Here is a 55,331-nt window from a genome sequence, read left to right as displayed (position 1 = left end):
CTTGTTACAGGGAGGGGTTCGTCGAAACTGCGCCCAAAAGTCTTATGGGGTCCGTACTGCCAATTTAAACAATGTATCCCAGTTATGTTGGCGACTGATAACAGTTAGAAGTTTTTCGTCATGCTGTACACGGTAAAATTTAAAAATTTAAATGTTGCAGCTATGTTGACGTGATGCATCTAGATATCGTGCATGAAATACATTGTGTGTAAATAAGAAAGTTGCGCAGGCGCAGGTCCTACGACCCTTCCCTCTTAAGAGGCTTTTATCGCAGCCAATTGCAGGAGAACATTAGATCTCGAATACTTTGACTCTGCCATTTGGAGCAAAATTTGTCAGTAAACTCTACCGTTTGGCGTAATTACACGCGTGTAAATGAAACATATGGCCAGCCAGCCAGACACAAAGAAATCAAAATTTATAAACCAGATGACTGGACTCGTGTTGTACAGGGGCCGTAGATATGAAATATTTAGATGAGGAAGACAATAGACTACGGTTTTAAGTTGAGACATGTGATTGTGGATGGTATATACGACGGATAGATTATGACAATCCATTATATCGCCACACTCATGACATAAACACATCCTTAGTTCATACACGACGCGTAACATGGAAAAAAAAACTTGTTTCCAGTAAAAGACTGCAATGTGTGAAAAAGATGTTCGCAAGAAGATGATAATCAATGAACAAACATTATCTTGTCCTCCAATAAACCTTTCACTTCTACCGTGATATCAACACTTTATTGTGGCAAGTTTTTTCATGACAAAGGTGACATTACGAAGTCTGATTAGTCTTTTCGTTTTCTGCTGTATGTTATTATGTCATGCCTGTCGGGTACAAGGGCAATGCATTACACAGTCACAGTGTTCATTTCACGATGAAATAGTGCTTATATTTTTCGCACGCTTCTATTTGTTACACGTCAATGCCTGTTCATATGATAGCTCCATTGTGTACACTTGTTCAACGTGTGACAGCGTATATGTGTAAATATAGTTTATGGAAGACATGCACCATTAGTAACGATAAGCTGCATGTACTTGAGAGAGAGAGAGAGAGAGAGAGAGAGCGAGAGAGAGAGCCAGCAGACAGACAGAGACAGAGACTGGCAGACAGACAGTCAGACAGAGAGGAGAGAGCCAGAGAGAGACACACAGAGAGCCAGAGAGAGCGAGAGACAGACAGACAGACAGACAGACAGACAGACAGAGAGGAAAGAGAGAGCCAGAGAGAGACACATACAGATCCAGAGAGAGAGAGAGAGAGAGAGAGAGAGAGAGAGAGAGAGAGAGAGAGACTCAGCAACCGCTCAGCCTGGATAGTGGTTGACTGGTGTTTGCCTGGTTTGGCGTGAGTCAAGTGCATAATCTAACGCCCTGCCTGTTTTCCCACCATACGAACACACAGTAATTAAGATGATAAGAGCTGGCGGTTTTTTTAGACAAGTATGTTTAATTCCGCACGTAAATCCATCTAGCTATCGCATCGACAGGTCGTAAATACTAACGAGGTATATGCAGCCTCGGCTATATTGTAAATTAATCCCACGGCAACCAGTAAAGCCTTGATACGGCTTTCTTGTATTTATCGCCTAAAAATTTTATGGTGATAAATATTGACAGTTTTATACCAGTTACCACGTAAGATGGTGCTGTTTTCATTGTTTATACAGAATAACAAAACATTGAATGATATACGACTGTTGGAATGGACTGGAGTCTGTTGACGTACAGAAAATTGAATAAATTGGGCGACTAGATTTCTACAATCTCTATGTCGAGTTTTGATGTCATTTGTAGATTGATCAATAAGAAAACCTTGGCGAGCGCGTTGACTTTTGTTTGATCATGCCAATGTGAACAGTAAATGTTTGCACATGTACTGGCAAAACTGAAATAAAGGAAAACTTAACAGTAGAAAGAAAGCGGTTTATCCACAAAAATATAACTTGATTCATAATCTCCTTTGAGACAAAAGCAAGCTGGGTAAAGAATTGACTTGTTTTGGGCTACAAAGAGGTCAGAAGCCAGAGGTCAGAGGTCATAAATTCTTCTTTCATGTTGATTTGCTACATTTATATTCTAAATTTAGTGCGGTGTACGGCATCAAAGTTTGATGCCTTCAGCAGTTTCGCATCGAGCTACACTACAATAATGTCATTATTTTGTCAGAATGTCAGAATGAACGAATGTTTTAATTGAAAGTTACTAGCTATTTTTTCAACAGCATCAAATGTTAGTCATGTTGATTAGCAGCCATGCTGACCACAAGTTTATACTCAACTTTTTTCCAATGGCTTCACGCTACAGACTCGGATACTAATTGAAGATCGTCTAAGGAATGTGAATCCGAAAATAACTATAATCATTAGCTACGGCGAACATACTTTTGGTTATTTAGAGGAATTTAGTGTTTTGATGAATAGACTACACTATTGCAAGGACAGCTGTATGACTATCAGTTTTGGCGCCAATTTTCTAATTTTTGAGAGAGCACGATTTCAACATGATATGATTTTACAGTGAGTGTTGCGATATTTCATTTACCGCGTCCCGCGTCCTAAACTGTCGAAACTACAATTCTTCAAGGCAATGAATCAAAATCTGTGACAATCGTCGATAGTTTAGCTTTTGCTTCGGAAAAGATTGATGACTCCACACTGACAGGAGAACCGTCGGGGCGACTTACATAGACGCAGAAATATAGTCAAAGGTAGTACGCCTCTCGAAATGAAAGACTTAAATTTTATCTCGCACTTGCCGTAAAAAAAATATTAAAACATTAGCTACCGAAATCGAATATAAAATTTCATACTAGAGAAACAAATTATCGAATAGTTACCAACACTTGAAATTCAAAATGGCCGCCAACAATGTGCTAACTCCACGGGGAAATATCAAATCTTTGATTTTCACAAAAATAGCCTTTGGAAACTTTACTTGCCTTTTGAACTTAAAATGAGCTACCATAAGTTGTAAAGGGAGAGGGTCTGGTGAAGGTTTGAGAGTTCGAATAGTCGTCCCCGAGGCACATCCTACCTTAAACAAATAAAAAGCAACCTTATTATTGGAACTAATCACTAAATAACACTGGGCTTCCCTTCTTTCCTAACTTGCAAACGACATTATCTCCGCTCCGGATATCGGTTTCCCCCGTCGTTTATAATGAATGTACTCCCAATAGAATAGAACGGATAGGCCATATCACGTGACAACGTTAGATAATTGAATATTGCCGCGTTTTGTTCCGAAAAAAACATGTTGGGAGCTCGGAACTATAATTCATGCGGCCCGCAACAGTGTGTTTCAAAATGAATTCTGTATTAGAACATACAGATGATGAATGTACTCAATTACACTTCCTTTGAAACGGATCCCCTCACAGTATTACAACTTTCTAAATGTAACAGGTAATTTATGTGTGTACTGTTAGGGGGTCCTCAGAATAACTGCTGTGACGATGATTTGTTTATATAATTTCATTAGAGGATGGACTGAAAAAACATAGCAACATGTAGAGTAAGAAAGTAGAGCATCCAGAATGTAACATATCTGAAAACAGCATTTCTGCATCTGATTCGCTTTATATTCATCTCCCTTTGTTTGCGTCAAAGCGAAGTAGAGTGAATCAATCTTGCCTAGTAGGTTATCTTGGAAATATGATTGGCCTAAGGGGTCGGATGTCTTCCGTAATAAATGAAGAGAAACGCGCCCCTGGCGATAGGATAATGATGTATTGTGTATTGCTTTTTAATATGGCCAAGCATGCTCAAGTCTTGTCTTCGTTTTTGATATGATGTTAATCCTGTGGGCCAACAGTGAGTATTAGAGGATAAACAGACAACGATATTCGGCGTTTTCTGCATCATTTTCTCCGAGATCTGTGATTCTTTTAGGTAACTGTACTGAACTGGTTTGGTACGGGAGAAGGGGGCTATCACAAACGAGATAGACAAAACAGACAAAAGAGAGCCGTGGATTGTGAAAGAAAAACTGGTTGCTGCTTTGAAAGCAGAGACGTCGACATGCAAGTTGGAAATCTTTTCATGTACTGAGAAAAGTGCGATTGTATGTAGCAAGATCACGCGTGATGTTGCATTTTCCCAGTCTCGCGAGATTTGATCAAAGGTTCAAGGGGAAAAAGTTTGGGGTCTGGACATTTGAACTTAGCTAATTCAGGTTACCAGCAACAACGATTGTTTTCATCGGTCTCGAGTAGTTTATGAAAGTTAGGAGCCCCGGTTATCAAGAAGTCGTTGCCATTGATACGTACACCTTGAGAATGCCAAAAGTGGACAAATAGAGAGAAAACACTCGTCTGGTGGATCGGAAACAACAAATATTTCGTGTATGCGGACGGACGGACGCGCGGAAAGTAACGCAGAGAGAGAGAGAGAGAGAGAGAGAGAGAGAGAGAGAGAGAGAGAGAGAGAGAGAGAGAGAGAGAGAGAGAATAGCCATTTACACAGAAAGCGAGGCAGAGAGACAGACGGACAAACAGGTTGGCTGGCTCAATTCTTGTCCGTCTGGCGCCCGCCTTACGACCCTGTCAAATTCCATCTGATGTGAAGTCAAAACCCTTGATGGAAATTAAAATTCGTTATTTTACCACTCTCATTTATCTCTATTATTCCGCCGACAATTTTCGAATCAATGTTAAATATCAACATGACGCCATTCTCAGCCTTTGATAAATCAATGCGCGGCGCGATAGCAAGTTCATTTCCACTTTTATTTGAAATTCGATGTCTGCGCGTCAGAATTGCCAGGCCTCATTTGCATATGAGAAGTGATAAGTCGGCCGATATGTGCTATGTCGTCAACCCTAATTTTGTTTATTTTTCTGAATCGTAGTCGTCGTTTTAATGTACAAACCTCTGATGACGCACTACCGTTAAAAATCCGAGTGGTTTCCGGAATATACCGGACATTATCCAATGTTCGAGTGTTTTGCGTTTGAGCAAGGCTCGAGTGTTTATTCAACAAACAATCACTTGTCACAGGTTGAATGAAATACGATTACATCATTGACACCCCGAGGGGAAACTACACTGAATAACCAAAATAAACTATAGAATTTAGACATTGTGGCTTAACGCCTCTCACATCCTTTCATAAACGGTATATTTAAAGCCGAAAATATGCGTCAACACGGGTAACGTTTCAAATTATACGTCTTCACCAATATTGCGAAATAAAAATTGTTCTGATTGAAAAGAGATTTTTCGGCGGACGAAAACACACTAATTATTTATAGACGATGCTGTCTTAGCTATATCCGAGATGATTGTTGTCTCATTGAAGACATTTACTTGCCGGAATCCAGTCATTTAGTCGGTATGAAAGCCTACGGGCTTCCTCCGAGCTCCCCGTGGACGAGTTCATAACTCAGCATTTGATTCACGTTGAAGTACATTCAATCATAATTAAGGCAAAGAACACCGATTTTTCCATCTCAATAGCTTTTCAAACGATCGTCGTGGGAGACACATTTTCCAACTTTTCATTCGAGCACTCTCTCGTGTGTTACTAATAGTGTTTTTATTCTCCAAGTTATTTCGAATTCCAAGAACCTGGTTGTTATTTCAGAATCGAGTCATAGTACGTCAATATTTGTGCAATACGTTTCTCGCCACGTTTTCGCTATCTATGGAAAATGGAAGTGTTAAATGATTGAAAGTCACACACTACGCCAACATGTTACACTTTACCATCATGTTACTACTCTTGAAAAAATTATTCTACGAAGGGTGTATATATATATATATATATATATATATATATATATATATATATATATAATGTAAATGAGCTAATTAACTTGACACACCAAATGCTTCTCAGGACAATAAAATATTTATCAGATCAATACCTGTATCAAGTTTCATCAAATGTAATACTGTAATTTTGGAGTAATATCACTAATTACAAAGTTAATTAAATATGCAAATGAACCCTTAACTCCACATAAAAATGCTTTAAACCACAATTAGATATCTGTCGGATCAGTATCTGCAGCAGATTTCATCACATTTGGTGCAGTTATTTCGGAGTTATATGACTAATTACAAAACTTCATAAAATATGCAAATGAGCTACTTGCTAACTTGACACTGCCAAATGCTTGTCAGTACAATTAGATATTTAATAGATCAATATCTGTACCAGATTTCACTGACTTGGGTGCCGTAATTTCAGAGTTATGTACCGAATTACAAAGTTCATTGAATATGCAAATGAACCCTTAATTAACTTGACACTACTAAGTGCTTTACACCACTGTTAGATATCAGTCAGATCAGTATCTGCAGCAGAATTCATCAAATTTGGTGCAGTTATATCGGAGGTATATGACTAATTATAAAACTTCATAAAATATGCAAATGAGCTATTTATTAACTTGACACTGCCCAATGCTTCTGAGTATAATTAGATATATATCAGATCAATATTTGTTGCACGTATCATCAAGTTTGGTGCAGGAATTTCAGAGTTATGTCACTAATAACAAAAGTTCATTAAATATGCAAATGAGCAGATAATTGACATGACACTCACAGTATCATCATAATGTTCTGAGATTGTCATCTGTTAAACGTTTCATGAAATTTTGTGCAGTATTTCTTGATATATGTCTACACTGTCATTACCGTCTCCATAGGGAAACCATTGTACGGAAAAAATGATATTGCATAACTTCATTAATATGCAAGCCACACTAACTAAAATCTAATCAGTTCTTGCAAGTAGCATATGGTACCTGTGTACCAAATTTGACTTGAGTCTGTTCAGACATTTTTGAGTTATCGTGTAAACAGACAGACAGACACACACACACAAAACTCACACACACACACACGGACAGACACACGGAGAGACACACAGACATCGCTATGACATTAGCTCACGTGTGAACACGTGAGCTATATACCCAAAGGAAAAGAACAATGTTGCAGCTTTACCAGCGTTATGTCTATAAACCGAGCAGGGTTTAGTTCATACATCACATCATGCTACAAAATATCAAACTACATATATGCAGGGAAATAGCATTTACCTCGGGAAACCATCTATCGCCATTACATTGACGGATATCAAATGGGCGACAAAAATAATATTCCAAGTTTGACGCTGAAAATTGATGAAAGGGGAAACAATTTTACAGATTGACGATTCCAAGGTCACTGACAAGCGAAACAAACAGCAGTGATGGATTTCAACTATGCTCTCTCTGTTAATCCGTCTTTGATAATTAATTATTCCTAGTACCTAACGAGAGAACAGTTTCAATTGATATTTCTCGGTAAGAATTCGAAGAACAGAGATGGGACGCGGAATCAAAGACGCGTGCACAGGCACCATTGTTTAAATATACAAACTTGAAATCATTTGACTTTTAGCAGGGGTGGGGATGGGGGGATTAGGGGCGTGAGTACTAGAACATCTTCGACATATTTTAAACTATTTCAAGGCAATTCAATCAAGTTGCGTTGGAAACAGTCCTCTAATAAACAACATTGAGTCTCCAACACAACGGTATGTTTTCAAACTTTCAGTCGTTTCTAAGGAAAGAGCGCTTCATACCTTGAAACCATACTGTATGAGGTGCAAACCTTTCAGGATATCCGAGACACAACGTAAAACGACCTAACATTTTAGGAAATACCCCTGCCTGTCTTAGGCTTTGTCTCAATGTTTGTCTCTCAATCAAGTTTGTGGGTCTGTCTGTCTGTCTGTCTGTCTGTCTGTCTGTTTCTATGCAGATGTTTTCTTTCCTTATCCTTAAAAATTCTGACACCATATCATCTAGTATCTGTGACCAGAGAAGCTGACGTATACATGTTTGAAAGTATACTGCGGAAAATACTGTGAAACGGGGAACAGCGCAATCAGGGTCGAACTATTTCCTCACCGCTCGCTGCCTTTGGCATTCATCCGACGCCTGCTCTAAATGGAAGTGTTAACGGAGGCATTGATGTAAATGAACGAGATTTCCATTGGAAACATACGAACACGCACACAAATCAAGATACATGTTCACTCGTTTTGCAGATTAAGTGAGGTCACTGCTTTGGCACTGCGCAATGGGCGTGCCATTAATCTGAAGCCATGAAAACGTGCGGGGATAAATTGCTATTAGCGCTGATATAATGATTGTAAAGATAAAATAAATCATTCTATTTTATGATCGTCAACAATAAGAAAGATAGCTGGATGTATGTACTGCTAGATAAGAAATATCGGAGAATTTCTGATAGTACTCATATTGTACTCAAGCGTTTATATATCACCGAACATGCAATAAAGAATTTACCGTTGATCTTTTTTTTTCGCCTGGAAGATAAGAATGGAATTGCAAAACAACCAATTTTACGTTGCCCTATTTTCAAAGTAGTTATACACAACAATGCAGTTTAGCAAAATATACGTGTTTCTGTGACATTCAATCGTCAGAAAAAGGAGCGTGCCGAACGTGGCCGGTAGCTTTTGACTGGCGTGACACACTGAAGTTTTGCAGAGAAGTTTCAATAGCGTGTCATTTGCAGACGTATTACCACTTTGATTGTGATATCTCTGGCCAGCCGTCTCGCCTCCTGAAATAACCCCTACACAAAAATACCCAGCATTATTATGTTAACGCGTAACCTCCAGTGTAGACGAGACAGAATGTACAGCAAGTGTTTCTCATGCATCGGGAGAGTTTAGTCCGGCCCCAGAGACAACACTGAGCGATATTTCAGCCTCTAGCGGGTCACGCCAAGATAACTTTCCCGTGGCAAGTTGATATATTGCACAAAATTCAATCAAACAAAACATGTACTTACACGTTATCATAAATCTCCGTGATTTTCTAAGAGGAATAGTCACTCATCGCATGCAGTTATTGCTTTCCATCCATCGATCTACTTTAAGACTTATGATAAATTTAACTGATTATGCTCTCCTTAAGAACGCCCGAAGCTCTAATCTTTGTATAACTTATCATAACAATCATAATATCAATATGATATTTTTAGGCTTCGAGTTTCGGAAAGGTTTTGGCGAAAGCTTGACGGATGAACGAGGGCTATAATTCCGCGGTCTACGTCTTTCTTTGTGCTCCCTAAGAAACAAAATATTGAGGACTCTCTGTCTGTCTGTCTGTCTGTCTGTCTGCCTGTCTCTCTCGATCTGTCTGTCTGTCTGTCTGTCTGTCTGTCTGTCTCTCTCTCTCTCTCTCTCTCTCTCTCTCAATCAACGCACGCCCTCTTCAATCTATCAATCCATCCATCCGTTCAACAATTCATCCATCCAACCACCCGTTTCTCTCTCCATACGTCTGTCTGTCTGTCTGTCTGTCTGTGTGTCTGTCTGTCTGTCTGTCTGTCTGTCTGTCTGTCTGTCTGTCTGTCTGTCTGTCTGTGACTGCGTGTCGGCCAGTCCATGTTGAAAGCTCTGTTCCAACAGAGTTGTATGTTGAAAGACTATACAGCGAGATTTTGAACATGCAAGGAACATTCTAACCCTACCATCCCTTATGAATATTGGTATATTCCATGGTGTGTTTTCATTTGAAATATCCAAAATGGAATCGCCCATGTCATTAAAAGAACTTGGTGAAAGTGTTCCAAACATAAAACTCACAGCCTCTGAACCATTTCAGTTGAGAATTTTATTGCCGACTGACTTTGGTCAACGTCTGTGAGGTAGCGTTTTCCTGGTGATCAATCAGTTACATTTATCACCTTCGATATATTGCATCAAGTAAATTCCGCTAAAGCAACGCTCTTTATGCAACTCTTGGGTCAAGAGTACTCGAACATAGCATCAATTAGAGTGTCACAGGTGAACACTGCAGGGTTTTAGTCGTACTTTATTCGTGTTGGTGAAGAATCCGGGCGGACCGACCCCGCAGGCAAACGCTTCACTTCCTTACTTAAACAGCCTATTACGGGTAGTTTAGTGAGAGTTCACCTGGAGGTTTGCCCTACCACTGATACTATGCGATGTTAATAGGCGCACTGGTTTCATATTCGAATGCGCAAGCCAAGTTACTGTTGGAGCCCGGAGAGAACACCGAGTGGCGTGCTGAAACTAAGAAAGTAAGAAAACACGCGCAAGCTGTGGCACCTGGTGACTGTTCCTGACAAGAGATGGGTCTGCTGGGTCTCAAAGAACGGCCGAGGTCGAGTGTGCTGACATGCCACAACATGACAACCGTACTGTGGAACATTGAACACATAGAAATCGAAACGAAACCAGTCCTTTGGCACGGAAGCATCCTTCTATAGCGCCGATAAATGCACCAAGAACATTGGCTGTGTAGTTAATACTCATCCTATTCCGGCGAAACCTGAACACGTATGAACAATCAACGGGTGGCCAAACCTATTAAGCTCATCAACCATCAGAAAAAATACTATGCCAACATATGTAAAGGCTGTCGTGAAAATATACGGCGGTGAACAGACCTAGCTGCAGACGCCATTCGCACAGATCCAGGCCACACATTTTGTGCTATTTGATTCTTCACAGCAAAATTGGCGTTGTCAAGTCGACGAACTTCAATATAGACAGGCTGAAATATTCACTTGAAACATGACGGGAACTGTGTATATATTGTCCCTCATAGTGATTATACTGCTAAATTCAAAGGTAGGTAAAAAAGTATAATGGTTTTTCTTTTTTTTATCTAATTATCGAATGAATTTGCTATTAGTTCACTGTTTTCACAACAGATAACTATTAATCATACACTCATCAAGATCACATGATTAGTTTTGAGTTAATCACAACAATAAGCGATTTTGATCAATGTTATATTCTTCAAACCCGAAGTGACACCGACAGTTTCTCGCAATCTAGCCGACAAGCCATTCGTTTGAGACCAAGTACATTCATAAGCCGTTCGAATCCTCCCCCGAACCACATACACTACACCTTCAAAGACAGACATCCTTTCAATACCCAAGTGAAATCAATGACAAGGAATTAATTGTACAGAGAAACATCTATTGTCTTCTTGACTCTCTCGTACTCTTATTCTTGCCGAGTGTGTCCCTGCCAATTCTTCTGGCTTTCGTCCTCCCAATTCGATGTAGTTGTTGTGCTACCTCATACGTGAGCACATAACCTAGACTAAGTAATAGAACCAACGAGGACTAATGTTCTTCCGCGTAACTACCTTTAGCATAACCTGCTCCTAAGATTTTCGAAGCGAACTATCCATGTTTCATACTGATATTTGTATCCGTATGGAGTTGCCTACTCAAAATTTATCAGTGATACCCCTTATATGACGTATCTATGTCAATGCAATCAATTGAACGCTATCTTGCCTTTCAATATTTGTCTCCAACCGCCGGGGAAATCACTTAATGTATTTGGGGAACTAATACAAGTCGCAAAACTGTTTATCTCGCATCTCTATACTGCACTGTAGAAAAAGCACATGTACCATGTTTTAATGCCATCGTAAGGTCCAACACAGAATCGTGAAAACTGGAGTATCTTTTAAAGGGACAGTTGCTTTAACTTTGTTCACTGATTTTGTTTTCAAAATCAAGTATAATTTCTTGTTCTACCCCCTACAGAATCGTGCGAAACTGAAGGATCGTTTAACCCTTTGAGTGCTGTAATTTTTCCCATCAAAATTTTAGTGCAACATTTTACCAATATTTTTGAATTTTTCTGCAATTTTTTTTTATTATTTTAGACCAAACAGACATCACATATCATTGGCTACAGATTTTTATCACAATTATGGCAAAAATCTGAAAAAAATTTGACTTGGGTACATTAAGGCGACAAAAGTTGACTTTGGCGCTCCAAGGGTTAAAGGTTCAGTGGCTCTAACTTTTTTCACAGTTTTTTTTAAATCAAGTCTAATTTCTTGTTCCTCTCCCTACAGATTCGTGAAAACTGGAGTATCGTTTAAAAGGGACAGTGGCTCTAATTTTTTCACAGATTTTGTTTTCAAAATTAAACTACAATTTCTTGTTCTACCCCCTAAGCATCTTGAGATACTCAGTAACCAACTGAGCAACTCAGCGTGTGTAAATGTCATTGTTGTCATTGTTGACGAGTGAATTTTGGTCCGGACTGAAATTCAAATGCAAAGTTACAGTGCATTTTACAGGTATAGATGTTGTGTTGACAAACTAAATAGTAGGTGGTTTAAATATCCCTTGAGGAGTAAAACAAGGACGTGCAATTGACAAGATAAAATACAGGTAGTGACAAAATCATCAAATGTTACAGATACTGGCCATTTAATACACATGGGACGTCTGACTGTCATCTCAGTGAAAGGCCGCCCACACACGTGCGACAGATTAATCAGAATTTAGGATACGAAGACCTTGGTTGTTCACAATACCACATTGGAATTATTGTTTGTTAAACGAGCGAATTTTTGACTTAAGCAGTCAGTCAATATGTCACGCTCTGAATGACGGAGGTCACTTTTGTATCTGCTACAAAGTCCCTTTGCTCGCGGCATTGTGCATTAACAACCTCGTCGGCACACGTTTAATGTACGCCTCGAAAACATTTGTCTGATTAATAATAAAGGCGGTAAGCAACACACTGAAAGCAATAAAACTGACTATGTGTTTGCGGCAATGATAACCTAGAATGTGCCAATGATCGAAAAGCTAGGTGTCTGTTAATATAACCCGTTTACCAACATGTCTGAGCAATTAAAGGCGTGCTATAAATTTAGCTTTGTGCCGTATAGAGCATTCAACAGTTAACCTACAATGAAAGTATCGTCTCTTGGTGTCCGTGTATGTGAGTATATTCGTGAAATTTCGTCTGTGTGAATTTGTAAACAATACAAAATAAAAAAGTCTCTTTTTGAGTTGATATTTTGATGTGATGATGTTTTTTCCATACGGACATTTTACATTTAATAAAAATTCAACTTTAATAACACTGCAAACTCAAAGTTGTTTCAGAGTGTATTCCTAGATACCATGAAAGTTTGTCAAGTACATGTTTCACTGTTCCAGTTCTTATACAAATTCTCTGCAAAATGTGCTCAGAAGAAAAACCTTCCATCAAACACTTTTTGGTTATCCCATCCATCTTATGAAAAATTACATAAATACAATAGATTTGCTTTATGCACGTGGGTCTCAACCTGACGCCAGACTTGTCAATATGATAGAGCATCAATGGGATAATAGTCGTTTGGTGTTGGTAATATCCTTCTGTAATATTTCACACATTGCTTTACATGTGTACGAAAATAGATATCTGCCACATTAACCTAAGGTAGAAACATGTGATGCGTTATGTGACACTCCCAAAATTGTTTACAAGGTAGATATTGGATTCTTTCCAAGTATTTAATTTCGCATTTTCCGTATCCCCAGACTTCTGAGCCATATGTAATACTTGGTAGAAACACAGTACCAAAAATCATCTTGAAATATGTACCGGATGTGAAAGAACTTATCTTTTCGCTCGCTCTACATATGCTCATAAGTTCTTTTCTAGCTTGATGTTCTAGGTTTTCGTAGCTATCAACCGATAGAGTCTAGAAGAAAACTGCAGCGTTTGTACATTGGAATGAAACATCGATTTTGAGAGATTATTATTCAAATTGATTGTCACATGATTCTTATGTTAACAATGATTAAAACAAAAATCACGACATTTGCTTTCAGTAAATATATACTTTCGTGTGTTACAAGGTCAGTTTTTTTGCAGATAATTCTAATCAATATTTGGAAGGACCCAATACTTGTCCCGCAGTCTTAGGTGTATTTGATACTGTCAGACATTCTGCTTGTAGAAAGGTAAAACTGTTCTTGGCAAGTATGTTACATATATTTTTTTACTGATTTGACTTTGTTGTGTGTACTGCTTCTACTTTATTGTGTAATTGTGCAGTGCTATTTGTGTTCGTCACATCGAGTTTGTCACCACGGAGCTTATGACTATGATGTAGATAATGGATCAGTACTATTATCCTGGTTAACTTACAGTTTACGATTGACACTCTGTGTTTAAGATCGATATAATTATACCATACCATCAGATCTTACTTGGTTCCACGAACAACTGTCGTATCCACACAGCTTATGTGCCATATATACTACCACTTATGTGCATTGAAACCCTCCAAAAACAAAGTAGAACAGAACAACACAAACAGAAACTTCAAAACTATTATCTGCCAAAAGTCTTTTCTTCTTATGTTTATTTCTCCTTATCTCCTTCTTTGTGGGTTATTACAGTCTGCAAGTGATTCTGGTGCCTGAAACATAACATCTGCATGAATTGCAAACGAGTTCGTATGTCACAAGCAGCAATGGTTCCACAAAACATACCGCTTCAATCAACTAATTGTATAGGGTGAAGTTGATATAAACTCGTTCCCAGCAAAAGCATGGACTTGTGTAAGAGCAATTATAATGGATATTTTTACATACTGAGATCATGTACCCCAAACTGCAATACAGGATGTCAATTTAAATTGTCCTTTAAATACCCTGGCATGGTTGACTTTGTGTTTGTGTTTGTACGAGCAGAATTTATGACTGCATTAATCGGGCCTTGTAAACATTTAGATTACCAGAGATGTATTTGAACTGTACAGACTTGATCAGTCGATACACTTTTTGTCTTGGCCTGCCAAGTCAAACGAAATGATTTTAGAACGTAAATATATGCTAGCCTAATTCACTTAACAGCGACAGACTGATGGATATCAGAGGCTGGGGGAGCGTTGACGCAAAGACGCGCTGACTACCGAAATAAAGGCATTGTGATAACATACGAACGAGTATTACATTAAAAATCAGAAAAACATAGTTAGTTGTAGAAAAAATAGATAAAAAACATAATTCATGAAAAATATTTTAACCTCATCAATTAAATACTTCCGTTTTATATAACGACAAGGGAATTCAAGTTGTTCTGTATAAAACATTTACAAGTACTGGTAAAAGCATCAGCACTTAAAGTACAAGAAATATACAATAACATGCTTTTTAAAATGGATCCAATCATTAATCGAAGTGCAAATCTGTCCAAATCTTACAGCAATAGTATTATCCTACATCGCAAATGAGTATGGTAAAAAGGTTACCATTCAGACGTAAATTTAAATGCTTGCGCACATAAGTGTGCTAGAACGACTGAAACTTGAATGTGTGAGATATTCAACTTGTAGGCTGCAACAGACAGTAAACGATAACTCAAGTTTTGAGCAAACGTTTCCCATTACGCCTGTCATAGGCACATAAATATTGACAATTGGTTTCGGTAGGAACTCTTAGAGCATTTTCATATCCTCAAGTGCTGAAAACGGACGGAACTCATCGAGACGTTACTGAACTTGTTCAGATGACCATAGAACGTGGATTGAAAATGGAAGTTTTGAATTTGTCGTCTCCAGGTTTCGCACACTCTCGTGAAAATTAATCATAAATTTACTTCGAACAAACTCAAGCAGGGTTAGCCTGCAACAGTGACCATGAAAACATCAAAGTTTAGGACGTAGGTGTTAGTTCTGGATGAACAGACGTGATATAATTGTTTTCGGTTGTTCAAAAAAATAAGACGGTCAAACTAAAACAACACATAAGTTCGAGAAAATGAGAAGAGTTACTAAAGGGAAAATATGACGTTTCATGGAACACATACAAAATTGTTTCGCGCGCTCTTGCAGTATCTTCATGCAGGCAGCCTTGTCCTCGATAGTTTGAAAGATTGCTGTATGATGAGCAGATCAAGGCCATTGATAAGCAATGGTATTCAAGATATTGATTTCCAAATGAAAATAGTTTATACTTCCTTTCCTATGAACAGCCACCTATTAAATATTATTTTGGTAGTTATACAGATGTTGTTACCAAGTTGTGACATCGAATCCCGCCGAGGGAGTTAAATCTTATGAATTCTTTAATATCTGAAAATACCGTTTTTTTCACAAGTACAAGGGCAATGTATGTCAGCATATTAAGCGTATCTTCATTTCGTGTTCATGTAAGATTACTTTGATTTGTCTACTTAAACAGCCAATGCGTCGCAGTTTTATCATATTTCGTTGTGTGCAGTCAAAAGGGACACGATCGTGATTCGTCGTTATGGGACAAAATCTTTTTTAAAGAATGGCTCAAAAAAATTAAAAATGGCCCTGATTACGAGAGCCATTTTACGATGTATATCATTGCGTATAGCTTTAAAGTATAGCTGGGTATTTAAAACCTACCGTAGGGACTACATACGACAAGTGATCAATGATTAATACCTTGAACACAACCCTGCGGACCAGTTCATTTAGTCTCCTGGCTATTGTAATTCCTGACGAAATGCCGTATCGCCTTCTGTATCGGAAGATATAATACACAGCCCCGAAGGCACATATCTTCGCATTTACAGTATACTTTGCGCTACATTCCTGAAGGGACATACGCAGCCTATATTTTCTGTAGGAGATATTAGCATGTTACGTGATGTTGTATTCAAATCAAGTACTTTAGAAATAGATCTACCGTGAACTCTATCCATCTTGTAAGCCACTCCATCCTACAAGAGCGAGTGAAGTTAGTGGCTTTCATAGTGAACCTGCATTATTATCAACATATTTATTGTCCATATCTTTACCTGAGCCAGATAAGCTGTACACTTTAGTGTTTATTTACATGTTCAGTCAGAACTACGCTCTCGTAACCATGGCCACTGAAATTGAAATACTTTAAATACTTGATGTTACTTTCCCCGTGTTTCCTGTACGCCATATCCAATCTGAGCTTTTATTCTTATAATATACAATGATGCTGACAAATTTCAGGAAATATTATGATTTAATTATCACCTGCACTGAGAGAGAGAGAGAGAGAGAGAGAGAGAGAGAGAGAGAGAGAGAGAGAGAGAGAGAGAGAGAGAGACAGACAGACAGACAGAGAGAGAGAGAGAGGAGACGGAGAGGGAGAGACAGACAGTCAGAGGGGAATGGAGAGGGGACGTAGGGAGGGAGAGAGAGGTAAAGGGATTGACAAAGAGACAGGCAGTCAGATACAAACAGAAAAGAGAATTACACAGATACAGAATGTATAAAACATAGAAAGAAAGTGTAAGAGGCAGGTAGACAGAAGCATACAGAAAAAAGACAGAGAGACGACATTGCAACAAGTATATCCACTTTAAGGTTGGAAGAGACGGCATTACAGAGTATAAAATAGCGCGAAAGACTGTAAGATAGATAGGCAGACAGGCAGGGCAAAATAATAAAAAATTCTAGGCAGACTTTCTTTGAGACGCCTGAAACAGCTACTCATCCTCTTGCAGACCTCTAAAGGAAGATTAACGCTACTCTAAATTCTGAACCACTCAGCCCATGGAAAAAACGCAGCCATTTTGATCGATGTTGTCTCTCAACGGCTGAGACTAATCACTTTCAGGCACTTACACGTGTCGTTCTTTATTTAAGCTTGTACGCACACTCCTTGATTTCATTAAATGTAAGCACCTACATGAGTGGCAGTGTCTTGCAAAGAAACCCGGATCGATGAAAGCCCTGACGACGTTCCGGTTTCAAGTGGATTAAGCTAATCGTTTGATGTGCAAATGTAGCTAAAACTCAATGCTTAGTGTCCGTTTTGATTCCACTCACTAGAAAACTACTCAAGATTTTAGAACCTATAATGTAGCATTTTAAAGGTGGTCTTCACAAAAACAGGTTGATCATTTCGGGAACAATATTCCTTAGTCTGCGAATGTTTTTGTCATGCTACATCATCGCTTGAAAATTATTTAAAAATAGACTTAAAATTGTTGGATGCGTAAATAATTATTCTGTTGTAGCTCTCTATGACCACTTACTTTTCAGAGAGTGGTGGAGAATCCAGTACAATCAACTCAAGACGTTGATGAGCATTCACAGTAATAAAGATGAGAGAGAGAGAGAGAGAGAGAGAGAGAGAGAGAGAGAGAGAGAGAGAGAGAGAGAGAGAGAGAGAGAGAGAGAGAGAGAGAGACAGAGAGACAGAGAGAACAGAGAGAGAGACAGAGAGAGAGAGAGAGAGAGAGAGAGAGAGAGAGAGAGAGGGGAGAGAGAGAGAGAGAGAGAGAGAGAGAGAGAGAGAGAGAGAGATTGATTTAACAACGAATTTACAGCAAAGGGTGATATCAACGTATTCCACTACGTCTTTCCTGGGGTCCCACGTAATTTGAAAATTGATCATTTAGCAAGATGCGCATGCAATGTTGACGTAAGGTACTGCTTTTACGCCTAAGCACTATTGTAATTCAAAACATTTTGCGTCTTTGTCATGATATTCATGTGACACTATTCACTGTCCAACATTTTCAAAAGTTGCGAATTCAATTCCATAAAATCAGCTGAAGCTAGACGCTGGGAATCCTTTCCTGTCATGCACTTTGACGGTAAAATAATTCTCAGTTCTAATAGCAATCAGACTTAGTAAAGAGAAAACACAGCATGAGAGGGAATCATTGCCTTCGTGTTCTTTTTTATGAGGATGTTTAATAATTCATTCCAGCTCGAAAGGTAGGGGGAATTGGTAATAGTCTTCAAATAGAAGACAAATAAGAAATCAAGCCTTGATATTTCGGTTTATAAATGATTTAAAGCATACAGAACACATTCACATCCCCACTCATCAATTTCTGAACTTTATCTGCTTCTAACACAGTATTTTTATATTGGTAATTGCCCTTTAAGGTTACTCAAGTCTTACCGATCTTCATACCAGTAACTGTCGTCTTTTAAATGTTCGCCTTTTATGGACTCTTACACATTTTCATGGGTTGATGAACTCTGATGTCCTTTGCGAAAAGCAATTGTAGAGTATTAACTAGTTTTGCACAAAAATAAGGTTAATCTGTGAACTCTTTTCTTATGCGTGAATGAGACCAAGCAATTGTTAAAATTACTGACAATATAAATCTTTTTATTATTTTAAAGGCAAAAATCTCTACTAGCAATCAGGTTACTAATGCCTTTTACCTTCTTTTAAAGAGAGTGTCGTGGAAATACAAAAAGGGCACGCCGCACAAAAGGTTAAACTAAATAGGAGGAAAGTGTAGCCTTTTAGAGTGACTTTGATGTAGAATAAAAACCAATTGTCGTGCATATGTTCCCTCCAATTCAAAAACTAGTAGAGATTAAATGCTGTGAAGTGTCATTGTTTTTCAGTGTTTCAGTACAGAAGCCAAAACATTTAATATTCACCTCAATGCCATCAAAGTTAACATCGTATGTCGCAAGCCCTCCGAAAGCGAACATGGTTTAACGTAACGTAGACATTTTCCCTCGGTACAAAATGTCTTTGTAATCAAACTGACAAAGTGTATAAGTACAACTAACGACAGCCCCCTTGTCACAGTGCGTTCTTGGCATTGTTGCAAGTCATCACCCATCAAAAAGTTGAACACTTGACGCCAACACCGATCAAACTGTCAATAATATCTTTGGCATCGAAAAAAAGGACCGGTTACCCAGAAACACCACCGAGGCTTATTCATCACTTTTCAGAAACAAATAGAGCTTAAATCTTTAAGCCGCGTTAAAAGACTTAGACTGAATTCGCAGTTTGCTTTCCATGGAAATCCTTTGATCAGTTCTTTTCCGATTTAATGTTACATTTCTTAACTTTGAAATTTATCATCGTTATGATTAATCAAAACGATCTCCTTCTCTTTCACAATCCACTCCCCTTTGACGCATATAAATAGTATTTCTTGCATTTAATGCGCTTCAGGTCCCTTTGACATTGCAGACGTCAACTAATTCCCTCTGGCGGATCGCTTACGGGGAAACAGCCACACCGATCGATTCTAATGTACGACGTTTGGATCTACCTAGCAAGGTTCACGATCCATGCAATTTAAATTGGTCAACGGTCAAATACGAACTGCATCTCATCCCCAAAATCCGTGTTTTACGGGTCGTTAATCCCCTTTTCTCAAGAGCAAAACAGAAACGCTTTAGGGCGTCGATTGTATCATTAAACAAAAATACACTATACCACTAAATCTTGATCTTGTTAAGTGATAGTTTTAGAAATGACGTAAATCATACTTTAAATGGCCTGATATAATATACTGGTCGATCTGCAGATAAAATACTCTCAACTCTAAAGTGTCTCGTTATTTTTCCGCTTGTTCTGTTCTATGTCGCTAGAGGTTAGTACACGCGAAACTTTTGCAGAACCAGAGTGCGAACACACGTGCGTATATCAGTGTGTATGCACTTACGAATGTATTGCGTACGTATATATGTAGGTAGGTAGGTAGGCTAGGTATGTATGTATGTATGTATGTATGTATGTATGTATGTATGTATGTATGTATGTATGTATGTATGTATGTATGTATGTATCTATCTATCTATCTATCTATCTATCTATCTATCTATCTATCTCTCTCTCTCTCTCTCTCTCTATCTCTCTCTCTCTATCTATCTATCTATCTATCTATCTATCTATCTATCTATCTATCTATCTATCTATCTATCTATGCCCTTTATTCTAAGACATATATGCATACTGTGTACCCTAAGTACCCCGTGAACGAGAAAACCAATCTTATACATTCTATAAGCGTTAAAACCGCTCCTGAATTCTTATACCTTCCTGTCTAATCTCCAGTGAAGTAACTAACGAAGTCATTATTTCTTAAAAAAGGCTTTTGAGCATGTAACATCTTAAGTGGACACTTAACGTGACGGCGCCAATTTGATTGAAAAAGCTATAAGTGGATATTTGTATGTGAAATGTTTGAGTGTGTGTTTACTTTCAAGAACTGCGACTTAAATCTGACGCTTTGGAAAGATCCCAAAAGGGCACTTAACTGCAAAATAAAAAGTCAGTTTTATTCAACGTACTATTTTTGAACACTTTGGATAATATTCCTGATCGGGGATAAAAACTACTACACTCATTCTATAGTGCTTTGTTATTTTAGTAATGTCTCGTTACTGTAAGAAGGAGAGATACATAATGTATGTATGTATGTATGTATGTATGTATGTATGTATGTATGTATGTATGTATGTATGTATGTATGTATGTATGTATGTATGTATGCATGCATGCATGCATGCATGCATGCAGGCATGCATGCATGCATGCATGCATGCATGCATGCATGCATGCATGCATGCATGTATGTATGTATGTATGTATGTATGTATGTATGTATGTATGTATGTATGTATGTATGTATGTATGTATGTATGTATGTATGTATGTATGTATGTATGTATGTATGTATGTATGTATTCGTGTACAGTATCCTGAGATATATGAGAATGTGTTGGCAAACTAAATATGTATGTAGTGTGTATGTATGTATGTATGTATGTATGTATGTATGTATGTATGTATGTATGCATGCATGCATGCATGCATGCATGCATGCATGCATGATGTATGTATGTATGTATGTATGTATGTATGTATGTATGTATGTATGTATGTATGTATGTATGTACGTATGCATGCATGCATGCATGCATGCATGCATGCATGCATGTATGTATGTATGTATGTATGTATGTATGTATGTATGTATGTATGTATGTATGTATGTATGTATGTACGTACGTCACCCTATCAAAGTTGAAATGTATTCTCATCCTAATATCGTTCAGAAATCATTCTATCATCACATTTGAAATTCCTTTCCTCAACAACTACGGAGATTGAGATGAAACGTAGCTTGAATGATTGTTCATGCGAGGAATTTGAAGGAAAACGCTTTACGAAACGAAGAGACTTAGTTCTTCAGAATAAACACATCACACAGCTTGCAATGCTACGCACATGACATTCATGACTTTATGGAGTGCAATAATAGACGCGTGGTCTAATGAATCTAATCTATTATTGTGGCATTTTGTTTATAAATACCAGCTACCTAAGCAAAAGACACGGTGTCTACAACTACGTCCAATTTTCATCGGCTCTGTCGAGGTGATTAAAGGATGCTATAGGTTTAATCTGTCAAAGTATTGAAGAAACAATAATGTCGTGTACGACATAAAGTCCCCATCGTACTTATCACGGTGTCGATGATCTTATTTTCTTCCTCGGAAGAACTTCCTCGCAAGACATGATATTATCAGGAGAGCTACATCCATCGTCATATATTATTTTTACAGCACTAAGTTGTCTTCTATTGGCCTTAAAACACGAACTCCGTGTACTCTTCTAATCTAATCTAAACCATTATAAAATACCCTGGAGATAATTCTTCAAACCCTAAGACAATTCTATTCCAATCTTGTCATGTTGAAAGAATATCTTTCTTTGTAATTCTCTTTTTTTGTTAAATTGTTTTTGTAAAAATCGAAATTGAAAATAACCCGATTGTGTTAACACGGAAAAGAAGCTTTCTTTAGTCTTACATGGTACAAAATTTCGGGTGATTTTCTTCTCTGGGTCTAAACCAAGATGTGCGCAGTTGTCTCACTTTTTTAAAGAAAGTAGTTGAAATCTTCTGTATACTACGCAAAGTATAAACTTTTCTGTTTTAAATCGAGCGTTGAGCAAACACACACAGTCTTCTCAAAAGCTGTGGTATTTGTTGCTGATAGAATCAGAATTAAGAAAAACATTGCTTATCCATTTTACTGTGTCAACTTATTGGACAAAAGTTGTAATGGAGATCCTGGTAATTCATCAACAATAAGAAAAGTTCTTACAAATTTCTGGTTCTCAAGTAAAGTTGGACAAGACGAATGTGCATTATTTAGGAATACATTCATGTTTGCAAAAAATATGATACTTAAGAACACATACACGTCCATCACAGCTAAAACAGAGTTTTATAATAGTTTATTGTATGACTTCTTTCAATGCAAGGATATTATAATCGCAGGTTTTGTGGGCCATACCCGTGACCATAAATACTGTTTTTTCACCTCCCTGGTCGGCGAAGATCAGTAGATGTAATAAACGGCACCGTTGTATTACGTGTTACTAATCTGTCCCTTTCTTTATGTCAGAAATGCCAGCCCTGATATGCTTATGCTGTACAGAAATTATGACAATTCAATGCCTGACAATAAATTTGCGGTATGACGTCATTATTTATCATATTTTTCTATCGTAAAATGCGATTCAATTTTTCGTGCTTTTTGAAGTTTCATAATATGATGATTGAGTGCGACAGCGAAAAGTGTGATTTATGACTTTGCGATGAATTCGAACCGTAAAAATAGCCTTTCCTGTTTTTTTAATGTTTGAGACCGACCCTGAAAAAATCTGAGTGTCGGTGTGTGGGAGTGTCTATACGCGAGAGGGTGAATGACTCTTTCGATCTGAGTAGATGCTTCGTCAGTCATTTATTTGGTGAAGAACCCGTTCAGTCTCCAGCCATTTCGTAAATAGGATTGCAACTCAAATACTATGTTATCAAGCTCAATGTGGTAGGCCATACAACTAGAACAGTAAAGCGCTTAAGGTTGCTCACATGAATTAAAAGTAACCCAAATAAGTTGCTTAGCTAGCGACTTTGACCCTTTAAACTAGAGGCTGGCTTTTTTTAACAAACAGAGAGGCAATTATGCCGCTTCAAGGGGTGGACAGGACCAACTGAGAGATACAAATGCAATTACAGGATAAAGAAATTTTAGCTCTTCAGCTAGAGTTGTGCTTCTAGTTTATTCAAGGGCATTAGAGAGGAATAACTGATCTATTTGGCGACTTACATTTCGACAGATTTTATACGCTACAAAGTTGAGCGAATTATAGAGAAATAATCGGCATAGGTTATGGATATTTCGCTATGTCGGTAATTAAAAAGTTGTGTGACTAGCGCGGTAATAGGTCAGTAGATCGAAACAGGTATAAAATCGCGAAATTTTAAATAAATGTGGCCCATTAATGCATCGTGTCCATAGAAACGTAACCTCAAAAGAACATATGTGATTAGCAAAAAGAGCGCGCGAGCAAAAGTTCACTTTAATTTCATTTTTCAATTCAGTCCTGATGTATCAGTGACGAAAGTCAGTCTCCAAGACAACGATGAATCCGCCAGATTTGAGTGAGCGCAGTCGTGCAAAGCGAACGGAAACGCGAAAAAGACTGTTTGAAGGATGTTATTTATTTTAATTTTGAAATTTAATATGGTAGGATATCTTGTGATTTATTACTAACAACGATTATGACTTGAGACACACCTATTCGTCTTCTTAGTAACACTAATGATGGTTTGAAATATTGATAGCGTGACGGAAACTAAGTGTGATAATGACAGTGAACTAAAGTTAGATACGCTTAATTTGCATTTTCATAAAGGGGTCGTGACGTCACGCATGTATTGATATCACCAAAAAAAATCCAGCTGCTATTTTATGGCACTGAAGAAAGCTGTTATAAACAGAAATGCCAAAATCAGCTTGTCGAACGATTAACAATAAAGCTTGATAGTTCAATGAAACTCGTCTGGTCATATCTCGTTAATTTTTACTGACAATATCCGATATTTCAAAACAAAGTCTGTGCCATATCTAACAAGCAAGCACTGCGGAAGAGGGAGTTTTAGACTTTTAATCTTACTTCACTAAGGGAAAGTTGGAATCACCTTGTTTCAAACTCTAAAACGTGCAACAGGAGTGTCTGTGTAAATGCATTGTGTTGAGAAGCAAACTGCTTCAAATTCACCATTATTTGAGAATTCCAAATGGCCGAAATGCTCTGTATTGACGGTATTTGAAAATAAAATTCACGCTGTCTCCTCAAGTTACAATACAAACTCTCTAACCGCTATACAGGCACAATATATTCAACGCTTTTTGTTTTTTTTCCGAATGATGGCGCTACTTAGGCTAAATCAATGGTGAGGTGCGACATTTTGCCTCATTACATTATAAGAAACAGGAACAGCTGGCATTCAGTGATGTAAGCTCTTTCAGGGGCATGTATTTTTAAATATTCGAAAGGTGTAATACACAAATGAGTTAATAGTTGGCGGCAAACAATTCACGGACCTTTCTTTAGTGTAAATAGTTCTTTTGTTCCTTGTCAGAGACGACAACATTGGTTCAGGAAAACCCAAAAAAGAAAAGATTAGATGAACAAATTTGGCGAAAAGATCTGGCTGAAATTATAGCACAGTTTCTATTTGCTATTCCCACATTGTTCTAAATCTTTACATGTCTACGTAGGTCAAAATAACGATGAAGTCTAAATTCAGATCAGAAATACTGTAAAATTTAGTAGACAAAGAAACAAACTGTTATAGGTCCATACTTGAGTCTATTGTTTGGCAAAGAAAGCATTCTTCCCATATTCCCATAGTTATCTTTCAATTAAAATAACATTTTCAGGATAATGACTCCACAAATTTCAGAATGTAGCTATCTCTACCCTGCAAGCGAATACCGTTAGCCACTTGGGAGATTATTCTAAATAAATCTGAGTGTTTATAAACATTAATGCCAAACCTTTGTGTTATGTCATGTTTTCAAGTGAAATATGCTCATATTGTGTTAACGCGTGTGCAGTTTTTACCAAGTCACGTCGCCAACTCCATCTGTTTCAGACAAACTAAGGCTTAATACGATCGTGTTGGTTAACATTTCGCGAGAGTATATGTCGAAGGCAGCTTTTCAAAATTGTTGTCGCCACGGTGGAGAGTAAATTTAGAGAGTTGATTGTATTTGTGCAAGAGAGAATTCTATGCTAGAACAGTCGGGGTGTAGGTGCCTCCTGTCTTTCAAAACGTCAACCCGGTCATTCAGTATTAGTCTTTGGAAATTACAGGATGCGTAGAACGGTACCGACGGAAGAGGGACGGAGTACACGGCGTGAATGCAGCTTAAATAGACAAGCGTCAAACATTAATATGTCACCATGGTGACGACGACAAACATTCTTTGACTACATTTATTTATCGTTGGAAGTGGAACTACGTTGCGTAAAAAATTAATCACATAGTGACAGGCGGTCCAAGAAGCTGCAAAGACATCATGAACGTCTTAAAGGAGACTGACTGAGTGTAGCTTCGCGTGTCTGTAACAGATGACGGGAAGTTAATAGAAGCAATAACGCTTATTGCAAAAGGAAAAGTACAGATTAAACTTTTTACTAGTGAACCTCAAGGAGCAAGGCGTATCTATCTTGAGGACCACAAGCGAGCATAATACAAAGATATCTGGTGAACCGAGACACCTCATATGTGGGAGACGTGATAAAAATGTGTTCAAAGTCGCAGGTTTCATCACTCTTAGTCACTCGTTTCTCTCTCGAGTTTCATATTCGAGTAATAAGAACCATGGGACCCCCTGTTGTTTGTTCACGGGTTCTTTCAACTGCTTTGATGATACGAGCTTTGATATGCAAAAGGTATGATGCACCACGGAGATAGACTTACAGAAATTCCTCTAAAGGTCTGTGGTTGTGCAAGATTTGACAGGATTCATTTTGCAATTTAAACGCAATGTATATCCACCATTCTGTTACCAAGGAAATCAAGAAAGAATTCGTTTCACAAGTTAATTTATGCCTTATACGGGGGGGATTTGTTGCCATATACAATTATTTTTACACATACGTTGACTTCCTCACATAATTTACATTTTAAATTTGTGAACATTCCGTATGATTTATTTTTTATTGTAGAACCAAAATATTCAAGATCAATCTTTCAATGAGCAAAGACAAGGAAAAGTTGAAATTTTCTGAAAAGTTGCAGCCCTGCAACTTACTTTAAATTTCTAATATGCAGATTTGATCAAAGTTAACGCCCGACATTAGAAAGTTACCCATCGAATCTCTGTGTCTGTGTAGTATGAAACCAACTTTTGCGTAGAATAAGAAGGGGTCAAACGACGTCCCCAAAACGGTTACAAGTGAAGTATAATCCCTGTCAGTATCTGCGTGGATACCTTGCCAGTTTTCAACGTGTTTCTGACCACAGGCAATTCTTCGTTAACGAATGATCCATAGTGACCCGGTTTACAGTCTAAGCATTCTTCTGCAAAATCTTAGCAACACTCTTTGTGTATCTTTTGCGTCTACCAGACTCCGCGTTCAGCAAAACCGAAAAATCCAATTTCTCTTTTCTATGTGAGACGTTACCATAGTTACTGATTTAAGCAGAAGGACATGAAAACTCGAAAATATAGCATTACGTGACTATTTTAATGGAGAAGAAACTGTTTCCGTCTCTTCTTTTATTATTTTCTGTCTTGTGGATGATAAAATAGGGAAAAAAAAAATCATAAAATAAAGGAAATTGCAAGGAGACCGCCAGGGGCAACAAAGCTAATATTGAGCAACTTGATGGTTCTCATGAATTATTCATTGAGACGGGGATCCGTCATATGACGTTTTTCGACTCATGCTAAAGAATACGTAAGACTAATTAACGAACAATGCTTAATCATCTCACTGGGTACAACAGTGTCTAAAGAGACTGTTACACTCGATGAAAGAGGAAACCTAATGCATGTACACAGATATATTATCGCAACCTCTGGCAAAAAAGCGTTTTCCTGCTTTTTGATTATAGATTACAAAATTGAAATTTCGCTCCCAGGCTTCTGCCTTATTAGAATGACCAAGCACGATACAGTGATTCCTTATGGAGAGTACAGATAATGAAACATCTCTGGCTTGCTGTTATGTCACCTCAGATTGATCATAATTTCTAACCTCTCGGTATTTTACGCGAATTAATCACTCAAGAAGAGCACATACTATGAGTCCGTTCTCTTCAAACAAAATTATGCCTCTCTGAGAGAGTTCTGGTAATAGGAGATACCTGATGCGTAAAGTGATGTGTTGTCGGATAACTGCCAAAAACACGAATGCACGAATATTGCAGCGATGACTGCACTCGGTGAAGTGGATGAACAGAATTGGATCTAAACCTCATGTATACTATTCTATTGCATCAGCGTGTCGTTAAGATGTGCTTCCGTACTCGATGTTCGTGAAAAAGAACGGAGAGCACCAGAAAGTACAGTAACTTGAGTGCATACGACACACGCTGACTTTACTGCGGTACGGTTCAACCTAGATACGTAAGTTGCAATATCTTTTGGTCAATGAAGTGGCTAGGTTATTAAAGACATCTTAGACGTCAGATATATTGATCACATCATTAAATCTGGCTGAAGGAGAGACTAAGAAACAAAACACTCAAGCCTAATAAAATAGATAGAATAACATATTTTGCCGAATAATAGAGGGAAATTATATATATATCAATATATATATATAGCCGAATAATAGAGGAAAATTATATATATCAATATATATATATATATATATATATATATATATATATATATATATATATATATATATATATATATAAATCTGTAGGTCAGAATAGGAAGTGTACTCAGTCTACAGAAAAGTGTCGCCGATGCCTTCAGTAATCGTTTTAATAAGTGACATATCATTTATTAATTAGTTAATTAGCCCTATTTTAAGTGTAATTACATTAATTATATGTTAATATTGATTCATTAAAGCTTACATTTTATGTTTATTTTTTATTGTTCCACCAGAATTACATTTTTATGTTGAGATATTTTCACTTTACCACATTGATTTTATTAAATAACTGACTCCTGGGACAATTAGCGAAATCCCTGTTCAGAAATTGAACTGAATAAATATGCAACACTGAGTTCACTGATGTAAAGAATGAAACAAAGACACGACACGTGAGTTCTGAATAAATTCGAAGTCAATTTGTTTTCATCTGAGTACAATGCTTTCGGTAAGGCAAATATCGGAAAGAAGGCGATGATTGAACTCAATTCGAGGCACGCTTCGTTACACAACAACGCTCCCCATCCTAATTGCTAAAAACATTCCCTCGAGAAAAATCGTCCACGTTCCATGCAAGCCTAATTTGCTTTCAACCTCGTATTAGTGATTTGAAGACTTGTGAACAATCACTTTCAAACCCCAACCATCAATTACAAATAGACTCGATATAGCTCGTGCAGCGGGCCCCCGAGGTCGGCCGCAAGCGGCTCACTGATACGCATGCGTCACTGCATTACGATAAGAATAAAATTTTGACGATGTGGTCGCCGCCACCGCAATCCCATGATTCTTTAGATTGCGTCAACCTATGTCATGGCCCAGCTTCAATAGTTTTAGTTTGTGTAAAATTTGCAATTCACGCCATTAGGTAATAAAACTACGTAGATTTGCTGAAAAGAAATGAAAATGAATAAGGAAACATTTATCTATTTTCGTTTGGGATAAAACCTCACACTGTTCGATACCGTCATCTGTGCGAGCGCTGCACGCTGGCAGACGTCCTTTGTGAAGGGTCACCGCTGTGGTACAATGTACGCTGCAGGGCACTGCGTAGTCGGTCTCAGCGAGCTTTCACACGCGTTGTCAGCGAGATTTTGACGCTGTCATTCAACAACTGTGACGAAGAGTATCTTGAAAAAATATCTTTATCCTGAACTCATCTACTACCAATACAATATGCCCCAGTGTGATATGCCAAATTCGCAAAGTACACAACATATCGTTCAGAACGATGTCGGGTTTCGCTTTCGCGCCAAGTTCCCGAACTCTCAATAATGACCGGCAATTATGTCCGTAGTTTGATGTATAATTTGTGATATTTAGAACGCTCCCCGTATTAATTTGTTTGCTCGTACTTACGATTGATTATCAGATATTTCAAATTTGTGCTGCTTCACTAAACAGCTACTAATAACGTGCCGTTCTTTGAGTTTGGCTCCAATCGTAAAAAAAGTATTTTTTTGATTCGCGCCACAAAGCTTTTCATGTGAAAATGTCAGGCGCGAGCAAGGCGATACAACCTTTCCCGATAACAGGTTAAAAGCACGCGAAGTCTGCCGACTGAAATTGGAAGAAACTTGGAAACAGTACATGATGTTTGTATAAACTTGTTTAAAATCTAAAAAATCACCCCCTCTCGAATATCACATTTCTAATGCGAGGTGAGAATATTAGTTGAATGGCTACTAGTCAATATTTCCAGTCATACTGGGAAATTTATCCCCACTGGGAATTATCCCAACTAGACACAACCCTATACCTATCCCTATCCCTAGCCAAAGAGGGTCAGTGGCAAATACCTTCGACTTGGGTTTAAGTAAAGGGATACAGTCGTCGGAACTGCGCTCAAAGGTCCCATGGCACGCATACGACCAATGTAAACACTGTATCCAAGGTACGATGGTGATTGATGAAAGTTAAAACATGTCTGTCATAATCTACATTGTATAATTTAAATGTTGCAGCTATGATGATGAGGTGCATTTAGATATCTGCACGAAATACATTGTTTGTAAACAGGAAACTCGCACAGGCGCAGTTCCGACGACCTTTTCCCTTTGATCAACCGTTCCGATACCAGGCGACGGTCTGGAATAATTCCATACTTTACGACCGCAACATCTTGAAAGCGGCTAAGTTAACTTTTTTCAAACACGTTGTCCGTATAGAGAAACTTCTCACGTCACGTGATAAACATTTTCCACGCGACATTGTAGTTTAAAGAAATGTTGGGAGCATGTCAATAGGGTTGGTGCGGTCTTTCACATTTTCAGTAGTACTTCTTGTTCGCCGACTTTTTCTGAATAGCCGTGGAATTTGCAAAATATAGTCATGGGAGCACAGAGCAAGCTCCATTACTTTTATCCATATGCCTTTGATTTCGGCATAAGAGGCTGGCCCTTAAATAATACATGTTTTTAATTTTTCTAACATTTTCACATTTATGGCGCCATCTTGTCTCGGTGGAAGGGCTTTATCAGACCCGGGGGACTCATTATACACGCTGCTAATCTCCTTTATTTGAGGAGGTAAGGTCACATGAGTGACAGATGTCATTTAAATGTTTTTATTGAGGAAATCTCAGCCATTCACGTCGACTGAAATAATGCATATTTAATAACCACGCATCAATTTGTGCTGATAAGGTAAATTGATAGAACGCGCGCTTACAATGAGTGAATGATTGAAAAGTGGCGGGAGATGTTATTGCCTTTCTTGTGACTGGCAAATATGTTAGCGCTATAAACATGGTCACGAGTCAATGTTACAAAACTTTCTGACCTACTCGAATATTCTAAGAGGATGTAATGATGTTTTGAGTTCGTCAGGAAGAGCGTTGTACCGCAAAATGTGTCTATTTATCCGTCGTAATTTCCTGCCTGCGTCGTTGTGTCAGACTGAGCGTCGAAGTGTTCGAGTCTGGCTGTCTGTCGGCGATTTCATTCTGAATGCATATCTTTGTATGCCTGTCTGTCAGGTCCCAAAGACTAGTGTTGTGAATGTTATTGACACTTTCCCTCAGTGCTTTCCCGCCTGTAGAATATCAAACATATAGTACAATAACTGCTACTTTCGACAGAATGTTAGTCTAAGTTTTTGCTCGTGAAAACTACATTTCCTCCGTATCTCTCAGCTGTCTTGAGACACCAAGTATATTAGCCTTGCAAACATACAGCATCGTGTGCAATGTTTAATCCAGATTTTTATTCTTGAAATCGAAAGAGAATGCTTTGAAATTTGCTCGAGGAGCGTTTTGGCAAAAGATTAAGCCTATCAAGTTCGAGGCGCAAACTGACTTAACCTTGAAGTCGTGCGTTACTTGAATCCCTAGTGGAATCAAAAATTAACATCTTCAGTAGAGCCAGTAGTCACTACATGGTCTTATAAGGGGCCGTGGATAATTATAACACGCGCACGGTAAACGCAACTAACTTTGTTTGGCCTCAACCCCTCACCCCTCCCCTAAACGAAAGTTTGGAAGTGCGAAAATCCAACAAAGCCTCATTCTGTATCAGCATACCAACAATCGGTAATTACGTCGCTATGAAAGACATACGCTACCACCCCTCCCCCTCCCGAATACTCCCCTAAAATCAACATTTGTTCAGCACCAACTCAACGATGACGCAACAATTGGAATAAAATGAAACATATCCAAAATGATTGTTGCTTTATTTCACTCGTGCACTGAACCCCCTGGGACTGAACCACATGTATATGTCAAAAGAATTCTGGTGTAGCGCCAGTGCCGCACTGTCAAACAAATTGCGCGTTATTTTGCGAGACATAAAAAAACGTGTAGCGAGATGTTGCGACATGAAACCATGTAGTGCGATTTTTAGGCACGGTAATCGAAATACAGCGACCTTCACTGCCCCTAAGGTAGAACGAGCCTCGGGGACAGGTATTTGGACTCTGAAACTTCTCCGATTCTTTACTGATCTACCACTTGTAGGGGCTCAATTTAAAGCTCTTGGTGTAAGAAAACTTTTCACCTACTTAGTTTTTCCGAAAATCGAAATTTTTATTTTTCTCCATAGAGTTAACACAGGGATGGCGGCCATTTTGAATTTCAAATATCGGGAAATCTCAGGTAATTTGTCTCTCTGGTAACAAATTTTGCACAGTGATTCCTAAATTTTGGAGAATGGTCGAATCTTTATTTAGGAAAGTTTGAGCAAAAGTTTAAGTCTTTCACTTTCGAGATGCATACTATTTAAAGCTGTTCTAGGTCGTTGACTGGCCATTGTAAAATAAACTTGGCATGCTGCCGAAACGCCGACGTCTTCCTTGTGATCGGTGTGGCTGGCCTTAGAAGTAAAGTTGATCGGATAACTTTTTAATGGAATGGCGTGTCCAATAAACTAAGCTCAGTGTCTCGCAGCAGGAACCTATCAGGAAGGCTGAGTGAAGCACTATACGGAGATTCTTGGTTTTAAACATCAAACTTTTAAGCCAGGTGATAACATACAGTGGACTTGATAAGGCTGCCGGTGAATTGTATGGTGGAAATAAAGCGATATTCATTCATACAATTATGATGCCCATGTGGTTTACCCGACAAAGAAGAATGACAAACTCCCCATTTTCAGAAACTTGCTGATTTGACTGCTGATAACCACCTGATGATAACATTTTACTTGCGGTGTATGGCTTTATATAGACAGACGGGAGTGCATCGGTGTCTCCATGACAACAACGGCAGCTCAAGAGACGTAGTTCTAGAAACAGATATGAGAGAGAGAGAGAGACAGAGAGAGAGAGAGAGATAGAGAGAGAGAGAGGGCACTGACTGACATAGACAGGAAGACGTTGACTTTGACGGTAGGAACTGTTGACATGGAAACAGCAAGACAAGCACAGTTTGAAATTGAAAGTCTATGGTATCAACAGTTTCACGTCAAATAACGCTCTGTTGCTCCAACACTACGATCCGATAAAGAGGTCAAGCAAACGTTGTATTAAGTTGGTCTTTTTTATGATACTTATTCGGTTTCTAAACAAATTACTTGTCTCTCAGGCTGTTTGATTCGATTTTATTCGGTACGGTGGACATTACGTCTAAATATAGCAGCAACAATATAACATAAACCAATATAAAGAAACGAGGGCCCCCCGCTCTATTGAATTTTCAACCGCGGAAAACAGAACAGTGCAGTGTGGCATCAAAATCCAAACAGGTCGTTTGTAGACCGATACAGGTCGCCATGCATTTTGAAAGTGTGACGCGTTAGCTCATCCTGCGTTGTGGCTGGCCTTAACATTCTCTCTTTGTCGAGGAGAAGAATTCGCTCTTGAAAGCAAAATTCAACGCTTTAACATTTTGCATTTCGTCCAATGTAGACAGAATCAATCGATGCACCTCGAAGGTCACTTTTCAGCTCCGATTAAACTTGCGTTCATGATTGCTCATGTGCTCTTACAAGCTTAAATACAGCTTACTAGAGAGAGCGTTCCCTTGTACATGCTTTGAATACGACAATACGATATCAGACATACATACTGAACAGCACCGACACGACCGCACAGGTTCACTGTGGAAAACGGTGAACCGCACAATTTAATAGTTGATGGGGTACAAACAATCTTCGCCACTTTAGAATATATATTGCTGTAGGACCGAAAAATTAACCTGAACCTTAAAGGTACACAGTCACCTGTAATCTAAATATGCCCATATATGGTCAACTGCGCGTTCCTTGGCATTCAAATGCTCATGTGAGGGCGCTGTTTTTAAAAAGCGGCCACCCGCTCCGCTTAAAATCTGTGATTGGTTAGATTTTCTCGTTCCATGGTAACAGTGGCAAAATTGGAACTGGTAACAGTATACCTTTAATGTATTTTATTAAGGTAGCATGTGCCTCGGGGACAGCTGTTCGGACTCGCAAACTTGTACAATACCTTTCTGGTCTAAAATTTACCGCTATTTGACATTCAAAATGGCCGCCAGCCATGTGTTAAGTCTATGTGGAAAAAAAATATATTTCCAAAAGCTTGAGACGATGATTTCCTTACCCCGAGAGCTTCAAAATGGGCTTCCACAACTTGTAGACCAAACCAGTCCTGTAAATTTTTGAGAGTCCGCATGTCTGTGCCTGAGACCAATCAAGTAACAGATGCGAGATCCATATGGTTAACTTAAGTCAACATTTATTGTTGAAAAAAAAACGCTGGTCAGAAAAGTTGCGAGGTCGCTGAGGTGCAAATTTTGAAGTAAAATATTTCATCGTTGAAGAAGACAAATTAATAGAAATCTATCAAAAGAAAACCGTGTCGATTGAACCATACTCGTGTTTGCAAGCCAAGCCCCTATAAAAATTGGGTCCAACAGCGTACCGCGGGTGCGACTAAACGTTTATTTCATCCAAGCCGTCTACATAAAAACCGCATTGTGAGCGCGCGAACTAATTAGGCTTATTGAATCGTTTTTAGTGCAACAGCTGTTTTATACTGCCTCAGAAATCTTCTTTAGAGATCAGATCAAATTGTTATCGAGCAATTTTTTCCCCAAGGGTACTATTTGCCGCCTGATTACAACGGGCGACACCATAATTGTTTCCGTGGCTAACTCCAGGTAGAGTCCACACATACGTGTGTGATGAAGCAAATGAAGTTTTCGCTTATTTACTTGGCGCCGGGTTCGATTTAGTGATTGTCTCGTTTTGTAGCAACAAAGGGCGTTCATTTTGCGTTCAATTTTAAAACATCGTAAAATTGCAGTAGCTATATCACCGTGAAACTCAAATTTGTTTTCGGTAATCGGGACAGACAGCCAGTGTTAAGTACTTGTTTACGTACTTTCACGGTACGAACTGCCGGAACACAACAAAGCTACTTTTCCCCGAAAATACAGTTTTTCATTTCATAGTCGCATCATTTCCATTTCTCTGAGACTCATATCGCCTTGGTTTGCAAGTAGTTAATTAAACGCCGGAGACTCCATCAAAGGGATCAAATTTGTTCTGTAAGAGGGTTATTATGAAGGTGCTATAATCTTTTGTCTTCTATCGAAGTCGTTACCTACTAAATGCATTTCCTGGCAAGACAATCTGACGCCTGACACAGACCTTCAAGTTGTTAAAAATATCCTGCTTTGTGGTTAAAATCGTCATTTCTTGGGGAAAGTATTTTCGAAGTGCATCCGTTGACCTGCATACACGAGGCAGTGAACCGTTGACAGGTCAATGGTTTCAGGCGATGTGAAGCTCAATTATCGTTGGTGGCGCTATGAGTAATCACGCCGCGCGAAGACAGAGTGTTGAGTCCACTGCAGCTGCAAGAACATTTCAAGCAATTTGCACACAAATCTTTCGTAAGATACACAGTCATCAATAAACCATTTTCGAATTCGGTACATTTAAAAGGTCGACAACTTCAGATCAGTTTTACTTTTCTTCTTTTCAGTCGGTGACTCCGCTGACCTGTGAAAGTGGCTGGCATCTCTTCGACTCGAATTGCTTCTTCCTGTCCAGCGCCAACGACGTCACTACCTACTCAACTGCGAGTACAACTTGTGACGGATATGGGGGACACCTCGCCAGACCGACGACACAGACCACTGACGACTTTCTGCACAGCATTCTCGGTGCACCGCCTGACTCAACGAACGTTTGGATCGATTTGACCTACAAAGATGTATGTTGAACTTATCGCTTCGTACGTATTAGATAATGTTGAAAGCGTGTGACCTATTTTCTGACGGTTAGGATAATTGAATGAACGGTTGACGCAAACTGTCACAGATCAGGCCATTGACATTGAATTAGTATTTTGTTACGTGGTTCATATTTCACAAGATATTGTAAAAGTTCTCATCACTGCACAAATCGATTCGACAGCGACTTTTTGTTAACAACACTTTGCAATTATTCCACATTTCTCCCATTGTTTGCGTTTCTCTTTTCACTCTGTTTATTTTTAGGACACTTGGACATGGTCCGATGACAGTGAACTGGCCCTAACTTACCATCCTTGGGTAACCAGCTTTCCTTACGCCAGCCCCGGATCAAACACGTGCGCTGCAAAAGCATACTCCGATCCAGACATCATGTTTTACATTTTCGACACCACAAACGACAAAGGAAAGTGGTTGGGTCTCGATTGCGAGACCTCGCAGAGATTCTTCTGCCAAAAGCCGGCCGTTGGTGGCGCTACTACAAACTCACCGACCAGCAGTCCGGAAATCACCCAAACTGTACAACCCTCAACCACATCAACGTCAGATACCGTGGGGGTAAGAAATCACATGACTCGACTATCGGGAAAGGCGTTAGACAAAATTAAAGGATTAGTCGTTTAATATTGCTATCTGTTGACTGTTTGTTTTTGTTTTGCGCGTTTGGGGAGAGAGAGACAGAGAAAGAGAAAGAGAGACACCGTGCAGAGAGACAGAGACAGACAGAGACACAGACAGACAGACAGACAGACAGACTGACTGATAGACAGACAGACAGACAGACAGACAGACAGACAGACAGACAGACAGACAGACAGACAGACAGACAGAAAAAAGAGAAACTTGACCAGTAAGTTACACCCTGGATGATCAAACTGTCAAATTTGATAGGTAGTCTTGTTTCTTTCTTAACCACGATGCTGTTTTCTTGCCACCACACGACCCTGCTTGAAGTATAACGGATGAAATATGTGTACACATATGCTAATAGCTTATCCATACTTCACGACACAACATACACCTTGACCTTCACATTTTCACTTCTCACCTGAGGATTGAGTGCCTCGTCGCGTAAATTTTTCCTCGGTCCCATTGGTCAATGAAGGAATCTTGATTGTATAGTACTTCTGGGGTCTTGATAACACCATTCCCAACATACTTGCCGGATGATACATTTCGTTTGGCCACTTGATTTCGAGGAATATATAAAACTCCTTTCCGACAATTACAGAACTTGTTGATGTTTTCATTATGAAACATATGTCGATAGTCTTGACAAGCGCGGCTAATCGAAAGAGATTGAGTGTCGACGTCCGTTGCTGTATAGCCATATATAAAATTGTCATCAGTGATCCTAACTTCGTAGGAGACCTATAAACCAATACTTTAGTAGTTAATGTTATGTACTATATTTCCGGCCTAAACCAAATTAATAAAAAGATACCAAAGTGAATTTGAAAAAAAAGTGCGAGAACACGATGGTAGTTAGTCTGGTGTTAGGAGGCACCCAGTCCAACTGAATAGTTACACGCTTATTAACTTTTACACAGCAGACCACAGCATCGCACGCCCCCTCCTTCACTAACGATTTCACCACCGCGCCGGAAGTGTCAGCGCCGGAAGTGACGCCAGCACCGACTCCCAGCGCTTCAAATGCTCCAATCACAACCGCAGGTGCCTCTGTGAGTATCTAGGGTCTGACATTGAACTCTGCCATTGTAATGTCGTTGAACGGTTTAGATTGCTTCTTTTTAGCAATTACTTCAATCCTGCGAGCAGACGCATCGATGTAATTTTCGGTTTCCTTAAGAAATAGATTTCATTTACGCAAATTGTATTAATCGTCATCGTTCGGGTATGCAAATGAACCAATAATGAGTCATTATCAATGGACAATATTGATTGGCCTAAAATCTCTAATTATGTTTCGAAATTTGAATGTTGTGTATTTCGGGCTAGTTGTGGTATTAGGCATGCGCATTTCTGCAGCATGAAGCAACGCAATAATATCATGCACCCCTGCATTTTAAAATCCATATCTTCACACACCAATATTTAATTTTGTGTGTGTTTTTATTTCTTCCGTCGCCTCTCAAGAAGTAATAGAGATTAATAAATTATTAAGATGTTATGTAAATTGTTGTTCATTTAATTCTTCTCGGGAACTTTCTTTAAAATATAATGATGGAATTCACGCTCTCGTATCATGTTTTACTTTCATTTCAATGTAAATACGCCTTGGGGATTCTGTGTCACTATATTTTACAAAACATATCTGGTTTGCCATTTGCTGGGCTCATGTTCAGGTTCTGGAAAAAGTATAGTTTCCAGCGTCTTAGTTTTGTGCAAATCGGAAAATTAATTTTTGTCCGTAGAGTGACAGGGTGGCGGCAATCTTGAGTACCAAATATCGTTTGAAGTTCGTTAATTTGTTTCTGTAGTACCAAAATTATGCACGGTGACCATTTTATTTGGTATGTTTTATGGTTGAAAGTTTCCTTGAGTATAGTTTGTGAAAATGTTTTAAATCTTTCAGTTTTAAGGAGCGAACTACATCAAACAAATCTATGCCACTTCACGTTTTGGGAATCCTACAAATTTTGCCTGTACCTTATATTGTCGTCATTTCTTTATTAATCATTGCATAAGCTGTCTTAAGCCATCTTAAACTCCACTGATGTACAAGATTTGAGATCACAAATTTCCCGGGTAGTTGCACCCTCCCTGTGTTTCATTATTTCTGTGTCACTTTTCTCATACTAGCAGATGTCCCCCAATGACCCCATCGATGACGTCATTGACAACGCAGGCCACGTTGAGAGACACACGGCAGTCTTGGCACTTTCTAGAGTATCCGAAATAGCGAATTCGGGAGACGCACTCACGGATGACCTGTCAAAAATAATATATTCGTTGTCATACCTGACGGACATGTTCTCTGAAAACGAAAGTGACGTAGAGGTGAGACTCTAGGTGAACTGGACAACAGCCAGCTCTCACGAATTTCTTGTATCATGTCACATTGCTATCCTGTCTGTTACCTTCCCTATAAAGAATTTCACCGGTGTCGAACTAATACTAGATATGCGCCCTCATCGTCGGCCTGGGTCATGTGTAAGTACTGCCATTTTTATTTGTTTTCAAATATGACGATGAGACGTAAACTGAAAGGGTAATGAAACGATATTTCTGTAGAGCACAGTAATGGTAGCTCTAACATATCAAAGTTTGCAACGCAACCATTTTTATTTCTTGATGACACGTCTGTCTTTACTTACCCATGAAGCATATGGTTGTTCAGATTTGTCATTACTGAGAGTTAAACATGTAATTTTTTTAGATAAAGGCGATTCTTTTGCAACGAAATTATATAATGACACACTGCAATACTGTGCCTTTAGCCAACATAGCCATCCAAGCATCATGTTGGTAAGTAAGGTGACTGTAGATCGGTTACAGATTATCTTCAAAATACCTACAGTCGTTTTATGCTGTTTGTTATTTTTGTTTTCCCCCAGGCTTTTCTTCAAGCGACAAGCGACATTCTAGGCCTTGAAAATAAGGAAATCTTGAAGACACTGTTTGAGGTAAGTTGCAACTTTGACGCTTCCAAATGACTACAAACAAATCAGTCCAATAAGAAATTTCATAGGATTACAATGAACCTTGATTCTCGTTCAAAATGGAAGTTTTGAGTTCCACCAATCTATATATCAACTCCACCGCTAAACCAACACCTGCATAAACATCTCAAGGTAGCGCCTCGGGGTCAGATAAGCTTATTATTTTGATCTACCTCTTGTGTGGGGACACATTTTAAAGCCCTTGGAGTCAGAAAATTGTTTACCCTTTTAGTTTTTTTTTTTCATATCGAAAATTTTATTTTTCCAATAGAGTTAACTTAAGGACGGCGGCCATTTTGAATTGACTGTCTAGTACCATGCTTTTTGACGATGACGCCTTGATATTTATTCTTTATTTGGTAAGAGAGTGAGTTATCGTTTCGCAGGGGAATGTTTGAGCAAAAGTTTAAGTCTTTCAGTTCGAGGCGTATACTACCTTTAAATATCAGTTGTGAGTTCCTACCTACCTATACATCAACTCCACCTCAAGGCCAACACCTGCACTAGTATCCCACTTACGTGACTACTATAACAAACTAATATCTGGTATTCTTCGTTATGACAGAGTCACCCCGAGATGGCCAGCGTATTCCTCAGTGGAGTAGAGGAATTTGTTGACTCGGCAAGAGAGACAATGCTGACATCATCAAGCAAATATAGCTCGGAGAAGACAAATATAGGTAGGTTGCGACAAATGCGAATGTCTGAATTAGTGACATTTCATAAGGTCATCCTCGCTATATTCTATTACTAATCTTGAAAGCGCCCTCCCTAGTCCTGCTGGCAAACTTCAAGAGGGATCAATCGAATCGCTTTAAGGGGGTGTTAACTTTGCATCATGGGGTAAAAAGGTCAGCCCAACCTGCACGAGTGTACGCATCGCAAGTTGTATAGGCTGCATGTGCTTGGTGGAAGTGGTTCGCCTAGACAGAAAGATTCCGCCGTGTTCGGACGCTTCTGTAATGTAGCGCTGGAGCGCCCGCACACGGCCGAATCTTTCATTCTCGGGGTTCGCCGTAAGCCTATTAAATAAATACTATCTCAAATTTACGTTGATCCGGCTATTCGTTTGGGATTCTTTTACCAGCTCTCTTCGCCGAAACAGTTCCGAAGAATAGCGAGGAGGGGACTGTGGTCTCAAGTAACAGCGGAAGAACACGGGTGACATTGCCGGATGGAGTACTGTCAGATGCCGGTAAGACACCCTACAGACCATTCAGAATGCAACGTAACGACTCAAGATAGTAAATGTGTAGTATGGCGTCAGTCGCCTCATCATTCGGGCTTTAAGGAGAGGGGGGTCGTGGGAACTGCGCTAAATCAACTCAATTTAATGTAAACACTCTATCCAAGGTACGTTGATGGACATTAAAAGCATGCATTTGTGTTGTTGCTGTCTACGCACTAGATATCGTGCATGGAATACATTGTCTGTAAACGAAAAAGTCGCACGGGCGCAGTTCAGACGTTCCCTCCAGGGCTCGAAATTAGCGGTAGTCCCGTGTCCACAGACTACCAACTTTTCCTTGGGCTACCAAAATCCATGAACTGGTAGCGCACATGGACTACCAAAGACCGGGACATAAAATTCAGTCAGTACTTGGCGTGCGATGTCCAATATCTGAACTGACATACTTGAATGACAGGCACTGGAAGTGATGGTAAATGGAAACGCATTTTCATTGCATTTTGATCATAATGTATCAATGACGGGCAATGTGCCTCCTCCCTACAGCCCATGGTCTATTTTTAGCACAGCTACAGTATGTCTAGTCTCGACGTACTGAGAAGGTCGTGTTCATGACGACTATCAAAATTTTCATGCAACTCTGAGAATGAAACAAGATCAGCAAGATGTCATAGATCGCCAAACTCTTGAGTATCACTGTCGTCCATTAGGCCAAAAAACATCGTTTCTGGTCACCGCGTGCGTCATTTCAGAACCTGCGCGTCATGGCATTTTTGGGATTACATACTGATCAGTACAGCTATCCTTGATATCCCTGTTTGCATGTCCAAAAATGCTAAACAGAAAACTTAAGTATTATGCAGCCAGTGCTAAAAGAAAATAACTGTTGCATCAATAGTGCCAAACCAGCATTTTTAAGAAACAAGATGGAAAAAACGAAAACCGCGTCGCCACATCACTTTTGCTGAATGTCAAGGACCAGAAATTTTTTTTTTTGGGGGGGGACCGTTTACCTGTTTCCTTTGGTACTAGGTGTAAGTTCACAACAAAGACTGGAAAATTCACTTTCATGGGCAGAATCTTGAAAAATTTCTTTTTCTTTTCTTTTATCCCTGAACTAAAATATGGATGGGCTACCAGCCATTGTCACTGGGCTACCAACTTCAGAAAATGGTAGCCCAAGTGACTATCAGGGGAAAAAATTAATTTCGAGCCCTGCCCTCCATTTAGTAAGTCAAACGTCCAAGGAGATAATTACTCAAAGAGTAACAGTAGCAGTGGGGCAGTATGCAACATACTTTCAAATTTCACGTTTCTATTATAATTGCCCGAGAAAATCTGTCACTTTATAAAAATCAAAAGATGTGTAATAATACTGGAAACGTACGATAATGTAATATTGAGATTACATCTACGCTATAGACTAGAAGATCCGTCGCTAGAGGGTGCTCTCTCTACGCTCACCCCCTTTCTTATCTATTATATAAAGAATTGCTCAACAGATTGAACATAAAACGAACAAAAATGCAAGGCAAATTTTTGATTTGTATTACTGAGGGAAATTGAAAGGTGCATTGCGATTTTTATCAACGCAACTGCTTTCATAAAAGTAATTGCAAATACTGACAAGAATAAACAGGATGAGAGATATCGTAAACAAAAACAAACCAAACATTCTCATAACATTATTTAATAAACAAAATCACGTTTTTTGTGATTGAAATACCAACATCTTATAAATATTCTCCGCTTTTTTATTTTCCGCAGTCGACGTAGTGGTAGTGGAATACAACACAATGACTGAGATTTTGAACTTGACCAGCATGGAAGGTCACGAGTTCACCTCGTACGGCAGCGAGGTCGTGTCAATCAATGTCAACTACCACGGAGATGGTGCCAAGGTCGAGTTTGACGACAGTGATCCCATAATATTTAGGCTTGGCACGTCAGCGGTAAGTGAACACGTATTTTCAACGCGAGATGCAAATATCAAGTTTCACAAAAGGTGAAATTCAGCAAAATATTGCAACTCGAATAAAAAAGTAATTTGGTATTTGATACATCAGGAATTTCGTGAAAATCAATCATATTTTGCAAAGTAATAGCTTCCAAACAACTTTAAAAACGACAGGATACAGCGACAAGTTGAAGTTACTTCACGACGCTACAGACTACTACATCTGTGACACAAACTGATGTTTGTATACTATCTAATTAATCTCTGTCAACCATCTATTTAATCTAAGTCCCCTAGATCAATTTACATAATTATTATGTCAGAAATATTCGTCATTTGCACCGTTTTTTCAGAAACCTGGTGAAAATGAGGAAGCTACGTGCTCTTTCTGGAAATACCCCGAAGGGTAAGGCATTTCTAAAAATGTGCAAGCTCTTGTTCACTCAAGTTTATTAATCCTAGTTGGCCATTTTATGACCCAAAAATGACCATGCACGCAGTGGTATTTTTGTTTCTGGACACATGCTGTACACATGTCAAATCACCCTTAGTAACAATCAAGTCAAGAAAGGTCTGTACAAAATTGCTACCTGTAACTTACTTTCAGAGGAAAAATTTGCAGTTAGCACACAACAATGTTTTCAAATGTGGTATATTTTGCACCAAGATATATACCTGAAGATTAGGTCACGTGTAAGGGTCCTTGAATGGTCTATTTATAGCTTCTGCTATATCGAGGAAAATGATTGCAGTGGGTTACTGACGAATGAAAACGGGCCGAGAGGGCTTGTTACCGTGGTGAAGTTCTTCGACAGTTTGTATGCCGACAGCTTAGACGTAGTCATCGGCTGGTTTTTATCAATGTAAATATATGCTCTATAGTTACCTTCGCTGGAAAGACAATTAATTTTCAGACGTCAATGACAATTTTATTATACCTTGCAGTGACTTTAGAATATCGAAATTTAATTTTTCTCAGTAATTTAACATAGTGTATGGCCGCCTTCAAATGCCTAATTTCAAATACCTGTACATATATAGGTACGTAGTCACTTTCTCTAATCCCACGCCCCCTAGCCTTTAAACGGTGAGCCTCAATTATGATTATGAAAGAGAATGGTCTGAGGTATCCACAGCAAACAATTGTAGCAAGATTTGAAAATGTTCAGTCAGGGGAGAGCAGAACATTGAGCTATATACATACATTACATTGGCAGAAGGGAATCGGTTTCGGGATGGTCGACACAGGGATGCTGGAAAGTGGACAACAGCTGCCAATGTAACCACCTCACAAACTTCGCCATGCTGATGAGATTAACAGATAAAGAGGTGAGAGGCAACAAACTAACGCACAGCTCTTCAACCGATGACGTGAGCAAGACGTTTCTAGTCGAAAGAGATTTTCTTTTCAGTGAGATACCACAATATTGAATTCATAGAGTCTGCTTTCGATAGTTTTATCACGTAAGATTAAGAGAGGTTTCCATTATCAGTGCACCTATCCCGTTTCATTATCGATTTAGCCAACCTCATCCTTTCTGCTTTTGATGAAAGGCATCGATTCTGTACGGTACAATCATGTTTATGGAATGACCATTCTTCGTAGTTGATGATTTTTATGACATGTTTTAATGTTAACGTTGTTGACCTATAACATGACACTCATAGAAATACTGGTATACGTACTACTTGTAGTGTCGTTATAGAAAACACTTGTGTTTTGTAAGCCTCGCCAAACAGAGTTTGGTGTCACGGATTTCAAGAAATTGGATGGCTTCAGCACGCTGTTAATCGTTATGCGGAATTATATTGGGAATCAAGCCATTTCCTGTATTTCATCTCTCTCTCTCTCTCTCTCTCTCTCTCTCTCTCTCTCTCTCTCTCTCTCTCTCTCCCCCCAGCTGTCAGCCAAAGACGCAGCAGCGATGACGTATCTGACAAGTGCCGGAGTTGGTCTCTCCATCGTCTCCCTTGTAGCTGCTCTCTTCACTTTTACCACCTTACAGTAAGTGTATTTGAACCATGCTTCTGGTTTGAAACCCATTCAGTTATCAGCAAAGCAGTATGGTCTATGTTGGTTTGAATCGTATTATGATAGAAAGACTCCGATCTCTCCAACTGTAGAAATTCATTAATACTGTGAGGTTTCGGTGACGCAGACGAGAGGAATTTAGTATCTCAAATTCGCACACTCTTTTCCTTTTGAGTTTCGTTCACCATATCCTAATTTGATGGATGTATCTATCTGTATGTTTTTCAATTCATCACTAATGCTTTCATTTTTAAAATATTAGGCATAGAGCAAACTGTTTATATTTTTTGTTATCAATGCTCATCTTTTCATCTTTTCCTCTGACATGCAATATCACTTTTTTGACTTTGGTGTCTCTCTTCAGTTTATACAGATCCCAGCGAGTGATAATTCACATGAACTTTGCCACCGCACTGCTGTTTGCGCAGACTCTGTTTCTTCTGAGTGGTCTGGTGGAGGACGTGCCGGTAAGTTAACTATGAGGGCGCTTTGCTCAAACACCGTAAATATTTAGGACTGTTTCATTACAATCCTTGTCCGAGACGATGATACAAAGAACGCAATCGGTGTTACTGACAACGATACTGGGAATGAAGATGGCGACGACGAAAGCTCAGTATTCTTTTGCATCTGGAGGTTTTTCTAAAGCACTGGGGCATTTCCTATACTATCGACCCATGTTAAAAAGACTTTATCGGATCAAAAGTCTTTTTTTCTGCTGAAAAGTGACCCGTTTGGTTGGGACATGTCCGCACGCCAATTATATAGAACAATATTTTAATTTATTTCCAAATTTATCTTTCAGGGTCTGTGCAAGTGTATGTCGATCTTACTTCACTATTTTTTCTTGGCGACATTTTCATGGATGTTAGTGGAAGGAATAAATCTATACATTAAATCGACAGCGGCCTTCAACACTGGTGTTAAGACGCCAATCTACGCCGCCATCGGCTGGGGTAAGGAACCTTTCGTTTTATTTTTCACCTATTAAAAGTGTAAAAGATTCGCCGTTTTTTCCACCAAGGAAACAAAGAGTGTCCCCGATTTACTGTCGAGCACTCGATTGGCACGAATGATCTGACTTATCAAAGGAGTTTGCTGTCAATATGTCGATACGGAATTTACATTTGCTCGGTGACAGCTCATATTTTAACTTGAACTTCAACTGGAAAAGTTCAAATCGACATGCAGGCCATCTCAAATTACTAATACAACAGAACAGGCATCGGGAAACAAATCAATAACGGTAACAAAATCGTAAAATCTGCACGTTCCTTTAATATTTAGGTAGTACGAGCGTCAAATTAAAAAGCTTCAACTTTGTCGCTAACTATCCTCAAGGAAGCTATCAACCAATTTCTTAACTAATCAAGACCAAAAACCAGGAGATCGAGGAGCAAATTTGGTGCTAGTGAACAAATTACCTATTATTTACAGATTATTGAAATTCAAATGACCGATATTCCTGTGTTATCTCTGCGGGCGATCTTTTTATGTATTTCCACCTCACAACTATGACTACTTAACCACTCCGTGCTCTTTCCTGAATGTAATGTTCGTTGATGATTTCCTCTTGCATAATTTTTTTTGTGTGTGTTATTTTACCGTTGACAAGTTCTGGTCTGGACTAGATTCAAATGTTTACAATAACAGCGCTTTCTACATATTGTGCAGAAGCTGTGTTGGCAATCAGAAAAGTGGCTGGTAAACATACTTTGCCGGGTAGAACAAAAACTTGCGATTGACATACACATGCCGATCAAAGATACTGAAAAAATAATCACAAATATACAGCTACTAGCTCTTTAATAATGGTAATATGTAAAACTCTATTTTTTCTGTTCGTCAGGTATCCCTAGCTTAATCGTTGCTGTGTCACTCGCTGTGAGGTATGATATCTATGGCAACGGACGAAGGTAAAAGAAGACTATTGAATTGAATTATTTAACTTGCAATCGAGTCCTTAAGATGTTAAATAATTTTTAATCAATCCCGATCAAGAAATTCAAAGAATATGTAGAATGCTTCATTGTAGTACAACATTTCTTCAGAAGTATGATCTATCGCACTCTTGATAAAATTTAATTTTCAACTGAAATCTCTTATTCATTAGTTCAGAACCAAAACGAGTGAGGATTTACCAAATATCTTACATGTTGGAGAACGCAGCATTGGCAAGTATTTCAACTTGTCAATACAATATCACACCCTGGTCCCCGTTCATTTATCAGACATGTTTTGTTTTCTATTTCACAGTGACGCCAAGTGCTGGCTGAGCGCAGCGCACGGACTTATCTGGGCGTTCGTGGGACCGGTCATACTAGTTATGTTGGTGAGCTTTTCGCAGATTTTAATCTAGTCAGTCGGTTTAGATTTCTGTGCATCAGGAGTATCCATATGGTTATGGAAATGACTGAACCATCAAATAAGTGTCTGGCTTGGGAATTTTTTTTTACATAATAGATATACAAATGCCGCGTCATACCGTACGTTGAGACATTCCATCGTCTGTCCTTTGCGTCTGTTTTTAATTTACGTGTAAATTGTATTCTCATTTCAAAATCCGCATAAGTAGAAATGCAGGACTTTGACATAGATATTGACATCGTAATAGGACTGTCAGTGACTCGTTTCCCATGGTCACATACATTGTGGCAACATCTTGCATGTAATTCTGGAAGCCTTTCTGAGAAGTCACACAACACAAAACTTCGGTGCAACGATAAAAGGACAGAGTTTTAACAAGTTGCTCAGTTGTGTTCGGGAGTGACTTCCCATCACTAAAATAGTCCATGTCAGGAAGCCGTCAAAAGACATGTACAAGTCACCAAATATATTCTACAAGCTTAGCATAGGGAGCCTACATACGATTAGGTTGACAAGATGTATTTACGATATTTTTCGCCTGATGCTTTCTGCAGGTCAACATTGTCATATTCAGTATGGTGATACGGGCGTTCATGACGCTCAAACTGAACGCGGACAAAAGCACAGTGGAGAAAACAAGGTGAGAACAGAGAGCTTGGACTCCACTTTTCAACCAGCTAGTAATAAAGTTATGATAAGGTATAACACAACAATAGTACAACACTACACTACACAACACAACATATAAACATGAGATATCGTAATACGTCAAATTTTAAAGGCCAGATGTGTGCATTGCTGCTCTGATGTTGGTGAGTATACTAACATAAAGGGACAAAGTCGCCATCGCTTAGTTAAAAATCGGCCATTTTGTTTCAGGTAAGATATTGCACATAATTATGTAATGCTTCTTACTGAATCTTGTTGAACACACTTTGCATGCAACACGTAATATATGGATATGCTGATGACATCATTTCTGGTATGTACATGAATTATTCCATATAGAAGCATTTAGTGTTGCTGACATGAAACTAAAAATGCTTAGAAATAATTTGAAACGATAGCGACATTGTCCCTTTAAGAATTTCAATTGGACATTACATATTATCCTGGTGTGATCGAGGAATTTGTCTTCCATTTTTGGGTCTCTGTGATAGATGTACGTTGAAATCCCTTGATATCGACAGGTCTGGCATTCGTGCTGGTTTGGTATTGTTGCCGTTGCTCGGTCTTACTTGGCTCATCGGCATCGTCCAACAGCTCCAGTATCTCTTCATTATCCTGAACTCGCTGCAGGTGGGTCGATGATTTTAATATGATGAAACCTGAGACGAAGTTTTGTCTCACGTTGGGTTCTGTACAGTTTGTCACTTTCAACGACAGAGATATTATTTGAGGGAAAAATCGCCATGACAGCATTATCCAAAGAAAGACTACCATATCCAATTATTTTATATTGTCAGTCGAATTCACCTGATGATTTTTAGAGTGCTGCTTTTCCGATCCGGTGATAGTCTGCCTGTACGTATGGGTGACGATCGGCTCTGGTAGTCAGAGATTCGAATTTCGAAATTGGTGAATTCTCAGTTTTGTGTCTCGTATAAACGATCGAATGATGACGATAAATTTTCATTTGGACAAACAAACGGTAATTTTGATCCGGTCTTGCAGAATGATGCGCATATTATGATTGGTGTACAACTATTTAGTAGAAGCAGTAATTTATTCGTAAACTGTGTTGATATATTTAGGCAAGCGTCGGTATACGAAATAGTATTTTCAATTAGATTGACAGTTTGTTTGTTATTTCATGTCTATTTTTTTATATATACACAGGGCGTCTTCTTTTTTATCCTGCACTGCGCCATGAACGATGAGGTAAGAAAAAACTTAAAAAGAACGTCAGTGTATTCGAAAAGTCGGTCCCATAGAATCTTGAAACCTGCTGATATAAAAGAGAAGTCAACGAAACATAGAATGAGATGGCCGGTCCCTGACAGATTAGATAAACAAATCGGTGTCGTAATTTCTGCAAGAAATATTTGACGATGAACTGACGCCTGCTTGAAAAAAGTGACTACAGCCCTGAGCGTATTGTGGACATAAAGGTGTTACTTCGCGCTAAACGTTATGATAGAAATTAAATAATTTTGATAACAGGTATTTCTTGTTGACGTAGCGAGGTCCAAAATGACAACTTGGTCCTTTGGTAGTTTACGTCTCAAAAGTGAAAGACTTAAAACTTTTGCTCAAACTTTCCTCAATAAAAGTTTCAACCATATTCTCTTACTAATTCAACAATAAAAATCACGGGGTCACCATGCAAAGATTCGAACTAGAGGAAGAATTTAACGATATTTGAAATTCAAAACGGTGGCCATCTTTGCGTCATTGTTAATTCCATGCGGAAAAATAAATAAAATTTTCGATTTTTCTAAAACTAAGGGGCGACGTCAAGAGATCGATGGTTGAAAAAAACTTAATCGCTTAAGTTTGGGGGTGGGGGTTTTGGCCAAATTAATTTCTGTGCAGTCAAAAACGATTTAACGTCTTTTTCGCAAATTCTTAGATTTCAAGGCCGTTTTTTGTACGCTAAAACCGATCCAGTCACCCGTATTTTTGTTACTTTATAATGGTTTTCAATTTTTATTTAATTCAATGGTACATTGGTACGTCGTTTGAAAGAATTAGTACAGGGTATGAGTCCGCAATGTTTTTCAATTTTAGGTCAGTTAAGTTAGAAGGGGGGGGGGGGGTTCTGAGGCCAAACTTAAGCAATTAAGTTCGATTTATTATATTGAACTTTTGATGTTACCCCTAAGACGATAAAAATTTTCTTACGCAAAGAGCTTTAAAATTAGACCCCACAAGTGGTAAACAAGAAAATTTTGGAACAATTTGAGAGTCAGGATATCTGTCCCCGAGAACCATTCTTCTTTAAAGGCACAAAAAATTTGTCTATTCAACCATCGACAAAGCGATTGATGCACCGAATTAAAAATGTCACAAAATTTGGCAAAGGCTGACACGAGCTGGTACCAACAACGCATCGAGGGTACATGGATTCACGAAGCTGAACTGCAATGTGTGTTTAAAACTTGAACAGAATTGAGATATGTCATGAATTTAATAAGCAACATAAATGACGACATAAATCTAAGAACAGTCAGTGGACATTATAGCCGACACCCACAAAACTAGTTCCTCGGTCAGTTTCTGATGCAATGGTAACCAATTGTCAAATATTTTCTACACAGGTGAAGAAAGCCTATCAGATAAAACGAAAGCAAGCATCGTCATCAGTGATGTCATCGACCACTAAACAAGAGAATCCGTCGTTTTTCACAAAGTCTAGCAGCTTCAGCAAAGACCAAAGTAAGTGCATGACTGTGTATCAAACGAGTTGTATCTGCTTGCATGTTGTAAATCAAACAGTGTCGACGCCTGTCACTCGACAAGTTATTACGTCATTGAATATGTGTAATGTGCCATTTTTGTGATTTAACCAGCTGAAGGGCCGGTATAGCTGTACAATTTGAGATTTTCCGCTATTTGCTGTATGCCGATTGCAAGTTCTTGTTCTACTCCCCAATACATGTTGAAAACACCAACTATTTAGCTAGCACGCACATCACAGCGTCTGTGCGTGTAAAATAGTAGTTGTTAACATACCGGTGTTTAGAATTCTAGTCCGAACCAGAATTCACTTGTCAACAATGACAGTGCAGCCAAAGCAACGTAGACTACATATATATATGCTGAGTTGAGAAGCTTAACATGTTTACGGGAGAAGAGCAAGAAACTGTAGTTGACATAAAACAAAAAATGTAAAAAAATCAACAAACTGGCCAGCTACCGGCCCTTTAAAGTCTCTGGCCTTTGTGATATCATAATGCAAGTGTCTTGATGTCCAATGATTATAGAGGATTTCTCTTCTTTTCCTTCCTTCTCAACATGTAGTGAAGAGCGCTTGGAAATAAATACTCGGCTAACCTTGGAGAAAATCGTCCAGTTTTCACGGACAATATTTAATCTTCTTTAAAGAAGACTGCACCATGATAACAGAGGAAAGCGGAATTCGAACGACCTGAAGTTGTTTCTATTTGTACTCTAACAGTCGTTCATAGTAGATAACCAGTATAAGTAGAAATTTAAAATTGATTTGTACTATTTTGCAATGACGTGACCCATTACTGAGATAAATAATTACCAGGCAGTGCTTCATGATTCAGTTCTCTTGTGACAATCTGTCTGTCACTGTCTTCCATCTGTATGTGTCTATCTGTATATGTTCCTCTTATCTGCGCATCCATCCGTGAATCTCTCTTTCTCTCACCCCCTCTCTCTCCCCTCCCCTCTCAAACATGCACATTTGGTAACATCCCAATGCACACTTGTCAGCTTCAAGTGATACGTAGTGTCCCTATCGACTTCATCTCCGAGTCCCACTTAGGAACAAGAAACACAAAGTGTTTTGCATTGCTTCAAACGTAAGGACTGCTGGATCCTTCCATAAAAGTTTGAATCAACTTTCGATACAAACTGGCTGACTTTATAGAAATAGTACGTTCACTTATCAAATGGTTGTAGGGTTGACTGATGATGTATTACTCATATGTCTCTGAAAACAGACAGAATTCATGATAAATTTTGATCTGAATCATATTTAGAATTTTCATTTGGAAACTTGTAAATGAAAAATTCCGCGTCTTAAAATACGTCACAACCAGCTCAATGTAATTTTTTCGTTATTTTGCCATACTTCATTGTTAAAAGATTAAAGAAGCAACAGGCAGAATGAGCACAACGCATATACCGGTATCATGAGACTATTGAGGGCGTACTTCATGTGTGGCCACACGACAGGCTCTTTCTGGGGCACACAATCTACTTAAACAAAATAAAACACAATGAAATGTACAAAAACCTCCATGATCACATTTGTGTGCTTTACCTTTTTACTCGATACGACAAATTGATGAAGGAAGACATATCAGACTCAGTCAAACTCGTAGAATTGTTACATTTGTGAGTAGGATTAGTTTGGTGTAATTTAATGACGTAATTTTATATGTTTTAACTGTGACGTCATCTGCAGAGTTAAGGTTATATAAGTCTCTATATCTGTGAGCATTATTTTCAATTAATTAGTTGGTTCAGACTTTCAACAAGTAGTATATCAATATTGTTAGACACAATTGAAATAAGTTCTGTATTTTTACACTAAATGAAGTATATCAATGTCTTGTGATACTGGGTAAAAGTCCTTAACTTTCTTATAAAATGAAAACATTTACAACCCATTGTTATTTGTTAGTGTATGAGCCATAGTCGACTAGATTGCAAGTAGATACCAGAGTCTATAGAACTCGGTACAGGTACCACAGCAAACTGGAAACGAGGCTCGTACAAATGGCGTCGCCCGTTTGTGTCAGAGCCAGTATTATGTAAACGATTTACTGAACTAGATACGAACTTTGCATTTTCGGTATGACTATTTATTCTTCATACTTACACAGAAAGCTGAAAGTTTCTCGTTCAAGTGTTTGCCTATGAAGCAGATGTTTATTTCATGACATTGTAAATTTTATCACTTTACTGGATACCTTCTCGTTTAATATTCGTCCATTTCCAACTTAGAAACGAGTTTCAAGGTCATTTCGAATGAGAACTTGAACTTTAAGTATAATTACAGCAGCTGAAACATTATCTTTTTACTTAGCGCACATCGAGTTGGAGACATACTCATTAGAATTGTCGAAAGCAAAATGTGTTCTGGTAAACATGTAGAGAAGGTATCTGACATGTGTTTCTAATTTAAATTTACATTTTTAAAGAACTGCAGATGGGTGTGTAGAATGAATGTATTATATGTTGATCATCAGAAAGCTGAAATATTGGATCGGTTACATTTGACAAAAATGACCAACAAGATTACTTATACTGACGATTTCACATGGTGAAACATTTATAAAGCTAGTGTAGCTTATAGCGTTGATCGCGATTTCAGGTTTGTCTCTAAATACGGTAGCTGCACGTGCGCGACATCGGAAAAATTAGGACAAATTTTGTTGTTGTATGTGCGGCAGCTGTTGCAGCTTGTAGTCCAAACCATAAATTCATACGAATATGTGTGACTTTTAGTGGTCATTGTAACACTAGCAGGTTTTATTTTTGTTTATGCGGAAAAATCGGACAAATATTTATTTATATATATTAATGAGAAAAAATGACGTCATTTGCCATCAGCGCTAATGATGTTAGTCTCTGTAAACCAGTTTGTAACTTAACCCTTTGAGTGCAAAAGTCAATTTTTATCACCTTTATAAAAAATAAATCCAATATTTTTCAGGTCCAAACATTTTATTCAGATATTTCCCAAAATTTTGACCCAAAACTGGAGTCTATGAAAAGTGTTGTCCATTTGGTCCAAAATTTTCAAAAGAATTACGGAAAAATTCGTAAAACTTGGAAGAAAATTTTGTACTACAAAATTTTGGTCGGAAAGATTACAGCACTCAAAGGGTTAAAGACAATGTCATATCAGCAAGTGATTCCTTCGGACTTTCTCCTTCAATGTTAGGTTTTTTCTTCATCAGTTCAAAGGAAAAATAAACGCCCTTTGGCAAGTCCTCCGTCCAGTTATATTACTGTCGTGTTCGGTGTCTTTGTTTTGCACCTGGCATGTAAGCAATATAGGTAGAAAAGATTATGAGTGGTCGGCATTAAAGTTTAACAGCAGAGATGGACAGACATACAGACAGAGAGACAGACAGACAAACCCACTTCAAGGAAAACACGTTTGAGGGGCTACTAGACAATTGACATGCCTGTGCATGTGCGACTTTCTTCCCTGGACTCAATATTTCTGCAACATTTGATTTGAGAAAGGATGAATGCAGCCAAAAAAAATATATTTTGGTGTATAACTCGGAAAACAGTCAAATGGTTGGCTTTTAGAATCCCCCCAAAAGTTAAATTTGCGGCCTTGTGACACGATTTGAACTAAATTGGCATTGGATGGTGCAAATGGAAGCGCCTCTGCTTTTCTCTTTCAGCAATGCACTTGTTTCTATGAGTAATTTGTAATATTCCAACATTCAGTCACAGGGCACCCCAGCGTTTTTGAGAAATATGAAAAATAGATCAAATTCTCCCAAAATTAGTGCAAATCGTGTTTTGTTTATCGGTTGTGCTGGAGCCATAATTCCTTGTGAAAAGTGGGCAATGTGCAGCAGGTCGGACAGGTTACATCTGATTGGTAGATTGTCATTATTTACATCGACTTAAGGAGTCTCAAATTAGAGCTATTCTCTACCTGATTGGCTGTTGGGAAATAATTCGATAAGAACAGTGAGGTTCAGCTAACTAATTTGCTAAAAGCTTCTAAGGCGCTGCACATTGACCTGAGAGAAGTGGTGATGACTGAGGTCCTTCAATCACAAAAATCCAGTGTACCGATTGAACTGATTGATTAAAGTCCCAAAAGCAGTCGGATTGTCATTTCTATTCGTGTATGACAACATACAACTGATTGGTGTGCAAGTCTGATTTTGAGGGAGAAAGTTTCACCTGATGGCATACACATCAGCTAATAACATGATTGGAACTAATTTGGGATAATTGGATGGTGAAGTAACGTCGATTTAATCTACAAATGTAACCTCGTCTACTTTTCTTATTAAAGGCGGAGCGTCCCTTTAAAAGGGCGCGAAGCTATGGCGGCGTTCATCGTGTAAGTGGACACCAAACAGGCAACATCAGGGCACACGCTCCAGAAAATGCCATTTTTTTCCGGCTGCGAAAACGCAGACAGTCTGCCAAGCGATCAGCGCGAAGCTGCTGCCGATCAAACTCTGTGGCCTTATATTCAAATTCTAATGTGACTGGAAGACGATTTTTAGGAAATTCGAGCGTTGGTGGTGGGTAATCTATGACCGTTGGCGATTTGAACCACTCGTCAATCAAACGCTTGTATAAACTCTGTTTGCAGGATTAGCAAAATGACAAAAGGTTGAGATCAGTTTGTGTAATTGATGTTATAGAAATCAAACAACGGTACTGGCCACACTTGTTTTTATAAGTAATTTGTAATTTCGCAACATTCAGTTATAGGGCACCTAACACTTTTGAGAAATTTGAAAAATATGAAGATCGAATTATCCCACATTAGTTCCAATCTTGTTTAATGTACAGCGCCTTGGAAGCTTTTGGCCAATTGGTTGGC

At 38.7% G+C, this 55,331-nt stretch overlaps 1 protein-coding gene across 4 annotated transcripts; it reads left to right on the top strand.

The window, feature by feature from the left end:
• Window positions 1-9,621: 9,621 nt before the first annotated feature.
• LOC139129499 (adhesion G protein-coupled receptor E3-like) lies at window positions 9,622-53,749 on the top strand. 4 transcript variants are annotated; one of them, XM_070695133.1, is made up of 21 exons: window positions 9,622-10,643; window positions 35,663-35,893; window positions 36,180-36,491; window positions 37,484-37,615; window positions 38,700-38,894; window positions 39,452-39,520; window positions 40,122-40,236; window positions 40,644-40,751; window positions 42,513-42,697; window positions 43,056-43,108; window positions 43,920-44,031; window positions 44,604-44,707; window positions 45,099-45,201; window positions 45,540-45,690; window positions 46,584-46,650; window positions 46,991-47,066; window positions 47,656-47,741; window positions 48,292-48,400; window positions 48,941-48,982; window positions 50,362-50,479; window positions 51,065-53,749. In XM_070695133.1, exons 1-21 carry the CDS (start codon window positions 10,587-10,589, stop codon window positions 51,082-51,084), a joined length of 2,445 nt encoding a protein of 814 aa, XP_070551234.1. In that variant the 5' UTR covers window positions 9,622-10,586; the 3' UTR covers window positions 51,085-53,749. The 4 variants fall into 4 exon arrangements, with proteins under 4 accessions (XP_070551234.1, XP_070551233.1, XP_070551236.1 ...); XM_070695132.1 differs by having other exon boundaries at window positions 38,697-38,894; XM_070695135.1 differs by having other exon boundaries at window positions 10,018-10,643; window positions 37,487-37,615.
• The last annotated feature ends 1,582 nt before the right edge of the window (window positions 53,750-55,331 follow it).

This window comes from Ptychodera flava, chromosome 3, assembly GCF_041260155.1.
Source record: "Ptychodera flava strain L36383 chromosome 3, AS_Pfla_20210202, whole genome shotgun sequence".
Taxonomy (NCBI): Eukaryota; Metazoa; Hemichordata; class Enteropneusta; family Ptychoderidae; genus Ptychodera; species Ptychodera flava.
The sequence above is the reverse complement of the archived record's forward strand: the minus strand, read 5'-3'. Positions and strand labels throughout refer to the sequence as shown.

What these genes read in the sequence shown, in the direction of transcription:
- LOC139129499 (XM_070695132.1), top strand. Translation starts at nt 10,587, where the DNA reads ATGACGGGAACTGTGTATATATTGTCCCTCATAGTGATTATACTGCTA. An exon ending in TCTTGAAGACACTGTTTGAG is followed by an intron (nt 39,521 to 40,121) that starts GTAAGTTGCAAC and finishes TCGTTATGACAG; the next exon opens with AGTCACCCCGAGATGGCCAG. An exon ending in TGGAGTACTGTCAGATGCCG is followed by an intron (nt 40,752 to 42,512) that starts GTAAGACACCCT and finishes TATTTTCCGCAG; the next exon opens with TCGACGTAGTGGTAGTGGAA.